Source organism: Camelus ferus, chromosome 2 (assembly GCF_009834535.1).
Source record: "Camelus ferus isolate YT-003-E chromosome 2, BCGSAC_Cfer_1.0, whole genome shotgun sequence".
Classification (NCBI taxonomy): domain Eukaryota; kingdom Metazoa; phylum Chordata; class Mammalia; order Artiodactyla; family Camelidae; genus Camelus; species Camelus ferus.
In genome coordinates this window covers 85939322-86000269 of record NC_045697.1, presented here as the reverse complement: position 1 = coordinate 86000269, position 60948 = coordinate 85939322, and the positions used below count along the sequence as shown (strand labels likewise).

Genomic DNA, 60948 nt, shown 5'->3' with positions numbered 1-60948 from the left:
TACAAAGAACAACATTAGTTACACATTTAATTTATGACAAACCTCTTCTTTATTCCCCAAGGCAGACTAGATGATCTGTTACCCTGAATCGCCACAGCACTTTGCTATTCTCATCTTAGAATATCTTACTAGGTCTAGAGTTGCAAGCTTCTGTCCTCTGGCCTCCTTGCTCCTGCCCCGTGCCTCCCCTCCCCAACACATAAGTCTGAGAAGGACACTGTCTTTCTGTCTGTGCGTTCTCTGCACCAGCCTAGGACAATATGCTGGTAGTGTCTGTCTCTCTCACATAATCATATATTTTATGTTTAACTAATACTAGGGCATGGTTCAAATTAGTTATTTAAAAGTTCTAGGGTGGTTTTGCGAACAGAAACTGATCGCAGGCAGAAGTTCTGAAACTTCCCAATTAAGCTACCAAAGACCGTACATGGAAGAGGTTACCTAGGAAGCAACCATAGACACTAAACAAAAGAAAACAAAACAAAAAACTTAAAAATAAATTTGTAAACTGGCCCTCAAAGCTTCACGGTTTGCCTAGATCCTGGTCAAAGACATGCTGTCCTCACTACAGCGAGTGTCCCGTCTTTAAAAAACACTCCCATGCACCGCTATGCCCGAGCACCGGGTGAGGCCCCCATTCCTGCGGCCACGAAAGGGAGGGAGGCCTCAACGACCCCAAGCCTAGAGTCCTGGACAGTTCCCCAGCCCTTCCAGGGCCCCCGGGACCCCTAAAGCCAGGCGAGGAGAGCGGCCCCCCTCTGGGTTCCAACGCATCTGCGGCCCAGCCCTACACAGGCGGAGAAGACTCGGGCGAGCCGCGCCCCACGCAGGCGCACTGAGGCCGGGGCGGGGCGGGGCGGGGTCGGCGGTGTTTCCGCTGCTCCGAGCCGCCTGTTAGCAGTTGCTCGGAGTCTTCTCCGCCCGCATCCTTGCCTGCTCGGCGTGTCGCTGCCCCGCGCTCCGCCGCTCTCCGGGAGGTTCGGGTCTGGGTGAGTGAGCGCTCGCCTAGTCCGTGGAGGGGAGCGGGGGCGTCGGGCTGCGCGGGCGCTCTGCGGGGAGCGGTCCCGGGAGCTGCGGAGCGGGCGGGTCTGTGGAGCGCGGAGGTGCTGTCTGGGCGCCGCTGCGGGGAGGTCTCATTCACTGAAGCCGCGGTCTTTATCTTGCAGTCCTGCATCAAGTCACCTTTTCCTGACCTGAGCAGTCGCCATGGCACAGGTAAGGCCGTGCGCCCCCGAGCAGCGCTTGCATTGACCAACTTTGTAAGCTGCTCAGGAGTTCTAGCAGTTGTCGGAAAGCCAAAAAAGTTTAGGAGTAAACTGAATCTGCCTTCGGGAGATGTCTTAACACCTTTCTTGTTTCCCCTTTGCTCCCCCCAACCTCTTTTCCTGCTTCTTCCCTCGGAGGGTCCACCGGAACCTGCTCCCACCAGGGCGCAGCCGCCGGTGACGTGGCCGGAGTTTTGCGCACTCCCTGTTCGTGAGTGAATGTGTAAAAGGAGGCCCTCCCCCAAATCCAAAGAGTCGCTAAAATTAGATCCAGAGCAAGTACAGCTCATTGTGGTCATGTGAAGAGAACGCATTACCCACCCCCACCTTTTCTTATTTGAAAAAATAAAGGAAGCCCTTTTTCCTGGCTTCCCTTTTTTTTCTCGCAAAGTTTCCTGTATTTTAATACTAGGTATTGGCTTTTTCCAGTAGAGCTCTAGGGGAGATTTTTCCAGTTGCTCAACTCGGTTTTACTGAAAGAAACTGTTCGTCTTCGGCAGTGAATTTTTTTTTCCTCCAGTGCAAAAGATTAAGAAGAGCTGCTTTTAGGTAACGAGCTCGTGGAACGAGTTCTGAATTGAATTTGCCTTGGGACTGTTTCAGAACTTGTTTACCCAATATTGGCTGTCTTTGCTGTTCTTAACATTTATCAAAAATATAGGGAAGAGAAAAGCAATTTATATAGCACTCGTTAAAAATTGACCGTGTTATGCAATCTTTTGTGAATAAAGTATCAGTGCTTAAGACACTCCACCCCAAAACTAATTTTAGAGACGTCATCCATCTAACTGGCTTATCAGAGTCCAGAAACTTTTTTTTAAACAAGTGTTTTAACTGCTCAAACAATGCCCTGTCTTATTTACAGTTCACTTTTTGAAAAAAATCAGATTGATTTATCAAAATAGAATAAGGTTTCATGGTTCTTTCCAAGAGAAAATGGGAGGATTAAGAGGAGTTGGTAACTTTATTAAATTTTTACAGTGCTTCCATTCTTTCTTTCTCTTTAGCACTTAAGGAATATAACAGTAAACCAATTCTCATATTACATAAAGTGGAGACTTTGGTTTAGATTCTTCCCCATAAAGGATACTTTTATATGGAATTAACTTTCCTTCACCAGGAATTACTTTTCCTATCTTGATATGCTGGTGGTGATGTAAATGATGATTTAGCACGCATCAGAGAATTGTTCTCATTATCCTAGCTCATTTGGCTGTTTCTCTTATCTCTTACCCAGTGATTTATGAAGTTTTTCAATCAGTTCTTTTAATTATGTAGACTCTTTACCCAAGATAGTATCAGTAATCACATTTTCCCAAATGTGAGCATTAATAAATTCAGAGTGAAAATAGTGTGAAAGCCCTTATATATACAAAACCTGGAGAATGTGGCTTGTATTATAGAGTTATGTATATGACCTCTATCACAGTATAACCAGGACTGTTTTCTATCCAAGTCACAGATTTTAGTTATCATGAAAGTGACAAGTAATGTTAAGAAAGATCCGGTGTTGAATTTTGCAGTACCTTTGTTGTTAGTTATCCTTGGAAACCATGGAAATAAAACATTTTGTTAAAATATTTAATATTAAGATGGAGTTTTGTTGGCTTTAGTCTTAACATTTGATGGTGGGCAGAATGCCCACATTATGGAATTGGACTTTTACTGTCTAAAATTTCCTTGGGATCCCAGTATCATTATTGGAAAGCTGAAGTCCTTCAGTGTTAGGTTTCAAATGGTTTCCATGGTAGTACCTTTTGTTGACCTGTGGGTATGGGAACCAGAGACCTCCACTCTGTGGCTCTCTGTAGAGTAATGGGGTCAGATGCCTGAGTCTTAGAGTTTTGCGTTTTGGCAATATAAAATGTATTGTAAAATATTAATGTCTCTTATTTACTGAAAAATTAGAAGGAAGCCTCCTCCAACAGTGGTTCTTCATATTTATGAACTAAATCTTCCATGCTGGTGGTTTTCTCTTTTTACTTAACATTGGAACTACCCCACCTATAACAGTCTTTAAGATATCCAGGAGTCAGTTATCGTATACATAGATCACAGGCATGACTGTCTTGTTAAGAATTTGACAGGAGAGCATTGATCGGTCTTCACTGATAGATACATTGAAGTTTTTTTTAATGTAATTATATTATTAGGGATATTTTACGCTTTTGTGCATATCTGTGTTAATATATTTATTATATAAGTAAGTTATAAATTATTATGGTTAATGTAATTCATATCAATGCCATTTTTTTAGTTTAATTTTAGCCTAATGATGTCAGTGTAGCGGGCAAAGCTGTGGCACATATTGGAAACTACGTAAAAAATGACTTAAATGATCCTGTTGGGCAAATACATTCGGAGTTGGAGGCATTTATGGGTAACCACCACTTGAGCTCTGCCTTCTCTTTCTGATCCTAATCCTCATCCGTCAGTATTGAGATAGGCGGGATTTAACCAGTTGACTATGGAGAGAAGTAGTCTAACGTGAGGCTTCCCAGACTCTTTCAAGAACACACTGGCTAACTGTATGTTCTCCATGATATACAAGAAAAATATAAATTATAAATGTACCTGCTTATAAACAATTCCTAGACAGTATTTACTTTTATATGCTTGAAACTATTCATTTGAATGCTTTAATATTTATCTGGTTTGAAACTACAACATCCATGTTATTTTAGCATAAAGTTTGCTAAATGAGTAATAAATTATCATTATTGGATCGGTAACACAATCTACTATGTTAAATTTGGGTGCAAGCTAATTCAAGATATTTACTAAGGAATGGCCAGAGTGCTATTAAAATTGCCTGCATTGTCTATAGTACATATTTTTGAATACTTTCATCCAACAGTCAACTTCTGATTATATAAATGTGGATTTTTCATTAGATTTTAGGGTCATTTCTTTAATCTGACTTATCACATATTGGGTTGGATTTCTTAAATTGGGTCCTGACTTATTTCTTTCCTATTGCTGAACTTGCTCACACAGGTTTATTTTATTTTTTTTAAATCTCACTGCTTAGCTAGAGCCAAATTATTTCGTAGATATTCTAATTTATTTAAGTACTTAAGGTTACATTGTGTACTGTGTTCTTTGGTTCGGAAAGATCAAGAGTTGGCTATATTTCCTAGATGAATGATCCATTTAATATATTTTAATTCAGTTTAAGGCTTTTATATCTTTCCTTTAAGATAATGAAACTTTAAAAAGTTATACTTTGGGCAGTTGGAACTTAGTTTTATTTATAATATTGTTTGTAAAGAGTTAACGTATTCAGGGTCGCAGGACTGTCATGAAGCAAAAGCAGGCTACATAATTTTTTGCTAGAAACTTCACGAATATCAGAGTTATCAGTCTGATACATACTTAAACTGTACAAGATTTGATTAGAAATTTTTTTGGTTGGTTTGAAATCATTACACTATGATCATTTACAAGGGCCCTGTGCAGAGCAAGCAGGTTGAATGTAAATAAGTACATTTGAGATGAGGTTTATGCCAGAGGACGTGCCCGGGTGTCACGTGCATCTTTTCTTCAGGTCTGTCACTTTAAGGTCAGACCTCTCCGTATTGAATGATTCCCTCGGGGGTTCTGAGATCAGGTTACCTGTTTACCAGTGGCCTGTGCTGCTTTGGGTTAGTTTCTCCCAGTTTCTGATTCCTTTGACTGGTCTTCATTTTGGATGCTGAGAAAGAACTAAATTCGAATCTGCTTGGCTGCTTTGCAAGCCACTGAGCAGTTCATTGGCGTTCAGTTAACTTTAATTCTCTTGTCTTGACCTAGTGCCCCTTGGACACAGGTGGCAGCCAGTTAGAGGTGGCAATCTGGTTTTCTTCTTTCAATGATTTAGAAGTTTATTATTCTAAAACTTCACAAATTATCAGTTAATATTTTTACAAAAATTAGGGCTCCTAAGACCTTGGCTTTAAGTGTTTTTTGGACCGACCCTTTCAGTTTAGTGGTTTGTATAATGTGTAAACCTATAAGCCATTGATTAGTTGGAAGGAATGCATATTCCAGTTGGTGTCATTTCTTTGGACACCAGTTCCTAACTGTGCTCTTTACTTTTCATTCATGCATGCATTCATGACTGTATGAAACTTGAGTTCCTACTGTGTGCCAGGTATTGTTAGTTATGAAAAATAAAAAGGCAAATGGAACTAAGTTTTATTGGTATAACAGATGCATTGCCGACTCCTTTGTATGCATTGTTTAGTGGTCATAATCCAGTTTTGGAAATAAGTAATACTATTTCAGTTTCACAGAAAAGGAAATTGAGATTACTTAGCTGGCACTAGTCACATGGGACAAAGGAGGAAAGGCATGATATGTAGAGGCAGCAACAGCGAAAGCACATGCTCGGGGTGTAAAGGAGTCTGGCCTGGCCGGGAGCTGCAGGCAGCGTGGCACTGCTGGGGTAAAGCTGCAGTCAGTGGGGAGATGGGGCCCTGCCTTGGAAAGGGGTGCCAGAGAGGCAGACTGGAGCCAGAGCTGAAGAATACGAGCCATTTTGTAGGTAATGTCGAGCTACCACAGAGTGGTAAGTTGGGGTGTGCCGTGGTCAGATTGATATTTCACAAAGATCGCCCTGGGGCCAGTGTGTTGTTGTGTTTCTGGGGGCTGCAGAGGTGGGGTGGTGAAGCAGGGGAAGAAGAGGGAAGCTAGATATTGGAAGAACACTTAGGAATCTGTGGCTGTAATCCTAGTGAAATCTTAAGGGCTTAAACCAGGCAGTAGCTGGGACTTCAGAGAGGAGGGCACTGTAGGAGACTGGGCAGATTGGATGCATGAATAGGATGGGAGTTGGGGGTGAAGGGCCAGATTGAGGTCAAGATGACTGACTTGCTTGATGGTGTGGTTGGTTGTGTTTTTCTTTGAGGAAGGAATGTGGGGGAAAAACAGTGGATTTGCTGAATTTGAGTTTTATAAACACTTAGGTGGTGCTGTCTAATACACAACAGAGTGTATAGCATCTTTAAATCCTCTTTCATCTCTGTAGGTCATCCATTTGTTTATATATTATTCATCTCTTCCTACAATTGAAAAGACTGGAGGCTGACTTATTTCCTACCTTTGTCTAGGACCAGCCATGTTCATTAGATTTCTGCCCCTTGTGTAGATGCAAAAGGAGGTAAAGTTGTGAACCCACACACACTATTCTCTAATGTGAGAAACCTATAAACTTGATTGAAGCATTGATATGAATGAATTGGTTAGTGATAGAGCTTTTCTTGTGCTGTGTGCACAGTGGCCAGTTGAACCACTGGGAATATCCCCCCCCCCCCCATCATGTGTATTCAGCAGAGATCGGTGTGTTTGCCCGAGTTAACCAATTCAGAGGTATCACCGTTATGCAAAAGCAGTTAATTAAACTTTCCATTGTATTGGTAATTGCCAAGGGAAGGCATTCTTGTACTAGCTGGGAGGTAGCCAGAGGAGCATTAATGAAACACAACAAAAGCCTGAGTCATATTGACAACCTTGGTTTTGTTAAGTTTCTAAAGACTTCTTTTCTACCACTGTGTGCACTACTTGAACTGTTTTATAGTGATGCTTTTTTTCCTTACATCTGAGTTTAAGAGAGAAGTCAAAGGTAGTAGGATACTCAGACAGAATGGAAAAAATGCTAAAATAAGGAGGAGCATGAAAGGGAAAGGAAGTTATGGGAAACTTAACAATAGTTATAGACCAATTTAAATTTAAGGCTTTGAACTGTGGGCTCGATAGTTTGATGGTCTCGAGCAACGGTAAAGATGCAGGTGTGAGTTCTTATTTCTGAGCCCTGATTGTATGTGTTTGTACCCCTCAGTCCTCTGGGAGGTTCTAGTGTTTCCTGGTCTTTAATTTACTGTGCACCTCAAGTCATAATCCTGTCACCCTGGCTTTTCCCCCCTTCTTGCTCATCTCATTTCTTTCTTAGTACAGTGATTTTTCAGTTTTTTTCCTTGCTCATCAGGGGACCCATTATCACAGGAAATATTAGTGGGCCTGTACTGTGTCCCTCACATAAGACCTGAACTACTGTGCCTGGAGAGAGGAGGGAGGACTCTGCCCTTGGCCTTCGTCCTCCCCACCTTCCTTGAGGGCCTCCAAAAGCTTTTTGCAAAACCTGAGCCTCAGAAGAACCACACACAGAAATCCTTGTGTAGCTGCTCAGCCCCAGTGGTCTGCTTCACGATGCCTGGCTTCTGCTTCGCGGCACCGAGGGGTATTTAGGTGTCGATTTCATTGAACTGAAGGCAGATTTAAAGAGGATTTAGTTCTCCTCTGTGCCTTCAGGAAAGCTTCAGTTTAGAATGTTTCAGACTAGGTGAACGTTTTCTCGTCTTTCAATTTAGAGTATTGTTTCTGTGTTATTTTCCTGTGCTTCTAAATTCTGTGTCTAGAAAAGCAACCCTCCACTTGTGTTTTGGCTTAATTTTATTCATTTTATCTTGGCATACCTAGTCTTTGAAGGTAAAGAACTTTTTCACTTAGAGCAAACAAACAGAAAAAGCCAAAGAAAATTACAGAGCTAGGAGAATTGAAGTTGAGAGTTAAAAGAGTGAATTACATGTTTTGGCCATGTATTGTCTGAGTATATGTAATAATTCCCTTAGTACAGCGTTGGTGGCAGGGGCCCAGGGTAGTTGAGGATGAACTGAGGATGGGTGAAGGGAACAGTAGCTACTTAGGACTGGAATTAACCTGGGGAAGGTGCACCCACTGAACTTGAGGCTAGTGGGAATGACAGGAAGCAGGGACGTCCTCTTGTGAGTCCTGCAGGATCCCCTTTGTCCAGTGTGGACAGTTTTGTGAGGGCGGGTTCTGCCCTCGTGAGTCACGTCCTGTGATTCACATCTGGTCCCTTACTACGGCTACGTGGCTTTGCTAGCTTTCATGATGACTCTAATCACATGGAATGTAGCGAGAGTATTTCCCAATTTCTAGAAAGCTCTCAAAAATACAGCCAGCAGGTATGTCTTCTTCGTGTTAGGAGCTGAGACTCTGAGGATACCTCTTTTTTTCCCGTGGTTCACTACGCTTCCTTCAGGCTCGGGGGTCAGATGTCCCTTCTTTTTACGACAAATCCCTCCTGTCTCCTCTGTTCTTAACCTCTTCCCTGTTTTTAACTTCTCTATCTGCTAGCCACTTCTTCAGAGTCATAAACTGGATAAGGTATTTTTTAAAGTGTCTTTCTGAAAAGGATTTAAAAAAAAAGTCATTTGTAAAATAGGAGTTCACAGAGATGCTCTGCCTCCCAGTTCACCCTTCAGTGTCCTCCAGTCAGGCTTTTACCACCACCAAGGACCTCCTAGTTACAACTCCAGTGGGCCCCTTTTCATCGTCCCTCTCACTTGACTTCCCTGTGGTTTGGACACTGGCTTTTCTTCCTTTTCTCTTAGAACATTTCTTCTCCTTTGACTTCCATGCTGTCACCTTCTTTGGATTTTCCCTTTGCCTTTGGGAGGCTGTGGAGCATCATAGTTAAGAGCCCACAGTCCCATAGCCTGTGTTCAAGTCCCGGCTCTGCTACTTGTCTTGCTTGCTGGTCATTGGGTGATTCACCAAACCTTTCTACGACAGTGTGTCTTTTCATCTGTAAAATGCGGTTTCACTGAGAAGATCCACATGAAGCCCTGAGTATGGTGCCTGGCTCGTTGTTGCCCTCAGCTGATGTTAGTTGCCATTCTGTTTGTAGGTGACCTTCCCTTCTTCTCCAACTCTTCTTCCCACCCCATCAATATTGCCTTCATGAGCCTCCTCGCAGGACTCCAGTTTTGCCCTGGTAACAGACAATCCTGCTTCTCTTCCAGTACGTGGAGAAATGCAAAACCAGCCTTCCTTTCCCTATCAGAAAAAGGAGTCATCCTAAAAGGTTCCCTTCTGCCTTAGCCCTGTCTGTTCGTCTGTCTTTTTCTTTCCATTTCCACTGCTCCTGACTTAGATCAGGTCTTTTTTTTACCTTCTTTTTATATTTACTAGTTTTTAAAACAGGCTTCCTGTCTCCACAGATGCACAGTCCCTCCCGTTGTCCCTACTGCTGCCCTAGTCATGTGACTGCAGGGTCAACATTGTTCCTCCCTGCTTAGGCGCTCTCCAAGGGCTTCCCGCCGCCTTTGGGCTGACAGCTGCTCTTCTTAGCAGGGCTTCCAGCCTGTGCTTGCCCCCCACTGTGACCTTTCCCTTGTTTGCTTTTCTGACCGACCTTACTGCTTGTTCCAGCCTGTTGAAATGCTTAACCCTTTGTCCAAAGTACAGCAAAGTTTCATTCTCCCACATTTTCCTGTGTGTTGAAATACCTGCTTGCCCTTCTCTGCTTTCCCGAACCTGCAAAGTCATAGGCAATTTTCAAGACGTTTGGGGAAGTTTTTCCCATTTCTTTCCCTTCCGCTCTTCCCGTCTCAGTCCCTCCTGTATGTGCTCACGTCACGCTGATGAAATCTCCGTGTATGTATACTCTACCGCACCTGATTATTTACATGCCTGTCATTTTTTCTTGACTTAAGAGGTCATGACTTTTTCCTAATGGTTTGTACAATGCTTGGCATGTGGAAGGCATTCAAAAAAATGGTTGTTGAGTGAATAAATAAACAGACAGGTGAACTAATCATCCAAGTTCTCACATTAAGAAAATCTATGGTATTTATCCATTTTTATGATGATGTTGATGGTGTCTTCATCATCGTTTTGAACTGGTTTTACTAAACAGAGAGAAACTGCAGTTTGACCTGAGAGAAATAACTTTGCTAACTCACACCAATTTTGAAGGGCCATCTTCTTAAATCTTACCAGTTTCTCTCCCAACCTATTGCTCCTTTTAATTATGTTGAACCTTGGGAAAGTGCTAGTACTCAGCCATTCAGTTTCAAGCAGCTCCAGCTTGATAGAACTAATGGCAGGGAGTTTATTGGCCAGTATGCATCTGTGCTTTTTAGGTAGGGTGGAAATGGAGACTAGCCTGGCTGTGGGTGGATTTCTAAGAGTTCTGAGCCCAATTCCAATGTAGGGGGTGGTTTCCGCACACCAACAGGCAATTCTTCTGCACCAGCTGGGTGTCCTGCAGTCCAACTCCATTCTGACACTGTCTACCTGAGATAGTATCAGATCCCACAGTTTAAGGGCTCAGTCCTACAAGACTGCCTCCTTCATCTCCCCCCACATCCATTTCATTCAGATGCCAGTTTCAAGTCCAGATTGTCACCTGTGCTTCTGACTGGCTATAGATTGAAATTTCTAGTGAGCCCATCATTGTATTTGATTGTGCTAGAGTGGCTCACAGAATTCAGAGAAACATTTTACTTACAGGGATCATTGGTTTATTATAAAAGGATGTAACTCAAGAACAGTCAGGTGGGAGAGATGCATAGAGCAAGATATATGGGAAGGGGTGTGGAACTTCCTCTCCATATCTCCATGTGTTCAACAGCCTGGAAGCTCTCCAACCTTTTCTTTTTGGGTTTTTATGGAGGCTTCATTACATAGACATTATTGACTAAATCATTGGTTATTGTGAGTGAAGTCAATTTCCGGGTCCTCTCTCCTCCCTGAGGTGGGGGTGGGGGTATGGGACTGAAAGCTCCAACCCTCTAATCACATGGTTGGTTCCCCTTACAAGCATCCTTAGATGCTTTCCAAAAGTCACTTTAGTAACATAAACTCAGATGTGTTTGAAGGGGGTTTGCTATGAATATTCAAGCTCTTATCATTAGGGAATTCCAAGGGTCTTAGGAGCTCTGTGCCAGAAATGGGGATGAAGACCAAATATGTATTTCTTATTATAATCACAGAATCACATTTTCCCACTTAGTAGAATGAAGAGCTCTGGCTTAGTTTCGTGACCTCCCATGAGATAAGTAGGAGCGAGCACCCCTCCCCACCCCCCTTTCCTAGTTGACCACAGTCTTTTGTTTAGCTCAGGGCCCAGGGAGTGAAAGCTGCTACCAATCAACGCTCTGAGGCTGGGAGATCAAACTGGGAGACACTTCTTCTCTTGTTTGTATACTTTTGGCTGCTATAGCAACACTAAGGTTTTCCTATACGTCGTCTCAAGGCTGACTCTGATGTTGTAATGGTCCAGTTCACGTTTCAGATGGGGTTTCTATATCTTATCAAATGGTAATGTATTTAAAGTCTGAACACGATATAGAGCCAGTGGCTTGCTGTTTATGTGGATTGTCGTATTAGCTGTGCTTGAATGATACCACTGTTTTTCCTGTGCCAGGTTCTCAGAGGCACTGTGACGAGCTTCCCCGGATTTGATGAGCGGGCTGATGCGGAAACTCTTCGGAAGGCCATGAAGGGCCTGGGTAAATTCAGCCTTCTTTTTGTTCTAAAAAAAAAATGTGACTTTTGTTTTTCTGAACAAAAGTCATTCTTTTGTAGTAAAATTACTTTTAGAATATTTTGATTTGAAATGTATGTAGACAGAAAAGTTACCTTAAGATAGCAAAACGATGACTGGCCACCTCCAGTCTTCATTGTCTAGAACCGAACGGGAGTGCAGTTCAGCCTCTGTTTTTTTTAGCTGTTCCACTTTGTCTGTATGATTGAGTGGCTGATTGAGTAGATAAGTAGACATTCCTGAGAGTGATCAGCTGTGCAGCATTTCTCTCTCATTGCGCAGTCACATAGCAGTTCTGTAGGATTCTTCTCTCCAGCTGTCTTCTCTTTCCTCGCTCTCCTTTCTAGCCACTTAACTCATCATGAGGATTTCCATCTATAACTAACTGATCCCGTTGTCCTCCGGCCCCCTCTGTACTCATGTCCATGTGAAGGGATCCACCTTCCTCAAACTTGGCTCTGACCCCGTCACTCTCCATTTTGAACACTGTGTGAGATTTCCTGTTGTAGCAGGGTTAGGTGCAGCTTTCTGGCCGTGCAAGGCCTTCCCTGTATCGCCTGTGTCCTCTGATCCAGCCATGCCGGCTGATCTGCTGTTCAGGAAAACCCTGTATTTTCCTGCTGCTGACCTTTTCCCCAGTTCTAAAAGCCTGTCTTCCTTCCCTATGTCGTCACTGCCTGTTGCAGTCTTTTCATTCTTCAAGATGGTTTTGGATGTCACCTTCTCCATGAAGCTTTCCCCTGGACTCTGTTCCACCTCCTATCAGCTAAGAGAACCTCCTTTGAACCCTGTTTAGCACCTGGACCTCTCTTGATGCACTTGTCCCATTCTGTCTTACCTCACAGTTATTTGTATTTTTGTATTTTTACCCTAAATTGCCAGTAACTTGAAACCTGGGTCTATATCTTTCTCCCCTCAATTCCCTGTAACACCCAACACACTGTGCCTTGTGAATAGCTGTTATATGAGAAACTTTTAGTTGCAAGAAAAGCTAGATGCACTGTTTCTAAAAAGTCAGGAGGATTTTTGCATTTACTTCACAATGTATGGGGCTAGTATGTATTATTGGAAATGATAACATTTTGTAATTGTTAATTTTAAAGTTTAATAAATTATGTAATAGAATATATTTTGTGAGGTAAGGAATTAATGGAGATCTGGTTACACAGGTTACTGAGAGAGTGGGATGTAGGGGCTGAGATGTAACAGTTCGAACATAAATTGCAGGCACCGATGAGGAGAGCATCCTGACCCTGTTGACATCCCGCAGTAACGCTCAACGCCAGGAAATCGCTGTGGCTTTTAAAACTCTCTTTGGCAGGGTAAGAGCACACTTCATCCCAAGGTCAAATGTGAGAGCAGCTTTATCTTTTAAGACGAGTTTGAAATCTAATATGCTTTCATAAATATCATTTATTTTATGATTCTGACTTTCCTATTCCTCCTTTCTTTTCCAGTCTCTTGGTTACTGGATGTTGGTTTATAATGCTCACCCAACTTATCCTCATGTGATTGTTTTTCCTGGCTTGACAGTCTAGAGGTGCTGGAAGATCCCATGGGGATAACTGCCCTTTCCTTCTGTGCTTCCCACTCAGGACTGTTGTGTTATCTGTTTTCCAGGTGTAAACCTGCATTGCAGTATGTTTTGTTATGACACAGCACCTGCATGTGTCTTGATTCCTTTTGGAGTGGTGTTTTAATAAATGAATTTTTAAATCATTGATTTAAATGCTCTTATTCGATAAATAATTGAAAGTGAAAATTAAATTTTTTACTAAATGAATTAGTACAGACATGAAAAATTTAAATACAGTTTTGTTATTCTGAAAATTTGTGTTTGTTATTTTGAGAAACAAGTGCAAAGAAAGAACAGAAATTATTTTAAGCACAATTCCTAGTTGCCTTTGTGCTGAAACTGAAATGGATAAGAAATACTGCTTTTCTCCATAATTTTACACACAGTTTCCCCATGGCAGCTGTCCCGCAGTAGTCAGGAGCGCAGTAATGAACGTAATCCGTTATGTGCGTGTTAGACTATCATTAGATGTGGAGAGAAAGGAAGACATTGTTTTGTTTAGGTGTGATAGGCCAGATTTTGTCCTTTCTAAAAATGCATTTATGAGTTTTTTTGAGGAAGTTTTTTTTTTAAGATACACGTTTCTCAGAACAGTGTTTTTAAAATAAAAATTTTTAACCTATTTTTAAAGTATTTTTTTAAAACTCTTGAGATAAAGAAAAACATCTCTTAAAAACAGGTACCTTGACACTTCAATGGGTTTGCTTTAGCTTAAGCTTTGGGTCAGATGTCCACAGTACGTTGTTCGGAGCTTCCGCATGTGGTTTAGCTTACTGTCTTACTTCTGCTGGGAGATAGCAAGGTAAAGAATTCATTAGAATAAAGGGCTGTCTCTCATTTTTTAAAAGAATCTCCTTAAATTTATGCCTGGTTAACAAATTTATATTTTTTTTGTGTTAGGACCTTTTGGATGACCTGAAATCAGAACTGACTGGAAAATTTGAAAAATTAATCGTGGCTCTGATGAAACCCTCTCGGCTTTATGATGCCTATGAACTGAAGCATGCTCTTAAGGTAAAAGGAGGAGTGCAAGGAACATTCCTATCATGTATCATATTATTTTGTGTTGGTAATTACTTCATTGTATTTTTTTTTTATATTAAAAAAATGAATTTTTTAGTGAAGGTTTCTTGGAGGACAAAACTGTAGGAGGCAATAAGAAAAAAAGAAGGGAAAAAAAAAGGTGGGAGAAAATGAATAGAGTGTCATTTAATCTCTTTGTACAGTTAATAATAGTGGGTATTTAAAATTTTAATATATTTGACAGCCTTTTATATTCTATTTTCATGCTCGTTTTCTCATTTTGAGATGTGTTTTTAAAATGTTACAGATTAGATACTTTATCTTTTAGTATAGAGGAGCCTGAGTAGGAAACAATAATATTGTCAATCATTTTAGATTAAAAAAATTAAGCTTCAGAGAGAATTTTGATATAAGATAGATTTTCTTCTTTCTTTTTGATACTTCTAAACACTTTCCTTTTCTGAACCCTTTTCCCTTTCCTTCTTTCCTGTATTTCTAAACACTAAAATGAAATAGCTGGTAAACTTGATATAATTTCACTGTAGCAAATAACTGAATACATATTCCCTTGCCTGGTGTTTGGAATGTTGTATAAATATGACCATGCTGAATCATTTGTTTAGACTTATGGGACGGAATAGTTCAGTCATTAGTAGTTAGGTTTTGAATGGGCAAATTGAAATTTAGCAACAAGGAGGTTAATGTAGCTCAGGTGGCGGGAAGAGGGGCTTTATCAAGTTAGGAACCTTTCTGTGCTTCTTCTCTTCATTTTCCTGCAGAGATTCTTTGGAATGAACAAAATCTTCGGTTATTGGAAATGAGCACTTTTGCAGCCTTCTGAAATGTTAGCAGTAGCTGAAATTCTGCCAGAGCATAAACCTAGTTTTTTCAGTGCTTGATTTTTGGTAAAGAAACAGAAATATAAAGAGAATAAGGCTGTCTTTTAAATTAAGTTCTGCTGTGTCATTGCTTTTGTCTTCTAATTCAGCAGTGTAGATGTGACTTTATAATCAGAAAAAGGAAAACCAGTTAAAATTATTTTTCAAAAATCCAGAAAGCAAGTCACAATTCCTTTATACTGACCCCAAAACTGATTTCCTAATAGCTAAGTGATGCTGTGTTTATTGTTACCTTTGCTGCAGAATTTTCCTGTGGATCTATGGAGAACTTAATTTGGAGACAGGGGTGTTTATATTTTGAGGTGTATATTAAGTATCAGTGCACCTCCAAGTAAATTTATGTAAAGTTTTCATTTTTACTATTTAGCCTTTTTATTTATTTCCTGTTTCATTAAAATGTTTTACTTTTAAAAAAAATTTAGTTCTTATGTTTTTTTCTTGGGGAGGGAGGGTAATTAGGTTTATTTATTTATTTATTTAATGGAGGTACTGGGGATTGGACCCAGGACCTCATGCATGCTAAGCATAGACTCTACCACTGAGCTGCACCCTCCCCCCTAAAATGTTTTACTTTTAAACCATTTAGAATTAAATTGATAAAATTATAAATTTATATATGTTATATGCTATATATATGTATACACATACATACATGCAATAAACATTTTTTTCATTAGACCAAAAAAGGGATAAAATTGTCTTTGGAAAGAAAATTAATTTGACATTTTTTATTTCTACAACTGCTAGAACTCATAGAATAGGAAGTGAATGTTTAAGATTATATTTTCAAATACAATGATGCTACGCTCCATTTTAAAAATTTATGGTTATGTTTCATCTTCAAAATAACATTGCCTATATTGTTGGGCTCTATCATTACAGTAATCAGAAGACCCCACAACTGCCTGTTAGATAACTAAGAGATTTAGGATTAAGCCTTTATCAAACTCTTTGAAATTTATAATTCATAAAAATTGTTTAGGAAGTAAAAGACATCTCACAATCTTTGAATTTCCTAAAGTACCACACTTGACAATATGTGGGGACCTCGGAAAGTAGATGTTCACTTTCATCCTTAGCTTTTTATCTTTCACTCAGGAATAAAACCCTCCATAAAATAAACCCCACAATAAGTGCAGCGTCCACTACCATTCATAGACGGTGCAGTATGTAAACAACAACATGTTGGAAAATAAACAAAGCTGCCTTTTACTTCTGTTGTCCTTCAATATGGATAAAGTAAACACGTTTTCTGTGGAAAGAAAAATAAAGCATCCTTTGTCAAAGTAGGAAAAAAAGTGAATGTTATGTTGGGTAATATTTATATATTTATGCAATTTGGGTAACACCCAGGAAAATCACTTTCTTTTTAATCTTAATTGACGTTTTTTTTTCCTACTAAAAATCAATCTCCAAACAGGGAGCTGGGACAGATGAAAAAGTCCTGACAGAAATTATTGCTTCAAGGACACCTGAAGAACTGAGAGCCATAAAACAAGTTTATGAAGAAGGTACATGTTTTGAATTACATTTCCCTTCATTGCCACTGTCACTTTCATTTCTCTAAAGTGAATGCAGTTCCTTATAGTTACAGGAGGCGGGCCACACATGATTTCCGTATGAATGAATGACTGAATAAGCAACAATTCAAGCTAGTTTTCTCCTTCTGTAGGGAAAAGGGCTGCCTTTTACTATACCTGTAACTATTTTAGTATTTATAAGAAGCTTCTGTTGAGGATGGAATTTATTTTCACATAGGATTTGCAGCTAGCATAGGGATATACAGATTGTCATTCTTCTGCATTAAGTTTAAGATGTAAGTTGTTTTTCTTCCTTAAAAAATTCAATTTTATGTTAGTGGAAGTTATGAGCTGTCTAAAAGGAAAAACCTTGTTCAAGTCAGAGTTGATAATACATGAGTAAATGTATCTCGTTTTAGCTGATGGCAATGCTTGAATACTCTGCATTTTGATTTTTCTTTCTGTTGTCTTTTCTTTTTTATTTCTAATTTTTTTGTGGGTGGGGGGGAAGCCTGTATTTCAGTCAGAAGCATATCCTGTGAATGGAGCCAAGAAAATGAAATAGGAAGTAAAGGTGGAGAGTTCTTTTCTCATCGGATTTCATGTAGAAGACTCTCCCTCTCAGCTGACTGAGGAGGATCAGACCTTCCAGATTGTCACCTCCAAGCATAGTGGCTGCAGTGAGGAAAATGGGTCCCTGTCTTGGCATTAGTCTGTTAATCTTAAAAATGACATTGTAACCTAGCCAGTGAGAACAGTGTGAAATTTACCGCAGCTAAATAATTTACCTTTGAAGTGCTGGATCTTTCTTTCCTGCTCCTCTTTTTACACTTGGATAGGTGCCCACCACTAAGGCAGAGGGAATACATGTATCTCAGTTGCAGCTGGTCACCCTTGAGTTTCTAATTTTCAGATATCTCTTTCTGGGGATGTTGACATTGCTGAGTGAGCCTTTGTGCTGCTGGGTGACAAATGGGGTGCCTCAGGTATAATAACTGCTTATGGCCCACCCAGCCAGCTGTGTTATTGTGCACTCGCTGTGTGTCCGGCAGTGTACTGGCTGTCATGAAATGATGCAAAAGATGTACATAACATAGCTCCTGTCCTCGGGAGTTTGCAGTCTATCTAGGGATGACATGACTGAGAAAAACTGCAGTTAAAGGATAGTAAAAGTCAAACACAAAAAATGCAAAATTCATTCAGAGAAGAGAGGTCATCATGGCTTTGGATGTTAGGAGGGGGCTTCACGGTGCGTTCAGACACTGAGCGAGGGCTTCAAGACCAGATGGGTTTTAGGTGGATGACAAAGGCATTTTTGGTCAAGGTGCATCCACTGTCTGCCATGGCACGGAAACCGGACTGAGAAAAGTACGTTGAGGGAGGGTACGTGCATGTCCATTCTGGAGATGAACTGACTAGCGCAGTTAGGCTCTGTTACAGGTGGATTTGTAAGACTGGATTAGAAGTTTGGACTTGACTCAGAGGCTCCTTGATTGTAAGCTCCTGAGTGGGCAGTGGAGTATTGAAGGGATAGTTGAGGGAGTGAGGAGATTTGAATCAAGAGGCTGATTAGGTAGCTGGGTGGTGGGGGAGGTAAGCTTTGCAGGTATGGCTCAGCCTAGGTTGGTGGGAGGTAGGAGGCGCATACATCAGAGAGAGGAGGAATATTTGAAAAGATTTGATGGTTAATTATATATAGGCATTGGAGCAGAGGGAGGAATAAATAATTCCTTCAAAGTCTTGTATTTGGGTAACTGACTGAAATAAATATGTAACTCTTTTGGAACTTTAAAAATAGAAGTTTCAAATAAAGTTTATCTCCTTTCAGATAATGGTGAAATATTTAAATGCCTTAGAGCATTTGATCCTTCAACAGCAGCTGTTTGAAAGTTACAGGGCAGTGCCTGTAACTCTTACAGATCCTGCTTCTCCCCTTTGCTGTGGCTTCACACTGAATGGTGGGAAGGGCATATTTTAAAATAGCTCTGCTGCCTCTCAGAGTTAACTTTATTTGTTGCAGAGGAAAAAAATATCTTATTAGGGGAAGCAATGGCCATGCCCCAATGAAAGAAATATTAGAATATTAGATATCAGAATATTAGAGAAATACCTTTGGAGGGGAATCATGTAAAACAGTTGAAAGAAAGCAAAACAAAGTTTAAAATTATGATCGATTGTATTTTAGAGGCTTTCCAGTACCATCATGTGTCTGTAGACTAATAACTACATTGGCTGAGAGCATTTCTAAACGGCTGAGTCATCATTTAAGTTTCAGTCGAGTGCTTTTGGGAGACTTCGTTTTCACCTAGCCACTCACTTAAAGCGTTTGCCTTCAGTCTTTAAAGCCCTTAGAAAAAGATGAACATTTATGCTAATCAAATATTTCTTCCTTTATGTCTCTTCTATTTGATTATTGAGACAGGATGTCTTTCTAGTTGAAAGAAGCTGTAAATAAGTGTGGAATTATTCTGTTGCAGAATATGGCTCAAGCCTGGAAGATGACGTGGTGGGGGATACTTCAGGGTACTACCAGAGGATGTTGGTGGTCCTCCTTCAGGTATTGGGTGGAGACTATTTATGGTTTGATTAAAAAACTCTGAAGCTGGACTGATCTGAATCTAGTTAAGTAAGGTCATTTAAAATTCTTTTAATTATTTCTGGTACTTGCTTGATTCTGGCTTTGTGGTGCCTGTGTTTGTGTTTCAGAATATCTGACCTGAACTCTTCATAGCTAACTCATAGTGTTTTTGTTTGTTTGCTTGTTTGTTTGGATGTCACTTTCCTCTTTTGTTCATAGAATTTAAAATCAAGAGGGTCAGTTTGGTTTTGGACAGTGCTTGTGTGATATTGTAGGACTGATAAGGTCTGATATGGTACTTTATCTCTTGTAGGCTAATAGAGACCCTGATGCTGGAATTGACGAAGCACAGGTTGAACAAGATGCTCAGGTGGGTGAGACTTACTATGTGATGACTTGCTTATGACATATTGAATCATATGTCATTGAATGAAAAAAAGAATCCATGCTTATGCTAATGAAAAATACATATTTATATATTATATATGTAGTATATAATATTATATAATATATAATGGCATCTAAAAATAACTTGGTGGGTCCTTTACAAATCATAAGACCCATGTAGGTCGATTTCTCACATTTTGATATGGCCAAAAAATATTTTATCCCAAAGCTGAAATGAAATAAAATAAATTATATGGATAGTGAGTTCCACCTAGATGTTATTTTTTTCTGTGGTTGTGGAACAGTCACAAAGTAGAGAATTTTACCAGAAAAACAGGTAAATTCTTCTGCCAATGAGCCAGTCAGTCTCTTGGCAGAGAAGGATATAGAAGAAAGAGTAAAGTATTTTAGTGATAAATTGTGATTTATCACATAATAGATGAAGTTAATTGTAGGATTTGAAAATTCCTCCACCTTTCCTCTGGTAGAATTCTAAATAGGATTGTTCTTTTTGTCAGCTGCTCTTTAGTGACTCCCAAATGAAATTTTGTACTGAAATGGCTTTTCAATCCCATTATAGTCTCAGTATGGTTTATAAAGTAATCAAATGTAGGAAACAAGTATTAGGAAATTTGAAACGAGGAACTTGAAAACTGGAGATTGATAATAAAGAAATTACTCGGGTTCCTGCAATCACATATCGTAGTCCTGTCTTTCTGGTCACATGGTTCAAATACAGGAGGTATTGTGGGTTCGGCTCCAGACTATGCAATAAAGTATATATCACAATAAAGTGGATCACATGAAGTTGTTTGGTTTCTCAATGTATATATAAATTAATGTTTACACTTACTGTTTATACTTACAATATTTATATAATTACATCGTTGAAAGGGGAAAAGCCGTATTCTCTCCTCCAACTGACTGTTCTCTCTGAAGAAGCCATTGGGTGTGTGAACTGACTTTGCTAATAGGAGAAAGGAGGGCCTTATTCTTCTTTTCAGGAGGTTGATTTCCTAATGGCTGTGGGATGCCGGCATTTCTTTGTGTAGCTGGAGAGGGAAGAGGCGAGGAAACAGAATGTTTGCTGAGGGCCGTCTGCAGTGTTTGATGCTTGCCTCACTATCCCTTAAAAAATGCAAACCTATTGTGTCCCATCCCTGCTTAAAATCTTAAAACCCTTCCGTGGATCTCATTGTCCTCAGGGGAAACCTCAAGTGTGGTTTTTAAGCCTCCTTGTTACCTGTCCCTTGCTTTCTTATGCCTCCAACCTCTCTCTTACTTGCTCTTTCTCCTCCCGCCCCTTCCTCCGCCCACTCGCCTAATTCCTCTTCAAGGGTCTGTCCTCAGATAGGCTGCTTTTCAGGGTGCCCTGCCTGACCCCCCTAGGTGTGTGTCAGGTGCTCCTTACGAGGAGGACTGTAGCATCTCAAGCTTCCTGTCCCAGTGCTGGCCACCTGATACTGAAGCTGCCTGTTCACTTGACACCCACCCAGGGCGCCCTGAGCCGTCAGTTCAGTTAGCCTAGCATATTGGCAGCACTCAGTAAATAACTCAGGAGTGAGTTAGTGTCTAACTCTAAAGTAGAGGGGATCGTTTCAGTTTTTACAGATGAGGAAACGGAGGCTCAGGGATTCAAGAAACAAGCCCATGGTCCCCACTGAGTGGTGGTGGAGCCTGGGGTTCCTGCCTGCACCTGTCCAACCTCAAAGCCCTCTCTCTTTCACTAGATGGCAGGCTCCGTGTTCTTCCCTGTTAGCTCCTTTCTCACTTTCTCTACTGTAAAACCCGTCTATTAAGTATAGATTGGAAGGAAGGAGCTAGCTTAACCCCGCCTTCTTAAGGGGCAGGGCCAAGGCTGCCTGCAGACCCACACTCCCTGCTGTTAGGGGCTTTGCTCATTGCTGAGACCACCTCGGTACTTTCCCAGCATTCATTGTCTGTAGGTCTGGAGGTGACCGTGCTGGTTCTCACATTCCTCCTCTCAGGAGTAGGGGTCATGGTCACAGGGAAAGAAGCCAGCTTTAATAATCTCAGATGACTGTGGTGAGGCCTCCATTAGTGGGCGGTGGGTCGATTTCCCAGCACAACTGGTGGTGTAATGAGATCGCTGCTGCCCTGTGAGCAGGAACAGTACATCTTTATCTCGTTTCCATTGATGTCTCTGCTCGGAGCACTCACTCTGAGAAGCAGTGCTTCTCAGACTTTTCTGTGCAGGTTGTGACTCAGGAGGTCTGGGTGGGATCTGGGATCGTATTTCTGACAGGCTCTCAGGTGACGTCCATGCTGGTCAAGGGACTGCACTTTGAGGTCAGGCTGTGTAAGCATCACTTAGCTCTCCTGCAGGGATGTGACCATCCGGGACCCTGAACGGAAAGCTTTGTACATCTGAAAACTGACTTACAAAGTTACTTTAAAATATCCCTGAAACAGTATCCAGGCTCTCCTTACCTTTTCAGTGACCAGGAACAACACAGCATACAGTCTTTGATTTGTAAAAATGTATTTTTATTAATTAATTCAGCCTGTTGAAAATGATCCTTTCAGCATTATAAAAAGGAACACACCCATTTATACCTTGTAGAAAGAGTACCTGGACTGTTACCACTAATGGGAATTTAAGATTTCTTAATTGAGAGTAACTGAAGGGCCCTTTCGTAAGCTTTTGAATTTTTTTTCTCAACCGATACCTGGCACTAAGAGAATTCCTATTATTTCAAGGATTTGGTAAGCCACAGTGAGTCATTCACCTGAGAATTGAACATTTTGTAGATAACCCACTTTTCTTTTTAACATTTTTAATGTGTTAAACTGATTTTACCTCCTTCCCCACCAAGTCCTTGTTTTGTGCTTTCTCTGGAGGGAAGGTTGAGCTCTTCAAGGAAGTGGGGGAACAGTGTTTATGGAGCACCTACTGTTGGTTACCTGACATTGCTCAGTGAATTCATTATCTAAGTTACAAAATCTCCAGTAATAACTCCATAGAAATACTATTCCTAGTCTGTAGATGAAGGCACTGAGGCTCAAGAAGACATTAAGTAACTCATCTAAGACTCAGTTGAGGACAAGGACCAGGTCTTTTTTGACTCTAAAACCGCTATACTTTGCTTATCAAAGTGTGCTTGGGCTGCACCGTCAGGCCCCCTCTGAGGACGGAGGACGGTGAGGAGGTGTGAGGGCCCCTCATCCAGGGTGGCTCCATGGACGCTAAGCATCCTCATTCAGAAGAAAGGACCCTCAGGTTAAAACAAGACAAAACAAAACTTGTAAATACCGCTCTGCGTGAAGATGCCGTCGTTACTGCTGTGTATGATTTACTTAGTAGTAGTTCCAGAATAGAGACTGATACCAAACATAATCCTTCCAAGAAAATTAAGAGATGGTTAAAAATAGCCATTTCACCAGTTATTCCCGTACGACAGGCTTACCTGCTATACCTACTCGGGGAGATTCCTAGCAATCTAGCACAGTTGATAAGGAAGGAGGGCTTCAGCAGGGCTTGCCGTGTGGTACAGGATGAGCCCCACACCCTCCTAGGTGTTACCGTATGTGTCTATCTTACCTGTATGTAGTGAACGTACTAGAGGTAAGTAACCAGTATCCTCAGAATGTTGGTATTCATAGTAATTTTTATTTTTTCAATGATTTTTCTCTTTTTCACAAAATTTCTCAGTGAACATATTTCATTGTAATTATATGTAAAAAAGTTATTTTAAGATGGGTCTGTAACACTGTGATACAGTTCTAAAGTTTACATACTTTCATGACTTTCACACTAACTCCTTTTCAGTTTGGAATAGCATGCTCACATGACCAGGATTGGTGTTATTTTTCTCACTAAAATAAATTAATTTCCAAATTGAGCGTAAAGATGATTCTCTGGAAATGGAAAAAAAAATAAATCTGTAACACTATATAATAATAATCTATATTCTTAAACATAACGTGATAAGAATTTTGACATCCAAATACGTGTTCTGATCACCTCCTATCCTTATTTGTTTTGCCATTTGTAGGCATAAGGGCAGCTGCAAGTAGCAGTCTCAGCAAATTGCATTCATCTGGTTTTAATAGGTATACTTTTACCTTGAAATGAATAAAGGGTAGTAAAGACATTTTAAAGATTCTTTGAGTTTTAATAAATTATCTATGTCTTAATAAATAGACTCAGATATAATGGTATTTGTGTATGATTTTATTTTTTCAGCAAGTATATGAACACTGGAAAGCATATAGTCTTTTCCATGTGAAAAACTAAATATGAACACTCATACTGTTCAACAAGTATATATTAAGTGCCTGCTGTATGCCAGGAGCTGTGATACACCCACAGCCTTTCAGTTTTATTGTGATCTTTTAGAAATGGGGAAACTTCCTGTAGCTAGCATTGTTTAAATTTCACTTATAATGAGAAAATACAGAGTTTCCTTTTTATCATGTGTTATTGAACAGCTGCAGAGCAAGCAAAACAGAAAAATGCAGACACCTTAGCTCCTGGTTAAATTTTTTCCCTGTAAGTGGATGCATCAACAGTGGGGTAATCAGAGCTTTCCACCAACCACACCATTGCTCCTGAATGACTGGAAGTTATGGTAGACCTTTTGGGAACATTTAACTTGGCCTTATTGCTATGCCTTATCGCTCTGACCCACTAATCTTCTGTGGCACAGTTCAGGGGCAAGGTCCAAAGTCGCCCCAAGCTCAGTGAGGGGAGTTTCAGAGTAGGAAACATTAGAATTGAAAAATAGGAGATGAAGAATCAGGTAAATCAGCATTCAGGGACTAAAACACAAGTGTGATGAAGAACATGGAAATGAGATGGAAGAACAGTTTATTAACTGGGGTTGAAATTTTCACAGGCTTTGTTTCAGGCTGGAGAACTTAAGTGGGGGACGGATGAAGAAAAGTTTATTACCATCTTTGGAACACGGAGTGTGTCTCATTTGAGAAGGGGTGAGTGAAAAAAGTGTGTATGACGCAGGTACTTTGGTAAATTTTTTTTTCTGTATGTAATGGTTAATTTTTAAAGTACAGGAGCCAGTTTGTCAAAATTATCTGATGCATAACAGACGCTTACTGAATGAATCAGTTTTTATATTTCTTTCTTTTGGTGACCTTGAGAAATCTCAATTCTCTTTGCTATTGTAGCTTTCACAAAACTAGACATCTTTAATCTAACTCTCTTCACTGTCATATGATGATTAGGGAGGTGGGCCTCTAGATTGTTACTCTCATAGTCACAAATCACCGAGCTGTAGCTCCCTACAAGAATTTCCTCCTAGATAGTGGTACCTAAGGGCTCATTTCTGGATATTCATCAGTATTTGTGTATCAGGTAGGAATGAGTTCAGTGGCAAGTGACAGAAAACACTATTAATAGTGGCTTTAAAAATTGGGCTTTCTGTAGGTAGGATTCCTTGGCTGATTTGGCAAGACCTGGGCTCTTTTTCTTTTTCTGCTTCACCCCCCTGAGTGCTTTGGTTTTCTTTCTCATGCTCGGTACCTCTTTGTCACAACGTGGCTGCTGTTGCTCCAAGCATATCAACCATTTTTGCCTCAAGAAGAAAAGAAAGGGGTAAACTAATAGCTGTCTGTTGCTTTTAATAAGGAAAGGGAAAGATTACTCAGAATCCTCTCCAACAGATTTATTTACCTTTAGGTCTCATTTAAACTAATAAGGAGGTTCTGGGAAGTGAGTAAACAAAGAATATTTATAATCCATTGTTTAGGGCTTGGCACATTGAGGCTCTGAATAAAATTAGGGTCTCTCAGCAAGGAAAAAGGGGAGATTTGTGTTTGGTAGGAAAGTACCTGGTTAGAGTAAATACCTTGTTTCTGGAAAGTGATTCTTATGTGATTAAGAAATTGCTTTCCTGTTTTCTAGTGTTTGACAAATACATGACTATATCAGGATTTCAAATTGAAGAAACCATTGACCGAGAGACTTCTGGTAATTTGGAGAAATTACTCCTTGCTGTCGGTAAGTAATTTTTTATTGTGTATGATATTTGTGGTGTTAAGAGCTGAAGTATTTGATTCAGTTGAAGCTGTATCTGAAAATAGCTAGCTGTTTCTTCATGAAAAGATCTTACCTTGATATTTGGGTGAAGCATACCCCTAAATTTCCAATTCAAAGTCTGTTTTGATGTTGGAAATACATGATTTTCTAGTTAGTTCATCTAATTCTATGGGAATACTAAGAGAATTGTTTACAAATCATTTAGAAGCTGCATTAAAAATAACACTATTTCACTGTGAACCTGAAATGTCATTGTCTCAGAGGCGTGTAAATGTTATTTCTGACACCTGTGGAATTCTGCTTTTCTTTTGAATATCGTTGTCACAGCTTTGAGGCCGACTGAGAAATTAGAATCTGATTTAGAAAAAGTATCTTTGATAACCGTGGAAAATGTGATGGTGACTGTCTTCCTGATTAAATAGTTTGATGTTTAATTTTAGCTAAATATTCAGAGTAACCTAGAAAAATTGGAGAACTGAGTTTGTGCAGTTTATTGTAGTAGTAGATATTCTTCTAGTCCAGGGAGAATGTAGCTTGTGAGTCGCCTGTGGTCCTGGTCTTCATATGGGTGTGGAGGGAAGCTTTGGCTGCTGTTGTTCCGAGTATTTGGTGTTGAGTTGAAGTTCTTGTGCTCTCTGACTTCTGGAGAATGAGCTAAAAATGTGCGTGAACCAGGACTAACAGTAACCTTTCACTTGAGTCCACTGTTAATGAATTTTAATAGAAAATTTTTAGATATCCCCTTTGTAACTGGAATACGTGTAAAAATTATGGTGTTTTTAGTTTTGGTGGCTGCTTTTCTTAAGCATTGGAAGAAAGAAAATACTGCTTCCCATTCAATGATGTGTTATTTTGGTATATTAAGGAATTCTCATATGATAGTTTCTGAAGCTAAGCAGATTGAGTTCTGAGCAGCCCTAAGGTACTGTCGATTTGTACATTTTCAGGGAAGACACTCTTTTCTGTTACCAGTTTATCTGGGTATTTCTCCCAAAACGTATGAGTCTCACGCCGCCCTGTGTGACTCACGGATGTTAAAGAATACGGAGAGAATACCTGGATTAAGATTACAGGCAGATGTCTAAGGTTTGTCACAGATTAGAGAGAGTAAGTAGCTTGTATTATTTGCTTGAATATATTGAAGTGAAAACTCTGAGGATGTTTGTATAATTCACTGGGGATGAAAAAGGTTGTGGCTTAACAGCCCAGTCTGCCGAAACTGCCATTGCAGAAAGGTGCTCATAGAACAAAGGGGCACTGAAACCCCTGCACCCCGTGTAGCGCTCAGAACTGTGAGGAGAGCTCAAGCCAGGATCTGTGGAGATACTCGGTAGCAAGGAGGTCAGAGCAGCTTGCAAATGAGCAGTTAGTTAGCCTGTGTTCCTTGCATAGTTTTATATAAGTAGAGCTGTAAGCCTGGGGCAGCTTTTGATTTTTAATTACTTCATCTTTTCTCACATCAGAATAGCATGTGACCATTATATTACTTATTTTCTTAGTGAAATCCATTCGAAGTATACCTGCCTACCTCGCAGAAACCCTCTACTATGCTATGAAGGTAAGTGCATACGTTGAGTCTTCTAGTTAATTTATCTCTCTAGCATGTTTTAGATAATAGACATTGAGTTTTTTTCTCCTTAAAATGTGTAGTTCAATTCTGCTAAATTGTTTTACTTTATTGATTCACCCAACTCAGGGGAGTTTGATGATATAATTGACTTTTTTAAACAACGTGCCTCTCTTTCTTTTTTAAAGGGAGCGGGGACAGATGATCATACCCTCATCAGAGTGCTGGTTTCCAGGAGTGAGATTGACCTGTATAACATTAGGAAGGAGTTTAGGAAGAACTTTGCCACCTCTCTTTATTCCATGATTAAGGTAGTAGAACCTTTCCTTAAATTACACTTAGAAATCTACAGCAGACCAGTATGTATCATGCAAGACATGGATGGGAGAACCCAATTATTGTGTTAAGTTTAAAATTTCACTGGTATGATTAGAGCTATGAGTTACAAAGCTTGGCATAATGTTTCCTGGAGTATGGATGATGGCTTCCGAGTGAAAGATTGGCTCTTGGTGAGCTTAGAAGCATTATTTAGTAGTGGTGACAGATGACTCACCAAAACCCAACCCCTTGTCCACGATAATAATGTGTTCTTTCTCTCTTTTATCAGTTCCAGCTGTCTTATCAGTTCTTCCTTTCTTTTCATGTCATGGTCTTTTCTTCCTTCATTGTCTGTTATCACCTTGTCTCTGGTATTGGTTCATAGTTCAGGAAAGAACAAACCAGGTGTTATTAGAAGTAAGTAAAAAGCTTAAGTATTACTTTAATTTTTGTCCATTTAAAAGCAGGGGACACTGTGGCCTATAGTGGAATTTGGCTTAAGACCTTTTGACTTCTTTTTCTCTTCCTTCCTTCCTTTCTCTGTCTCTGTCTCCCCCTCCCTTTCTTTCTTTATATCTTTCTCTCTTTTTCTCTTTGATAAGGGGGAATGTAGGCTGTATGCAAAGCAGTATCTCGGTTGAGCAAGATTTTAACTGTGTGTGTGTGTGTGCTCAGCTGAGCAAGATTTTGTGTGTGTGTGTGTGTGTGAGTATGTGGTGCGTGGTGTGGCTGGGCTGAATGAAAGGCAGAGCTCTTCCATGCATACATCTGTGTATAAGACTAACAGAAGCAAACTGTATCCTGCCCCTCTGTCTCTGACGCAGAGCCATAACAGCCAGGCAGTCCCAGCATTGCTCCTGTAGCCAGATGTGTACTACGTGATGGAAACTTACATCTTGTTTAGAAAGCTTGGCCTTAGCATGGTTGTAAAAGCATCCCTGTTCTCTGTGTTCCTAGAGGGAAGAACATACCCCACTGTCTTAGAACTGTGCTTTTAAGGGGTAAAATTAGGGATAAAGCTAAGCGAAGTCCCATCGGTAGGAAACTGCCTGTATAACATTCCTGATGTGAAAGTCACACGCAGAGAGATTGTCCACTTGGGAGAAAAGTCATATGAATAGTATTTGTTGTCAAATATGTCTTAGTTTCATATTTTCTGTGACTTCTGTGAGTCACGGAGGCTAATGGAGTACATTTGGGTTTTAGGGTGATACATCTGGGGACTACAAGAAAGCCCTCCTGTTGCTGTGTGGAGGTGAAGATGACTGATGAGCGCCGGGGGGCCCTGGCCCGGCCTGCTGTCCTTCAGCACATCTCGCTGCGCTTCTCATCCGCTAGCGCTTGGCGCGTTGCCTTATTCGTCCTAGCATGCTCTGACCAAACGTGTATGCTGTAGAAGAGAGTAGTGGTGCTCCTTTCTGATCTTCCATTAAGATCTTTCTCTTTGACTGTTGTAGTACTGAAGTGTACTTATGTTACTGAGACCAAAGTCTGGATCTTTCATATTTTCCTTTAAGAGATCCGACTGCTTGTAGCTTTTTTTTTTTTAAAGCTTCATTTATATTAAACTGATAACCGTATTACCTTAATCAGAACCTTAGCCTTGGAATTGTGAACTCCTGGAAGTGTTATTAATCAAGTTTGCTACTAAATTAAACCTGAAAAATTATGATGGTTGCATTCAAAAGATTAATGAATAATAAACATTTCCTTCCTCTTAATTATGTGTGGGTGTGTTGAGAAAATTTACTTAATTTACCTGTTTGACAATGATGTCTTTTTTCAAGCTAGTCAACTGACAGTGGTGTCAGTTAACAGATGAATTTATAGTTGGCTTTTGGGTGAAAAGCTTGAAATATAGTACGGAAAAATGAATTTCTTCTGCAGTGTGGAATGAGGGAGAGGTTGAAGGGGGTCTCTGATTATTGGTAGCATGTTTACATGGACATCAATTAAAGCAGGGTTTATGCTAGTTGCTTAGTAGAAAACTGATTTTAAACTTAACCTGAAAATTCAGAGTGCTACTTTTGACTCTACTTTTATTAACTTGTTTTTCTTGTTTTCACCTTCTTTGAGATAAAAAAGCAGACAGTAGGGAGACAAAAAGAGAGTTTCTTTCTCTCTTCTAATATTTACCTTTCAATTTTGTTTTCAAACTGCTTCGGTTGGTGTCAATTTCACTTACTCCCTTAGAGATGCATTTTGTTTGTTTTGTTTTTTTAAGGAAATGATTGTTGTTAATAAGACATTTTAAATAAATGGACTACTCTCCTGTTGAAAACTTAAATAGTGATACTATTTTTTTCACAAGCTTGGCTGGTCATCAGAATAACCATGAGAGCCTTAAAAATTATGTGTGTATACGTATCACATTGGATTTTTTTTCAGAAGCTTCATAGGGGATTCTGATGCAGAGCCAAGTTGACAATCAGTTGTCTCTACTCCCCCGCCTTCCCAGTTTTATTGAGATACAGTTGACATACAACACATGTTTAAGGTGTACAGCATAATGACTTGACTTCTATGTATTGAGAAATGATTATCACAAATAGTTCAGTTAACATCCATTATCTCATACAGATTTAAAAAAAAAAAAGGAAAAAATGTTTCTCCCTGTGATAAGAACTCTTAGGATTTACTCTTAGCAACTTTCAAATATGCCATATAGCAGTATTTTTTAAAATATATTTTTATTGAAGTATATGGTCAGCAGCAGTATTAACTATAGTCATCATGTTGAACATTACATCCCCATGACTTACTTATCTTAAACTGAAAGTTTGTACCTTTTGACCACCTTCCTTCAATTCCCCACTCCCTACTGTCTGCCTCTGGGAACCACAAATCTGATCTCTTTTACTGTAAGTTTTTGTTTTTTAGATTGTACATATGAATGAGATTGTACAGTACTTATCTTCTTGTTACTTCACTGAGTATAATGTTCTCAGTGTCCATTCACGTTCTCCTAAATGGCAAGATTTCCATCTTTTTTATGGTTGAATGATATCAGTGTGTGTGTATCTGTCTCACGTTACTTTATCCATTCATTTGTTGATAGATACTTAGGTTGCTTCCATATCTTGACTATTGTAAATAATTTTGCAGTGAATGTGGGGGTGCCTATATCTTTTTGTGTTAATGTTTTCATTCTCTTTGCATAAATACCCAGAAGTGGGATTGCCGAATCATGTGATAGTTCTGTTTTTAATTTTTTTTATTGAGTTATAGTCAGTTTACAATGTTGTGTCAATTTCTGGTGTACAGCACAATTTTTCAGTCATACATGAATGTAGTCAAGACTTGTAGCTCATGGTGAAAAAATACGAAGATGAATACATGTTTTTAATTTTTTGAAGAGCCTCCATGCTGTTTCCATAGGGGTTGCATCAATTTACATTTCCACCAACTGTGTAGAAGAGTTCCCTTTTCTCTATATTCTTACCAACGCTTGTTTTTTTCTTTTTCATAATAGCCATTCTAACAGGTGTGAGATGATACCTCATTGTGGTTTTGATTTGCATTTCCCTGATTAGTGATGCTGAGTACTTTATGATGTACCTGTTGGCCATCTGTATGTCTCCTTTGGAAAAATGTCTGTTCAGATCCTCTGCCCACTTTTTAATTGGATTATTTTTGTTGCTATTGGGTTGAGTTCTTTATGTGTTTTGGTGTTAACCCCTTAACAGACATCTGATTTGCAAATGTTCTCTCCCATTCTGTAGGTTTCCTTTCTATTTTGTTGGTTTCCTTTGCTGTGCAGCAGCTTTTCAGCTTGATGCAGTTCTACTTGTTTATATTTACTTCTGTTACCTTTGCTTTTGGTGTCAAATCCAAAAAAAAATCACCAAGTTTGATGTCAAGGAGCTTGTCACCTATGTTTTCTTCTAGGGTTTTTGTGGTTTCAGGTCTTACGTTTAAATCTTTAATCCATTATGAGTTAGTTTTTGTGTATGGTGTAGGTTAGTGGTCCAGTTTCTTTTGTATATGGCTGTCCAGTTTCTCCAGAACCATTTACTGGACAGACCGTTCTTTCCTTGTTGTATATTCTTGGTTCTTCTGACGAAAATTGACTGTATATGCATGGGTTTATTTTTGGGCTCTCTGTTACGATGATCTATGTGTTTATTTTTAGCCCAATAACATACTACTGTTTTGGTTACTATAACTTTGTGATATAGTTTGAAATCAGGGAGTATGATGCCTTCAGCTTTGTTGGGGTCTTCTGTGGCTCCATACAAATTTTAGAATTGTTTGTTCTGTTTCAGTAAAAAATGCCATTGGAATTTTGATAGGGATTGCATTGAATCTGTAGGTTGCTTTGGGACATTTTAACAATATTATTCCAGTGTATAAACATGGAGTATCTTTTCATTTATTTGTGTCTGCTTGAATTTCTTTCAGCAGTGTCTTGTAGTTTTCAGTGTACAGGATTTTTTTATCTACTTGGTTAAATTTATTCCTAAGTATTTTATTCTTTTTGATGCAATTGTAAATGGAATTGTTTTCTTCATTTCTCTTTCTGATAGTTCACTGTAGGTGTATGGAAATGCTGCAGGTTTTTGTGTATTGATTTTTTATCTTGCAGCTTTACTGAATTCATTTATTAGTTTTAGCCTTTTTTTTTTTTTGGTGGAGACTTACGGGTTTTCTTTTTAATATCATGTCATCTGCAAATAATGACAGTTTTACTTCTTCCTTTCAGGCTGCTGTCTCATGCTGTGCTGTGAGTGGGGGTAGCCGGTTAAGGATAATGTCTTTGTAACAGTCCTGTGGGACATATCAGTGCGAGCGCTGCTGGCCACCAGAGACAGGTGACCGAGAAGTGTCACCTGAGCAGCAGCTGCGAACGTTGTTGCACCGTGCACAAGCTCCCTGGGAGACACTGGAGACGAGTGAGGCAGAGAGCGTACAAAGATGGTGCCCACTTGCAGCCATCCCTGGCGAGCACTTCTGTAGGTCCCTGTAAGTGTGCCAGGCCGGAAGCCTAGCCCGCAGGCCGAGGTGCCAAGACAAGCAAACAGGCCTCTTTTCACAGAAAGGCTGGGGGTGTGTTTTTGTCTGCTGTCTGTGCAGTGCCTGGTGGGGGCAGCCCACCAAGAACTGTCTCTCCATTTGTTACAGCCCCACACGTACAAGCCATGATGGCCACCAGAGCTGGGTGATCAAAGGGTGTCCCCGGGGCAGCAGCCACAAAACCCAGGATACCAGATATACGCACATGCTCCCTTACAGGACATGCAGGTAACCTGGAGCGTGGCAGCGGGACAGTGCGAAGACAGTGCCCGCCCTCCAAGGTCTCCAGAGAGATTTACAGTCAGCCCTTAGGTGTGTGTTTAGTTAGAAGTCTGCCCCTTAGGATGCAGCTATGAAGATAAACAATCAACCTCTTTCACAGAGACTGGGCGCCTCAGTCTTTGCATCTCTGCTGTGCCCTGGGGGCAGCAGCCAGGTAAGAACCTTTTCTCCATCTGTTACAGTTCCGTGGGACCTGTGAGTGTGAGCCACACTGGCCACTAGAGATGTAGACACATCTGGGCGGCAGCTGCAGAATTGAGGCACCAGATGGTGTCTAAGCTCCTCTCCAGAGACACCAGTGGCCTGGAGCGAGGCAGAGGGACGGTGCGACATGGCACCTGCTGGCCTCCATCTCCGGAGAATATTGCAGGGGGCCGTTAGATGTGCGTTAAAGTAGAGGCTTGCCCCTCAGGCTGACACTTAAAGACACTCACATAAGCCTCTTTCACAGAAATCTGGTTGCTTTTCAGTTAGCTGCCTCCACCCTGGCCTTGGGTGGGTGAGTCTATGCCAACCTTTTCAGAACTGTTGTTCAGTTTGCTATAGCCTTGTGGGTGGGTCTCATGGATGTGAGTCCTGATAGTTTTCAAAGCTAGCTACCTGGGGGGCTTGTCGGGTGTAGGTGTTAAAATTGGGGTACCTGATGCTGGGGTGCCTCAAGCCTTTAGCTGCTCAGGGAGAAGCTCTGGAATTGTATTTTCCTGCACGATTGTGGGTTGTCGCGCCTGGGGTGGGGTTTGTGGTGAGATTGTGTCTCAGCCTCTCCTATCTGCTTCAGTGTGGGTTTTTTCCTCATTTGTCTGATAAGTGGGAGTCACTGAGAGAGGTGAGTTTTTCCCCCAGAAGAAATTGCTTCCTACATGGCTATAGATTTGGTGTGCCTGTGAGAGGAGGCGACTTCAAGATCCTCCTATGTTGCTAGCTTGAACCAGACTCTTGGTTTTTCTTCCTTTTCTATGGATAAGGTGAATTATATCAATTGATTTTTGAATATTGAACAATTTTGCATTCCCAGGATGAACTGCACTTTGTCATAATGCTTTATCATTTTTATATGTTGCTGGATTTGTTTTGCTAATATATTTTTGAGGATTTTTGCTTCCCTCATGTTCATGAGGGATATTGGCCTGTAGTTTTCTTTTCTTGAAATGTTTTTTGTCTAGTTTTGGTATCAGAGTAATGCTGCCCTCATGAAATGAGTTGAGAAGTATTTCTATTCTATCCTGTGCAAGTTTATATAGAGTTGGTGTGAAAATTTTCCTTATATATTTGGTAGATTTGCCAATGAAGCCTGTCATGAAACTTTTTTGGGGAAGGTATTAAACTGTAAATTCAAATGTCTGTCTGTCTGTCTATCTGATTTTTAATATACAGACATCAGTATATGTATTTATCAAACACTTAATGCCTTAAAATAACCCGAATTATTATCTTACAGTTCTAGAGGTCAGAAGTCTAAAATCAGCCTCACTGGGCTGAAATAAAGGTGTTGGCAGGACTGGGTTCCCTTCAGGAAGCTCTATGGGAGATTCCATCTCCTTGTCTATCTCAGCGTCTAGAGGAGACCTGCATTTCTTAGCTTTTGGGCCCTTCCTCTGTCTTTGAAGCCAATAATCAATGCACTCCAATTTCTTCTTTCTGACCTCACATCTCCTTCTCTGACTCTAACTCTTTCCCTTTTTAAGGACCTGTGTTATATACACTGGGCCTACCTGGGTAATCCAGGTACTTTTCCCATCTCAAGATTACTTCTGCAAATACCTTTGTGCCATATGACGTCACATACTCACAGATTCTAGAGATTGACATGGACATCTCTCTCTCTTTCTTTTTTTGGTGGGAGCAGGGGTATTTTTCTGTCTCCCACAGGTGGTCTCCAAAAAATGGTTTTGTAATATACACAGTATTTTCTCTTTGTTAGGGTAGGAGTGATGTTCTACATCCTAGGTTTAAGTGCAATTTCCAAATTATATACTCTTAGTTTAGCTGACATAAATGGGGAAAGACATTTTATTACTTGATTTGGTACTTATACTTAATGTTAGTGATCAGAACCCTCTGGGGATGTTTTTCTCTCTTGAACGTGTGTGCGCGCGCGTGTGCACACGTGCACGCTCACACATTCGCTTAAGACTCTCCTGCCAAGTCTGTGGCAGTCTGCCTTGTGCCCAGGGGGTGGTGCTGTTGGCGTAAACTTACTTCCTTCACAGTTGAACTTCACTTCTGTTTTCTGTTTACGCTGCACTTTCTGATTTTTCAGCTTCAGAGAGTATTCCTCCGCAGTCTTCCTCACCCGAACACTCAGACAAAACTGAATCTAAACGTTAACCCTCTGCTTGGTTACTCAACTGTCAGTAGCTTAGAATCATCCTGTTTTGCCTGTTGTAGAACGTTCAAAGCTGTTTTCTAAAGCACTGGTTCCTCCTTTCCCCTGTGGTCTTTGGTAGTTAATGAATTCCCACCTTCCCGCCTGCTCCCCACCCTTCAGTGGAGCACTGAGCGTGTCTCCTTCCCCTGTAGAGTCTTTGGATATTTTCTATGGATGACGCACATTTGTCTCCATTTTTCAACCTGACAACAGTTAAAAGACACAGCCAGAGGTGCACATAGAGAAGAAGAAAAAGAATAACAAAAAACTCCAAAACCTGCAGAATGAATTTGTCCTCTGGGTTTTGATATTTGAAATAAAGGAATATTTTAAACAGTTAAATTCACTTTTAAAAACCGTTGTCCCTTCTACACCAATGTCTAAAACGACATTCATCACAGATTCCACAGATGAGTCTGCCCTCCCGAATTCCCTGTTTTTGATGGTGGCTCTAAAATTCTTCTAATTATTCAGTCCCCAAACTTTGGGAATATTTTCGTATCCTCCCTTTCTTTGTCCTTCATGTTAAACAAATTATCACATCCAGACAGTTCTTCATTATGTCTATCACATCTGCCCCTCCTTTCTGTTCCCGCTACTATGCTATTTCTGGAATTAATTACTTTATTTGGACTACACGAATGGCTTCTTTTTATTAAAGAAAAATTTCACTTTTATCAAAGGAATAAACACCCCAGTTTAAGAAGTTGAACAGCATGGAAATATAACATGCTGTTCCCCCTTGGGGTGGGTGTCAAAAGCCTTAAACATTTTCATCATTTTCCATTTAACTTTTTTCCAGGAAGTTTCATCCGTATTTCTGAGATATGTGTGTGTGTATAAAATGTGCTACTATATATCCTACTATTTCCCTAGTTATTCACTTCGAGATTTTCTGTTGGTTCCCTGCTATGACAGATGGCAGTGAAGCTCCTTTATCCCACTTTCCTTTTATCCTCCCCCTCCTCTCAGCATCCTTACGGTGCTCTTCTGAGTTCCTCTCATGGTTACCCATGTAATTTTAAACAATATATTTACATTTTCATTTCTTCTTCCAACAACAACGGGAAGAATCTCTAGACCCCTCACTAAGGGAGATTAGGGTACCAGAGACTCTACCCTCATCTCTCCCCTTTTCATCTCCCAATTCTTGTCAACTGTAATTTTGCTTTTTAAATGGTCTGTGTTAACCCTCTATACATTCTGCTCTATGATCCCTATGAAGTCTTTTGTCAGTATATTGAGTCTTCAATTTGAAATAGAAAAGTTAAGAATATTGACAAATAGCTAACCTAACTCTGTTCTATGAGTTTATTTCTCTCCTTGTGTACTTATATCTCCTAGCCTCAAGATATCTGCCTTTATGGCTTCTTAGTGCCTGTAATATCCAAGTGTCGTGGGAAGTCTATGGAACTGTCCCCACATTTTTCCTCCTGGTATTTCTTTCCTGGAGCTGCCACCCTTTGGTTAGACTGATCTCTCTCTCTAGGCTGGCTACACACGGGACACCTCTGAATACCAGCATGGGGGTGGCTTAGCTCTGAGGGTGGCCGTACTCACCAACTGACCTGCTTCTCCTTATACGTGCCTCTCAATGTTTTAAAAAAGGACTTTTCTCTTTTCGCCTTCCCTCCTTTTCCACTCTCCCTCGCTCCCTCCCTCCCTCGCTCCCTCTCTCCTTCCTTCTATTCCTTCTTTCCTTCCTTTTTTCTGTGCCTGGAGGAAGGGATGGGGTATTGGTGAGTGAGGCTCTAAGCTCCAGGGTATTGTATGTGGATGTGCTTTGTTCCACAGACAAATGTTAAGTTCTCCTGCTTTTAGGTCCTGCAGGCCGTTCTCCAGGCTTCTAGCTATCACTAGATATCCGTGAGTCACAAGCCTTCTGGGGGTGCTATGGGACAGATTGCTTTTCTCTTCATCTGCAGCCTCTTTTCTATATATTTTTGGTTAGGGCTTTATCAGACACCTCTTCTCCTTCCCTTCTTCTATTTCCCAGACATTTGATGACATCTCTCTTGTGCTGATGGCTTCCCTCCCATTCTCTTTATTGTGAGATTTTTAATTCCTTGATGCTCCCTTTCAGAGTCTGGGGTTCATAACTGCTCAGACCGCCGCCACCTTGAACCCGATGTCCTGAGAGGACTTCTTAAGTGCCCTGCTGTTCAGAGCCCTTCTGCTGGTCCGGGTCCTGTCCATCTCTGTGCCCTTGCTCTCCCTAGTTCCCTTTGTACCACCCCTGTGTCTCTTTTCTGGAAGCTTGACCCTGGCCAGTCAGGTTGACATAAAGAAGACAGCGTCTGCACTACCTCCATTCCTCCCTCATGGAGGATGGTCACCAGTTGCCCTGCTGGGCTGTGGACGGGAGTCCAACTGCTGCTCTCTGGGTCCCAGATTTGTCCTGAAGACAGGGCTTCTGCCTCTTAGGCCCCAGACTCCCAGATTTCACTTCTGCTTCCTTTCTAGCAGCTTTGTCTGGGTCAGCCTCTGCTCCTGCCTGCGGGCAGTCTTGTGAGTCAGACACCGGGTAGCGCAGCTCAGGGTGATCCCAGCTGGCGTGCCCGGGTTCCCTAGTCCCGTGTGCCATCTGCCTGATTGGGCCTCCCGCCTTCTCCTGAGAATCCAGTTGCAAACTGCTGCCACGTCTCCCCTGAGGCAGCCACCTCTTTGAGCACTTCCTTGTTCTCCTGGTTGCTGTTCCTTCAGTCTGCCTCCAAACTGCACTCTGACCTAGCACGTTTTCTGTCATCAGGCCCCAGCTTCTCCTCTCCTTGCCTGCTTGGATTGCTACAAGGAAAACAGAAATACTTCGTGTGTCCATCTGTTGATATACCACCCTCCAGTTCTACACATCCTATAACCTAATATTCTCAATAAGGGTAATATCACCCCTAAGAGGGTAAATGTTGATTTCTTGGGGGCTGAAAAGAATTCACTCTTTTAATGTATAAAACATAGATACATACATACAATGCATAATCAGATAAACAGTATATCTGTAGTATTAAAAATTCATGGGGGTGGTGCTTAGGGAAAAATGTCTTTGAAAGCCCGTGTGTTGTGTGGGCAACAATGAAAGAGCTAGGAAACGCTACTGTAACCTTTGCCGCTGTACTCTTCAGGTACCATTTTCATCATCTCTCCACTGGCCCAGAAGCCATCAATAGCTCCCCATGATCAACTTGATAGAGCCTGAATCTTGTTCTGTAGTTTAAAGCTCTTCCTAATTTGTCCCCAGCCATCTTTCCAGTCCTGGCCCTCACTCTTTGCCTACATAGATCATCCCCTGTTCACAGCCTCCTAACCAATAGCCTCTGCCTTCTGACTTGGCTCATACCAGATTGCGTGGGTGGCCTCTGGCTGGCAGCTGGGGACTTGGGTTTTGAGAAGGTTCCCATCGTAGATGCAACTGACAAAAGCAGCTCACTGGGCCTAAACTCCACAAACAGTATGGTTTATGGTGCACCTCTGCTTTCCTGCTGGGAGTCTGGAATCTGAGTACATGCTAGGCAGAAGTGCCTATGTGACCAGCCCTCCAAGAAAAACTTTGGGCAATGAGTCTCCATTTCAAGTTTAAAAAAAATTTTTTTTAAATGGAGGCACTGGGGATTGAACCCAGGACCTCATGCACGCTAAGCATGCGCTCTACCACTGAGCTATACCCACCCTCTTGGGCAGTGAGTCTTTAAAGAGCTTTCTTGGCCCACGACTTTACACATGTTATTACAACCTACTGCTGCGAAAATTAAGCATGTTCTGGGAGACTCCCCTGGACAAGGACTCTTGGAAACTTGTGTCTGGTTTCTTCCACGCTTCTCTGCATGAAGCTTTTCCTTCGCTGATTTTACTTTGTGTCTTTTCACTGTAATAAGTTTTATCTGTGAGTATGACTATGTGCTGAGACCTGTGAGTCCTCCTGGAGAATCACTGAAGCTGGGGGTGGGCTTGGGGATCCCCGACACAACGTGACTAGTGGTTTCTATTGTCCCTGTGGTTCTCAGCCATTCCTTCATGAAATGAGAGTGATAGGAGTCTTGTTGCCCAAAGGTGGACAGTGAGGCTTAGCAGCTTTGGAAGGAAGGTAACACGAAGGCCATATGTCCATAGCCTGTGGTGGATTGTATCGGTTAACTTAGCTGAGCTGGAATTGTGTTTTCTAGAATTCCCTTTCCTGGATGATTTGGGGTTAGCATAGGTCATGAGAGATATTTTGCACAAGGTTTGGAAGGCAGAAGTGGAACAGCAGTCATTTTGCTTTTTATGCTCTAAAATTTAGTGAGGTGTCATTTATCCACGGGCTCGTCTGGTCGGCACGGGACAGCAGCTGGGCTTGCATCGAGTCAGCTCCTGCCTCATCCTCCTCTAGCCCTCCCAACTCCTGGACTTGGTGTGTGTTTAGCTTTATGATGGAGGGCACCTGTGTCTCCTGTAGGACACACCCATCATCAAAGTTGGAGACCTGGGGGTGGTAAGAGACTTGGGCAGGTTCCAGTTCACCCATATGGGTCCAAGCTCAGCCTCCCAAGTGTTGGGAGAGGCGGTCCACCACGGGCGCTCATGTCCATGGATGTTCTTGCTGCGTGTGCCAAGAATACAAGTCTCTTCTTACCCGGACATTTGTCAGGGTTGTGTTTACAATGAGCCACCTTGAGGATGAAATAATATCTCCAACTAGGACAGAGAACAGGTTTGCTTACTGCTTACTACACTTACTTACTTTGGTGAATTTTCCAGACTCAGTATTCCTCTGCTATGACATATATGTGGCATCCATCTGGGACCCTCTGCATTGCCCCCATGGGACGTGGGGGACTGGGGAACCCAGACAAACATCGTGCTCATGCTGCTTGCTATCCTGTAACAGAGTCCTTTATCTCGTGTCTTCTGCCAGAATTCTTAAACTGTAAAAGGCCAGTGGAGGAGCTTGTAAGTAGGTTAAATTCCTAGACTCTTCTGGTTTGTCCTTGCTTCTTCCACTTTGCATTCATCTTCCCTTCTTGACTATTTGCTTTGTGGACTTCAGGCACCAGACATAGAAACACAGACTCAGATCCTACAATTGTGTAGGGATAAATCCCCCAAATAAATGCTTATTACATCTATTCCCTGGTGGATCTGCTTCTCTGATCAAAGCCTGGTTAATCCAGTTTCCCTCACAACCAGACTGATCAGTCTCCTGAAGTTCCATATGGTTGTAAGTTCTGTATCAATATAATATTTAACATAAATATCAATGTTTAATTAAATATCACTTAATGGCAGCAGAATATTTCACCCTGGGTAGGCTAGACATAATTTATAGACCCAAATTTTTGGCATGAATAATACTCGGCCAAGTCAGTCTAATTATTCAAAAAAGAAAAGGGATTTGTGAAATTGAATTAGATTTTGAAAATACCTTTACCTTTCTGTGTTATTAATTTTGTGTAAATATTGGAACACTCTGCTATGTATTATTCTAGTATTTCTATTTCATTTGTTTAGATCTGTACTACCTAAGATGCAGGTTTGGGAGAGAAAGAAAGGATACTAAAAGAGAAGGCAGTGAAGCCAAGTTCAGGTAAGGCCCTCTATAAACTCTGTGAACATTTTCACATGCTTACTTGCTATAAGAGTTCATTTTAAGGTACAGCCAACAGAGAAACAGCCCTGAGTTTTGGATGGAAGGCAATAGGAAAATGTGCTTGGGGACAAATAATATCTGCATTTTTTCCAGTTGAAGAGTTCAAATGACTCTGTTCACTAAATATGATCTTTAAAGAGGGAGAAAATCATGATTTAGGTTTCTTAGCAATGAAAATGACTATTATTTTGCTCTGTGCAATTCTGCTTTTGTGGTGGGGAAACAAAACCTCTTTTGTAGAATAATTCTTCTGGCACAGTGTCCAAACTGTAAAATAGTTTAACTATCCTAAAATTGCTGGAATGTAATCACACCTATCATTATTTTAAGTAGCCAGCATATATGAGAAGAGGTTCTTGCTTAATGTAGGGTAAAGGATATGACCTAAGAATGATCTTTTCTACTGAGAAAGAAAGAGAAGTGAAACACTCAACTGCAGGGTTTTTTAGGGAACTGATTACCACTATCTGATTTAACGCTATATCCTTAGGGTCCAACACAGTGCTTGGCACAAAAGAGGCGTTTATAAATTATTTGTTTAATAAATGAATGATGAGGAATTCAGAGAGAGAAGCATCAAGATTTACTCCAGAGGGAAGAATCCTCTGGGGCACAGATAATCCAACTAAATTTCTCAATTTGGAATTAAATTTCAGCAAGGACTTACCAATCATATTATATATGATTTCCTGATATGAGTGTTTATTATTTTGATTTGTCTTGTTCTATTTATATATTCAATGAGTTTTTGGAGCAAGGATATTTGTGAAATATTTTTCAAGTCTATGTATATCTGTGAATGTCATTTTGTTATCTTCCCATGAAAAATAACATGGTTATAAAATATGGTTTTTTTTTTTTTTTGAAAGCTGTAGATGTTTCTTTTTTCATTTAGCACTGTGGAAGAAATTAAAAAAAAAAATGAGACCAATCTGTATTACTTTCCCTTTTCCTTTCACCTCTACCCGCCTGGAAGTTTAGAAGTTTTTTTTTTCTTTATTGTTTTAATTTAAAAAACTTTACCAGGCTGTGTCTGAGATGAATTTCTTTTGGTTGGCTTTCCCTGGAATGAGGCTGTTTGAATCTGAGACCCCAAGATTCTTTTTAAAATTTAGATGATTATTTAATTATAGGTTTGATTTTTCTAATTTTTTTGGTCTCTCCCTGAGGAAAAAATAGAAGCCTTAGGTCAGATCTCTCTTCTCTATTCTCCTTGGTTTTCATTTCTTTATCATTTTTCTCTGTGCTTTGAGACCATGTGTGATATTTGTCCTTTCCCTTACATTCTCAAGTTTTTGTAATGTTAATTCTGATCTTTTCTTCTTTCCACATGAATTATGAGTGTTTTTGAATATTTACTTTCTCTGCAGTTTTCTTATCAGGCACTCTTCCTGTCTTGCCATTTTATTTCAGGATGTTTCTTCTTCATGCCAACTACATCTTTTACATGGAGGTCATGTGGTCTGACCTGTTGTAGAGGATGCCAAAAAGGTCATCGGTTTATTTAAAAAAATGGCTATTATTTGCAAAAGACTGCTAAATCTTATTTCTGTTAACACAGGCAGTTCCCTCAGGAAGAAATTAAGAAAATAAGTGACAGCTTCATAAAAATTATTCCTTGCTGGCACTAATCCCGCTGCCACTAAAACATGTTGAATAAATATTTGTGAAATATAGTTCTGTAAGGGTGCCATATTGTTAGCCTGTCTAGAAGATGCATATGTCTCACAATAGCACAATCCTAAAAATATTTCTGGTAGGAGGAAAAACAGGACGTCATGGTACTTACAAAGTTATTTATATCCACAGGTTGTTGAAGTCATGCCTGGAACTTGAGAAGAGGTTTATCCTTTGGAAAAGCTTAAAGCTTTAAGCTTAAAGCTTAAAGAGGGCTGAGCCCTCTCTGATAGAGTCTTGGGGGGAACAGAGAAACTCTGGGTTTACAGGAGATGCTGGCAGAATGGAGGTAGGGGTAGGGATGGGGCATCTTACGGGGGCTGGATGCTGGCTCTAGTTAACTGAGATGTGTGAGACTGGGGGGGAAAGAGTGAATACATATGTGATTTCTGCTAAGGGTGGACGTAAGTAACTGTCAATGTCCTGAAACTTCTGAGTAAGGGTCTTGAGATCTTTCTTATTTCTTTCAGGACAAATACTGTACCCCTACTCTAGGCAAAACACGCAGCGGGCACACGTTGTCTAAGACACGGTCCCTGCAGTCAGGTGGTTTACAGCTGAGCTGCACTGACTGTCAGGTCTTTCACACTGTGCCGGTTAACCGTGTGTGGCTGAGAGCCCTGCGGGGCCGGGGCCGGGGCCGGATGCCCAGCCCCTTTTTCTGGGCTGCTCTATTTATTCTAGCATTTCCAGAATTCCATGGAGTAATGGCACATTATAGTATGAATAACTTTTCATTGTCTTCTGCTTTTAAAAACATTTTAAGGGTAGCATATTTTGAAAAATAAGATAAAAAAGGGAAACCAAAAGAAGTTACTCAAAACCATGACAGAGCTAACCACTGTTAACATTTTAGTGCATAACACTCTCCTTTTGAAATAGCCATTTACTGTATTTTCCAATGAGAAGTTTTACAAGATGTTATATATTTAACCAGACTCTTGTTTTCCTGAATATGTGAGTCCTTAATTTTGAAGTGAATGCAACTAAATTATAACTAAGGATGGGACTAGAATTAAAAATACAAACTATTATAGTCCACAGATGACAAGAAAACACTATCATTTGATGTGTAAAATTCAGAGAATAGTTGAAAGTATCATTATATAATTAGTACATGTTCACAGAAAAATTAGAAAATATGGATATGACAGAAGAGACACAAGTCATTAGTAATCCCAGTGATAACCACGGTTAATATTTTGTATTATGTTCAAAGACTATGCCTTTCTTGAATTTTTTATAAGAGTGCACATATATTTTTTACCAAAATGGGAATCACAGTTTACAAAATGTTTCATAACTTAATTTTTTTTCACTTTTCCACTTCCTTCCAGTCAGTAAATATATTTTGACTGTATGTTTTTCAACATCTGCATGGTATTCCATCATATGACTATATCATAATTTATACAGGATGATTAAATTGTTTCCAATTTTTCATTAAAATGCTGAAAAATATATTCTCTACATACATTTACCTCTCATTTTTATTTCATTGATAATATAATAGACTTTTAAAGTGGTAAACTATATTAGCCAGAACACAGAAAGAATCTTGACTGTCTGATGGTTTTATGTCAAGGTGTTATCACTCACTATGTTCTGAAGATCTAAAGCTATTTTTATCAATTGGTGTAAGAAAAAGAAAAAGTGGTGGCAGAATAATCATTTATGCACAAGGCCAAGATACATCACTTGGGAAGTGAGAGAGTGTGGAAGGACTTCTCCCAGACAATTATTTAACCAGGTCTTATATGACCTCAGTCAACTGAGTCTCTGACCTTGGTTTTGAGCCTGATCACGCTTTAGTTATTACAGGTTGGTTGGTCAAAGATTATATAGGGTTTACAATGTTTAGACCAGATACTAGATTTTAGAACATGAGTCATATAAGAAAGACAAAAGGAAGCACGGAAATTGAATAGAACACTGTACTGACTGAACTAAGTGTATGACACATATCTTGTTTGAGATGAGAAGAAATAGCTAGAGTTGGGGATAAATCTCTGATGAACATAATAGAACATTATATTTTGGAGGCAGTAAGTTAAGACTTTAAAAACAATAATGAACACTATCAGATCTTAGAATTTTACCAGACAAGATCCAGTAAATCATGCAGAAGTGAGCAGACTCAAGGACCTAGAACCTGAATCCAGATGCAGGAGGTGGGCTGCAATGAGCAGATGTGCAGGACATGGACGCCAACACAGGGGCTGGGACTCAGTTGACCCCACGAAGATGAGCAGGTGATCTGCTAAGAGACAAAGAGGTAGTACAGTAAAGAGACTGTATCCTTTTCCCCCCAAGTTTTATTGAGATAGAACTGACATACAGCACTGAGAAGTTTAAGGTATACAGCATAGTGGTTTGACTTATACATATTGTGAAATGACTACCACAGTCAGTTTGTTAACATCCACTGTCACATATAGACACAGAAAAAGAGAAAAATGTTTTTTTCCTTGTGATGAGAACTCTTAGAATTTTCTCTTAACAGTTTTCATATATACCATTTATCAGTGTTGTATAGTTATCATGTTGTACATTACATCCCTAGTAGTTATTATCCTTTAACTGGAAGTTTGGACCTTTTGACAACCATCCAATTCTCCCTCCCCACCTTGTTTTTTTTTTTTTTTTAATTCTACATGTAAGTGAGATCATGCAGTATTTATCTTTCTCTGTCTGACTTATTTCACTTAGCATAATGCCCTTGTGGTCCATCCATGTTGATACCAATGGCAGGATTGCCTTCTTTTTTGTGGGTGAATAATATTTCATATTATTTCATAGTAAATGGTGGTGAAGCTCATTTATTCTACTTTCCTTTCATCTTCTCTTCCCTCTTCTCTCAGCATCCTTTTTTTTTCTCTCTTTTTTTTTTTCTGGTTGGTTGGTTGTTTGTTTTAGGGGGAGGTAATTAGGTTTACTTATTTTTTAATTTAGTTTTTTTTTAATGGAGGTAGTGGGGACTGAACCTAGGACATCATGCATGCTACGCACATATGGTACCTCTGAGCTATACCATCCCCCTGCCCCAGCATCCTTACAGTGCTCTTCTGAGTTCCTTTCATTGTTACCTATGTAACTTAAATAATATATTTACATTTTCATTTCTTGTTCTAACAACAATGGGAAGACTCTCTAGACCCCTTAGAGGGAGAGGTTAGGGTACCAGAGACTCTACCCTTCATTTCTCCTACCCCCTTTTCATCTCCCAACTCTTGCCAACTGTAATTTTGCTTTTTAAATGTTCAGTGTTAATCCTCTATGCATTCTGCTTTCTGATCCCAATGGTTCCAGCTGTGGGGAAAGGAAGTCTGCAGATCAGATGCAGGGAACCTGTCTGAAAATGTAATGCATTTGCCATTAGTGATGCTGACATTAGTGATGTAACAGTCTAAGGGGGCTTGTCTTGTCCCTGGGCATTAAATACCTTCTTCCAGAGCAACATGCAGCTGCCTTTTTCCAACCAGTGCTCTTTTTAACTGCCTGAGTCTCAGAGAAAGATGTAATTTTACCCCTTTCTAGGGTGAAAATACTAATTTCTAACTAGGGTAAAAATACCAAATTCTAATACTCTGCAGGGGAAGGGTATTAGAAAAGACTGGTGAGCATGTTCCAAGAGTACCACTTTGCCCTCTCCTCATGGAGGTAGAACATAATTCTCTATTCCTTATGTGTGAGCTACACTGAGTGATGGCCTTCCGAAGAGCAGAGTATGGAAAGAAGGGACAAAGGAATTTTACAGTGGAGAAACACATGACAAACACTGCCTCAGCCAGGTAATCAAGGTCACCCTCAACAGCGCTAAGTCATGTTGACACTAGGTCCTCTTGATATGATGGGATGAGAATGCCATTTTCCTTCTATGGTCTTGCTCCTCGAAACCTGTACTGCCAATCATGAGAAAAGCATTGGAGAGCTTCCAGGGGAGGGGTATCCTATAAAATATCTGAATAGCATCCCTCAAGTTTGTCAAGGTCCTCGAAAACAAGGGAAGTCTGAGAAACTATCACAGTCAAGAGGAATCTGGGGAGACATGGCAACTAAATATAACGTGGTATCCTGGTGAAATACTGGAAACAGACAAAGGTTAAGAGGTAAATACTAAGGAAATCTGAATAGAGAATTGACACTGGTTAATAATGTATCAAGATTGGTTCATTAGTTGTGTCATATGTACCAAACCAATATAAGATATTAATTAAAGGGGAAAATGGGTGCAGTATATATGGGGATCCTCTGTTACAATTCTTTGTAACACTAGTGCTATTCTAAAATAAAGAGTTAGTAAAAAATAAATTAATTAAAAAATTTTAAGTGCCATAGTAATGGAAGAAGAAGAGCAAGCTGGGGTGAGATGAAACCAGTAATAGGGAGAGGACTGGAGACAGAGCAGATGTACAGGCATATGACCTGGTTGGGGGCTATCTGCCTGGTGGTGCTAATGGTTGTCAAAAATCAATGGCCATTTGAATGTAACAGTATCAGTGGCAGGGTAGACTTTCTGAAACCATTTATGAAATTACTATATTTATATTTTATTAAGCTCTTAACTTGGGAAGACAGTGGTCCGTTTTACCAACTTACTTTTGAGGGAACTGGCTCTTGATTCTTTTAGAAACTTTTAATACTTAAATATACTTTAGGGGTAGACAAATGTATGAGAAAAACTTTCAAGACAAAAAAATTCACCTGTGTTCACTAAATATATATATATATATATGTAGAGAGTTTACAACAGTGTTTATTTCTCTTTCTATCTCCAAACCCACAAAATATTTCAGATTGAATAATGGGTTAAAGAACTGTGTGTAGAAAAAAGAAGGTGTAGTAGATGCATTGACCCTTGAACAACAGTGGGGGAAGGGGCGCTGACCCTCTGTGCTGTGGAAAATTCACAGATAATTTATAGTCAGCCAGCAGGAGCCTTCACCATGAATCTAAACAAGTCAAGCAGTACTGTAATATTTACTACTGAAAAAATCTGCATATAAGTGGACTCGCGCAGTTTAAACCCGTGTTGTTCAAGGGCCAACTGTAATGTAGTTCTGCCTTTGCTGCAGCTTGGTTTCCTAAGTGCATTGTAGATTAGAGACCTGGGTCATCTTACAGTGCTCTCTCTCTCTTTCTCTCTCCAGTGTTCTCCCTTCCTTCTTCTTTCTTTCTCTCTCCTTCCCTCTCTCTTTCTTCTTTCTTCTTCTCTCTTTCTTTCTTTCTCCCTCCCTCTCTCTTTCATGGTGTAACCATATGTAGAATCCTCAGGTACCCAATCAGAACAAGAGAAGTGGAACTACATAGGATCTCAAATTCATACTTACAGTGATGAGAAAGGCCCGGAGCCCCTAACCTCCTAGCTTGTCTCATGTACTGTCATTACATAAATGCTCTCAGGTGCCAGTTATATCTCTAGCTCTGACCTTTTCACTGAGGTTGAAAGCATAGATCCACCTGCCTGCTTGTTGTTCCCACTAGACTATTTACCTCCAAACCTGATCCTCTCTGTCTTTCCTAACACAGTAAATAGCACTTTTACTCATCTGTAACCATTTTCCACCGACCAGCCGACCAGGGTGATCTTTTAAAACACAAGGACGTCATGCCACTTTGCTATTTAAAAACCTTCCAATGGCTTCCCCTACAATTAGAATAAAATACAGTCAGTTCTACAGTTCTACCACATTGCTTGCTTTGAAGAAGTGGCAGCTGTGTGAAGGAACAATTTGAGCATAATGTGAGTTTCACGCTCCCTTGTTGTGAAAACTACCAGGTGAATGCAGGAGCTGCACCCAGTAAATGGGGCACAGGTGCGCGCACCTCAATTACCCAGCAGCCACCCCAGCTCCTCGAGGGCTGGGAGCCACGCCCCTGCGCAACAGGTGCTGCCACTCTGGGCGGGGCTACAGGTAACCCTCTTTCTGCGCTTGCGGGAAGAACGCCGCACTGTGAGGCTGTGAGCTTCCGGACGGACGGACGGACGGACGCCCGCTGCTTCCACCAGCAAACTTAGGGTCTTTTTCAAGGTAAAGTAACATAGTTATTGTAGTATCTTTGTACTTAATTATTGAAAATATGCAAAATATGCTGTTTTATTAGGTTTCTATCATTTTTTAAAGTGTGACACATTTTTTGAGATTTTGTCTTCAGCCCTGTGTTTCCCCCTATGCCTTGTGGGTTTTACTGTGGGATTTTGCACAGCATTTTGGTTTTTAGAAACACAGATGTTGTAGTACGGCAGAATTACTGCACACATTTCCTTCCTTCTAAAGACCTGCATGTTGGCTTCGGCTTGTCCGTCCACCCTCGTCTCACACCGCTCTGCCTTCGGCTCACAGAGCTTCAGGTTCGTCCCACTCAGGGCCTGGAGCACCAGACTTGGTCTTTCTGCCTGGGAACTCATTCTCCAGTTCTTGTCATGGCTGGTTCCACTGCTTTCTTCCGGTTTTAACCTCAACGCCCCATTTTTAGATTGGCCTGTGTCAACCACTTTATCTGCTCTGACACCCCGAAAATCTCCTGATGTGTCTCTTACATTGCCTTGTTTATTCCTTTCGTTGAATTTATCACAATCTGAAATTATCTGAAATATGTGATTAGTTCCTTTTTCTGTTCACTAAATTGTAAGGTCCTTAAGGAAACTTTTTTTAAATGTCTGTCAGCTTTAACAAGTTCTCATACACTTAATTTTTTTTAGTGAATTATTGAATGGAAGGAAATGAACATTTCATCATCATCTTGCTCTACCATAAATGCTTTTACCAAAAATGCTCTTATATTTGAGCTATAAACTCATGTCAGAAAAATTTTTAGACGTGTACTGAGAATCATCCTCCAAGTTTTCTCCAGAGGGAACTGCCACATTTTACTAGAGTGAATAAACACTGGGAAAAAGGAAATAACCAGATTTTTGTAGGATTACTACACATTGGCTCTGAATTGATGCTAAATACAGGGGAACCAAAATAGCACCAGTGTTTTGGTCCTCTAGTCAAAGTAGGGTGTATGGTTGTCAAGTGATACATAGGGGTTTTTGGCCCAAATGTGAATTACTGTGGGCTCAGTAGGTCTGCAGACTCCTGTCGTTATTTCCTAAATTACTGTTTGATTTGAATAGGCATCCTTGAGGAATCGTCACACAGCTTTTCTGACTTGTGAAGTAAAGATATTAAGTAGGAAGGACTGCATGGTTGCCCCTAGGACTTCCCCTTCCTGCCAGGATGGTAAATAAAAGTAATACTACACATCTGGAGAAATTGCAGGGATTATTGGCACTTTCAAAGACTTGGAGGGGAGGGCAGGGCTCAGTGGTAGAGCACATGCTTAGCATGCACAAGGTCCTGGGTTCAATCCCCAGTACCTCCGTTAAAAAAAATAAATAAACCTAATTACCTCTCCCCCCAATTTATTTTTTAAACAAGCTCGGAAGATGCAGGTATAATGATATGAATGATGTCTATTTAATTTGCTTGTTTGGATCTTGGAGAATAACTGTGGAATATCATACATTTAATCAGTTATTGACTTCATTTGCAACTGCTGTGCTCAATATGTGGCATCTTCACTGAACCAAATCAACATTGACCCTGGTGCCTGGTGTGTAGCTATTGACCTGGAAAATGCTTTGTTTCCCCTCCATATTAATTTGCAAGAATCACAAAAGTAGCTTGCTTTTGCCCAGTAGGACCTGTAATACACTTTTGCAGTTCTACCTCAGGGCTATGTTAATTTTCTTATTTTCCATCATAATATCTTCCATAGAGATCATCTTGACATTTTAAACAGCATCACATTTCTCCAGTGATGGTGGAGGTGATACGTTGATACTATGCTTATTACCTCTGATGAGCAGGAAATGGCAAGTTATTTAGATGCCTTAGTAAGACATAAGCAAAAGAAAGAGTGGGTTATAAACCCACGAAAATTTAGAGACCCACTAAATCAGCTCAGCAGAATTTCTGAGATACCACCACAAGGGTGAAGGGCAAGTTGCTGCACCTTGTATTACCAAGTAACAAAAAGAGGCACAGGGCTAGGTAGGCCTTTTTAGATTTTGGAGGTAACATGTATCATATCTGAATGTTTATTACCTATTATTGCCTTCAGCAATGAAATTTTTGTTCCCCCTGGAAGATAGGAAATCCTGACTAGCTGAGCCCCTGACTGAGGACAAAGAAAACATAAATGAGGTGTAGGGTAAAGGGGTTATAAATAGCAATCAACGCTGCATTACAGAAATGAGGTTAGCAGCAGCTGTATAAATATATTCTTTCTTGGTATATGTGTATACATATACATAGACACTTTCCTTTATTTCCCTTTTATTTAGAATCTTATGCAAATTTTTTAGAGGTAAACTTTAGTCTTTGGATAACAGACTATTTACATGAGGCTGTGACTGAATTTGAGGTATAATTAACATAACTCAGGGATACAATGACAGTTAGGACTTTGCACCTCCAAATTTTGGGGAGAGGATGAAAATGCCTTCATTTGTCTAAAGGATAGTTCTGTCATATTAGGGACAAATATGGAGTTCTTTTTGTTGCTGTATGAACGTTCAACTATTTGTAGAACAAGTGTGAATGGATGCTGAGTAGCCAAAGGGGTAGATTTCACCAATGATTCAGCTACTGGGTCTCAGGTCCAAATCCACCCTTCATACTCTGCTCAGTGATATTAGGGCTGAATTCTGCAAACAGGATTTCTTTGCCAGCTGGCTCTCTGTTAGATCCTGACAAAGGGGGCACTAGAGAGAACTACAAAGCTGAAGGAGAAAGAAGAAAGGAGGTTCTTCCCCTTTTTTTGTTAGTTCTGGTTCTTATCAGTATCACAACCATCTTGTTTCTGCAGTCTGACAGTGGCACTCCATTCTTACAGAAGCAACTGAATCCAGTTTGCAGATTTTCCCACTTTTGCAGAATTAGGTCTCATTGTGCCCCTTCAGGACACTGGGAGCTGTCATTAAACATCCCTTCTGAGAAGTCTGAAGCCTTGCTCCATGGAAACCCTCCTCCAAACTAAGAGACATCTGCTCCAGCTGACAAACATCCTTTTTCCAGAGATCTGAGTATCAGCTACGTGGAGCTCCTCGTTCAAAGTTCTAATTTTAATAGTTCTGACTTCTTCCTTTTGTTGTCCTAACCCTAGGGGTGGTAGCTGCTTCCAGTAGTTGTTAGTTTCATGACACCTTATTGTTCTTTAACTTTTTTGAGGCTCTTGTTTTTTAGTTAAAACAAAATTCTTCTAATTTAATTCTTTATGCTAAACCCTCTGTTAAAGTAATGTACGTGATTTTTTTGTCTCCTTACAAAGAGCCATAAAGCAGTACATAATAACCAATACTATATTCACTAATTTTAACACTGACATAGATGTCTTAAAAAAATTCAGAGACCTTAATTGAACAGTCCTTGTGAATTTATATTACTCAAACCATTTATTTGTACATGCATCTTCCTCTTGTCAGCCCCTTGGAGATATGTGCTGTTCATTATCACCTGGTTTCCAAGCAAAGGAGAATTTTAATTGATACAGTTGGTCTTTCTTGTCAATCTTCCAGATTTTCCAAATGGAATCATTCAAAAAGAACTGAATTAGAGTTGGGTCTATCTATGCTGACTTAGGTCAAAGAAGAAACACGCTAATCTGATGTATCGCTGAACATTGTTTTTGTCTTTGATCTTTTAGAACCAATAGAATAAAATAACATCTGTTGCTTCTGAGAAGCCATGCTAACTGAACACTGTTGTTTGAAACTCAAGGACAAAGTTTTCTTATATTTACTTTACCTTGATCAGCATTGTTAAAACAAGAGAACCAAAGCATGCACGATGGTAAGTATACAGAGCAGGTCAACCTGAGGACAGGGAGGGGAGCCTGTGATTGAGGCTTACTCCCAGTTTACCCCATGACATAGACTATGCCAACAAAACTATTCCAGTCCCCCAGTCATTGATGTGCTGAGGATTTAGACGTTCTCATATTGTGTTTATGGGTAGGAGTTTACAGAGTCTAGGAAAGGCAGGAGCTGACACTCTTCAAGCTGTTAACGAACAGACTAGGTCAGAACCCCTGAAGCTGTTCTGTTTTAGGAAATTTCTTTCTTAGCCTCGAATTGTCGTATCAACTAGTAGGTCTTTATTTCATAGCTCCTATATGTCAGGCCTGCTAGATGCTATCATGGCTGGAGCACGAAGATGAACCCTGACTGCTACATCCATGGAACTTGAACTAAAAGGGACCTAAGCACATGGGTAGCAGTTATCAGATTTGGTCTGCCAGTTTTCTGACTCATCTTTAAAATTATAACTGAAAACTGAGCATGAGATAGGGAGATTGACCAGTTTATGCTTCTAGCCTGCCTTCCTCCTTACCTTTTCCTGCCAGCTCTCCTGAAGGGTTATGTTTGTACCAGCCAGACTCTGAAGCAGAATCAGGAAAATGGAGGGATGGGAAAACAATTGGAGTCTCTGAAAGAACCAAGGAAAGTGGCAGAGATTTTGAAAAGAGATACACAGGCAGAGATTAGAACACGTGTTGAGGTTTGGTTATGAAAGGTGGTGGATGGAGCATCTGTGGAATGAGAGATTTGGAGAGAGGAGGAAATGGGTATTTGAGAAGCATTATTGTGAGTTGTAAGTTCAGCATCGCTTCGTGTTCTTGGATGCGTGTAAAGATGTGAGTTCTGTTGAATATGCTTCTGGTTTCTGAACTGTGCTTTTCTGTCTGTGACTTTATGCAAGGACTGGCCTATATGGGTACTGACTTTTGGGGTTTCATATGGGTTACCATTAACTCATCTCCATACATTATTTTGCTCAGTCAGGAAGCACCAGACCAGCATATGGAATTTCTGTTATTTAGGGTATATCGTTCAGTGGTGGTTTAAGTTTCAGTTGTAACTTAGTGTCTCTCTTTCTGTTTTCAATTCACTATAATACAAATAGGTTCTCTGAGAACTTTTAGTCAAGTTAGGGCAAGGGTTTTGCATACACAGTAAGCAAGGATTTTTAGTTTTTGTTTTTGTTTTTTGAAATCTACAAACCAACCTTATGTGGCTGGTAACCCACTGCTCAGGGCAGTCTAAGGGCTCTGTGCTAGAACTTCATGTGGTAGCAAAGCTCTTTGGCCAACCTCTGATATTCCCATTGATTTTGTCATTTTCTGGCAAATGGCATTTTTAAAATAATCCCCTGTGTTTCTGAATATCCAGATTCTGCCTTGTCTCCAGTTAAAATTATCTGACACTTTTATTACCGTAGCTACAGTTACTGCTGCTGCTGACTCCATTACCTAACATGGTTGGCTGACTTTTACAACTGCTTCCAGTGTTTCAGGTACTGAGCAAGGTGCCCTGCATATTACCTCATGTAAGACTCTAACTGTGTAACTTTCATCCATAAGATTTATATTTCATTTAATCCATAATTGTCCCTGCAGGGTAGGTATTTTGAACTGTTTTAACTCTGGAAATTCCCACCTGCTTTATTTGTTTCACGGTTAATGCATATGAAAACTAGTTTTTTAAAACACATAATATAAAAGTTACCATTTTAACCATTTTAAGATGTATAATTCAGTAATATTAAGTACATTCACAGTGTGGTACAGCCATGACCTCTATACATTTCCAGGGCTCTGCATCAGCCCAAACAGAATTTCTGTACGTATTAAACAGTAACTTCTCATTCCCCTCTTCACTCAACCCCTGGAAACCTTTATTCTACTTTCTATCTCTTTGACTTTGATTACTCTAGTGTATTAGTCAGGGTTTTCCTAAGAAACAGAACCAACCAAGGAGATATACACACACACATATATATATATCTTAATATATATACTTATATATAAATACTTGTATTTGTAAGAGGAGATTTATTATAAGAGTTGGCTCATGTGGTTGTGAAGGCTAAGGAATTCCAAGATCTGTTGTCTACAAGATGGAGAACCAGGAAAGCTGGTGGTGTAATTTAGTTCAAGTTCAAAGTCCTGAGAATTGGGCTGCCAATGGTGTAAGTTCTAGTCTGAGTTCAAAAGCTTGAGAACCAGGAGCACCATGTCCAAGGGCAGGAGAAGGTGAATGTCTCATCTTAAGCAGAGGTAGTGAATTTATCTTTCTTCTGCCTTTTTATTTTGTCAGGCCTTCAAGGGATTGGATGATCCTAACCAAATCGAGGAGGGCTGTCTTCTTTACACAGCCTACTGATTCAAATAATAGTTTTTTTCACAGACATACCCAGAAACAGTGTTTTTCCAGCTCTCTGGGCAGCTCTTAGCCCAGTCAAGTTGACACATAAAATCAACCATCTCGTCTGGTACCTCATATAAATGAAATCACAGTACTTACTCTTTTGTGTCTGCTTATTTCACTTAGCATAGTGTTTATAAAGTTCATCCATGTTGGGGCATATTATCATAATTTCATTCCTTCTTAAGGTAAAATGAAGTTCCATTGTGTGTGTGTATGTATATCTGTATTACATTTTGCTCATCTTTGAGTTGTTGGGTTATTTCCACTGCTTGGCTATAGTGAATAATGCTGCTTCTGTACAAACACCTGTCTGAGTCACTACTTTCAATCTTGTAGGCGGGTACCTAGTAGTGGATCAGCAGCTCATATGATAGCTCTATTTTTACCTTTCTGAAGAATCTCTGTATTCCATAGTGGCTACACCATTTTACATATTCCCACTGGCAATGCACAAATGTTCCATTTTCTCCACATCCTCAGCAATCTTGTTATTTTTGTGTGTGTTATTTTGATAATAGACATTCTGATAGGTGTGAAGTAGTATCTTACTGTGGTTTTGAATTCCATTCTCCTAATGACGAGTGATGTTGAACGTCTTTTCATGTGTTTATTGGCTATTGGTAGGTCGTCTTTGGAGAAATGTCTATTCAGGTCCTTTCTACATTTTTGAACTGAGTTGTTTGCTATTTTGTTGTTGAGTTGTAGTTCTTTATATATTCTGAATATTAATACCTTGTAAGAGAGATGATTTGCAATTATTTTTTCCTCTCCTGAGGGTCATCTTTTCACTCTTAAGAGTAGCCTTTGATGAATAAAACTTAATTTTGATAAAATCCAATTTATCTAGATTTTCTTCTGTTTCCTGTGCTTTTGAGGTCTAGAGCCAGGTTTTAAAGCTTGGTTGGGTTTTTTTCCTAAAACTCAGATCATCACTCACGTATAGAAATGGATTTGGAAATAGGAATTTATTTTGATCAAAAAAAAATTGGGTACAACTTTAATAGTACACTTGACTAAAGAGGAAAAGCTCCATGTGTTCAGGTGGGTTCCTTCAACTCCCTTCTCATTATAAAGGTATTTGCTTTAGACTTTGCCTATCATGGTATATGTAAATGAGTCTATGAGAATCTAATGGAATACTCTCAACTAGATTCATTCACTCTATAAGCTCTCTCAGCCAATTTGGGACTTGCAAACATTTGCTAATAGAAGAAATTTCGAAATCAAGTGGTTTAAATAAGATAGGGAGCTTGCTTTCCTCTCACATGGCCTGAAGGCTGGAATTAGCCAGTCTTGGACTGAATGGGTAACTCCAGACTTACTTTCTGTTACTCCGTCATTACCTTGTTGCTTCATCTTCAAGACCACTCCACTATCACAATGGGCCTCTAGTAATTGCATCTGCATTCTAGAGGGATGCAAGGGGAAAAGAAAAATAATAACCCTTTTAAGTGAGTCAACCCTGTTTAAAGAACTTTCCCAGAAGCTCCACCCAATAACTTTATGTTCCACAGGCCATATCAGCAAGGGAGGCTGGGGGATATGGGACAGTAGTTAATTGTTAGCCAAGCTTATTGCTGCTGTTACTGACATTTTCTGGTGCTCTGTATAAAATTTGGACTTCTCAAATTATTACTCCTGGGTTGTTGATACCATATATATATTTTTTGTATGAAAGCATGTGTATTGAATAGCTATCTGGACTCCTCTTAGGAAAGAAAGTCATTTTTCTCGGCCATTCTTGCTAAGCCTCAAATAAAATGTCCACAAATAATAGTACTCTATGCTATCTCAACAATAGAGTCGTTCATTGCAACAGATATTGGGTAGGCAGTTAGCAATCTTTTTATACCTCTTAGAGAGTAATGTCATCTCAAGATCCCTGGTTGTTTTGATTCAGCTTTCTCTAGCCACACAACCAAAATATTACTTTCCTTCTCTCTTCTGTTATCCAATTGTCTCTTTTAAAAATTAATTTCTACATTATGTACTACAATGCACAATGTACAGATTGTCTTTAAAACAATTTTCTTTCTTCTTTTTCCCAGTTGAAATATGTAAGCCACTCAGTTTCATTCTTTAATCGTTCCTGACTTAATCCTGAATTATCTACGTGGATCAACTCAATGTAGGTTGATGGCGTTCTCATAGCATTAGTGAAATATACCTAAAAAGTAGGTCGATAAGAACTCTAACTCAGCTTAAAAGGAAGAATAATGGATTTTAAGAATAGAAGTGTGTCTTTATTTTTAAATATCTGTTAAGGGTCAGAAAGCAGAAGCATTGTTTTTATCCTTTCAAGTTTGTCAGAAGTCTGAATAATGGTTTGAAAAAGTAATTTCCCACCTCCTCTCACTCTCTCCAGCTCACTGTACTTTCTTGTTTGCACAAAGGCTCAGATCAGTTCTAATTTGAAAAGTTCTGGTCTTGGGTGGGAATTATATAGGTATCTCACTCAGAAGGTCTTAGTACCAAACTCCATTCTTTATGTGGTACTCTGTTTCCTTATGTTTTGAGCAAGGACGTTTACTAGAACCCTAGCAAGACTTATAGCCTGAGTTACTGTTTGTTTTGTTGTCTGATCTGAATTCCTGCCTTTGTCTCTTTAAACTAACTGTACCCAAATCTTACTCTCTGAGTTTGCTGATTTCCTTGAATTTCGTCCATGAGGAAATGACCCTTGACTTGATTTTCGTGTGAATTATATATGTTTGGTTTTGTTGAGTGTTTAATATATTGTGCTCTTACATTGAGGTTTTTTTCCCTGTAATACATTTCTAGGTCAGAGTAAAGTTTTAAGTGAACCTGCATGGTAATTTTGTGACTGTCTATGGTTGTTTTTAAAATGGGTTTGCTCTTGTTTTAATTTTTTGTGTTGTTTTGTTTTCAGCTTTATGTGGAGCAAAGAAAATAGATTAAAGCAAAAATTTTACTAAATTTTGTAGACTTTCTAGTTTTTTGACTCTAAAGATTCTCCTTGACTCTTACTTCCTTCTGTTTACATCTCTTTTCTGGTATGTTTTAATTATCCCAATAAACAGGCCATAACATGGCAAGATCTTTTCATCGTAGTCTTCTATTTTTCTAACTTTTGATTTTTTTTCTTCTTTATCCTGAAGAGCTTCTACCAAGGTTTCTAAATATTGTCTGGCTCTGTAAGAACTCAAACATTTTATGTATGTATGTCTTTAGTAGTTTAAATGTTTATTTTTTATTGTGGTAAGAACACTTAACATGAAATCTACCTTAACAATTTTTTTCCATTTTTAGTGACATAGTTTTCTTTTAAATGTCACAAGCAATACATGTTCATTGCAGAAAACTAGAAATGCATGAAAGCATAAAATAAAAAATAACAATCACCTGAAATTTTCAATCTCAGATAACCAGCATTAGCATTTTGATGCATTTCCTCCCAGTGTCCACATATTTTTTATTGAAGTATAATTGACCTACAATAGTTAGTTCCAGTGCACACATAGTGGTTTGATACTTCTGTATATTACAAAATGATCACCATGATATATAGTCATCATCTGTCACCGTACAATGATATACAATATAAATGACTGTACTCACCATACTGTACATTTCATCCACATGATTCAGTTTATTTTGTAACTAGAAGTTTGTACCCCTTTTAATCTCCCTCACGCATTTCATTCATCCCCACACCCCTCCCGTGATCTGTGGCCTGGAGGTAGGTGGATTCATTTTACTTGAATGGCCTCAGTGGAACCACTCCACAGGTGAAGGGCACGGTCAATCTCTGATCTGTGGGGCTGCCTATGAAAATTTGCTACTTTCCCGAGGACCCCTGAAATAGAATGATTTATTTAGTAAGGAGCAGGACAGAGGGCTCTCAGGCATTCCTGTCAGAACAAGGCTGTCAGGAGCTTCTTGACAGGTAGGTTCGTGCTGGCACTGATTGCTGCCCTAGGCCTACCTTTGGGGAAGCAATGCCCTACAGTGATTGTATGAATCAGGTCTGCTTCCCATCTGGACTGCACCAGCCTGTGTGAATGTGAATTAGAACTCTCTGAAATAGTTCAGTATAGGAGTTTCCCTTCATGTTGGGTGAGGATTTATTGTGGCTTCCCCTGAAGACAGAATTTAGAGCCTCCCGTCACATGCCGAGGTCCTCACTGAGCAGCCATGGGAGGTCTAGAGGTAGTTCGACCACCTAGACACCGTGCTGACATCTCCAGTCTTTTAAAATAAGCTCATCATCTGCCGTGGTTTAGTGTTTGCTGTATCTTTCCCTCTATGTTACATCTTGCCATTAAAAGCAATCTAATGTGTTGGTAATTCAGCAACATTTTTTTTTTTTTTTAAACAGAGGTACTACAGATTGAACCCAGGACCTCGAGCATGCTAAACATGCACTCTACCACTGGGCTACCCCTTCTTCAGCAATATTTCTTGCACAAAGAAATGAAGTAAATTGTAGAATGTTTATAAGCTAGCATTGAATAGCTAAAAGTAGGTCACTGACATGATTTTATAGTTATTCTTCAAGCATCATTGTTTGTCGGATAGGAATATAACACTCAGGTCAGTATGCAAAGAAAAGCAATAGATCTTGCTGACTGGTGCTTCCACCTGTCAACAGCACTTAGTCATTATTATACTCATTTTATAATTCTGACAGTTTGAGGGCCCTCTAATCTTGTTTAGAAATGTTATGCAGTATTAGCAATCTCCAAATTATTGCTGTTTAAAGAAATTGTGGCTCTTGAAGATGATTGCTACAGTCTCTCAAAATGTTAATCGAATTTTCAGGGAATGCAGAGATGCTTCATTGATTTTGCTGCCTCTTTTACTGTCTCTGTTTTACCATCTTTTCTTGTATTTGGAAGTATTTCTCAATTTATCTGCCTCTGTGCCTTCTTTATTCCCTTCAAGTTCTTATACTACCCATTTCTTGAATGAAAAATCGACTTTTTCCCTGAATAAAAATATATTGTAGTTAAAAGAATTCAGCAAAAAAGCCAGAAAAGAACAAATAGATGCTGTTCATCTAAGTGGAAATTTGCAAAACAGGCCCAATCCTATGTGTACATCAAAACATCATTCTCGCATTAGAGGAGGATCTAAAACTACACTTTAATGACAGTTTAAGCAGCTAACATTTTACAAAGAAAAATCTAGTTGTTAACACACTGTGCAAATATCTAGTAAGACAGAGTGGATATTCAAAATAGTTAAAACCTGTTAACAACATTAAACAAAATAAGATGCAGGGTGAATACAGGCTAAATATCTGACCTGCATTTAAAGAAAAAAATCAAATTCCTTCCCTTAAAAAGGAGGTACATTTGAGAGATTTGCAAAATACTGTGAAACTATTCCATGCCTTAGAGATGTAACCAGGGGATCCAAAAACCAAATATGTGAACCCAATGTGTGCATTAGTATGATAATTAATTTTATGTTTCAGGTTGGCTAGTTCATGGTGTCTAGTTGCTTGTTCAAATACCAGTCTTGATGTTACCTTGAAGATATTTTTTTTAGACGTAATTAATATTTGAATCAGTAGACTGGAGTACATCAGATTATCCTCCATATTGGGTGGACCTCATCCAATCAGTTGTATGTATCCTATTGGTCTGTTTTTCTGGAGGACCCTGACTAACAGAGTTAGTGACCAAGATCAGTGGTAATCCTCTCTCAAGATGCCCAAGGAAAGCTGACCTTGGGCAAGCGGGCAGTGGGGGTCATAAGTCCTCAGCAGATAGGTCTTCCCACAGTCCAGCTACTTTGCCCTCCTTCCCTATTTCTGAATAACAATTTGGATTTCCTTATTCAGCAATTTACCTGAGTGACCATCTGTGATTTTGATGCTGTCCTATCAGAGGCTCTCGGAAGGATTTCTTAGTTTTTGTTTTCCTGCGTAGTTCTTAGTAACCCCGCAGAAAGGAAGACTCCTTGCAATAGATTGGCAATGATAAATACCTATGGATTTAAGGCTCCTCAACAGCAGCTTTGCATATGGACCACGCTTATGTTTTTTTTTTTTTGAGATAGAATTGGCATACAACACTTTATTAGTTTCAGGTGTACAACATAATGATTCAATATTTGTATACACTGAAATGATCACCACAGTAAGTCTAGTTACTATCTGTCACCCTATACAAAGCTACAAAAAATTTTTTTTTCTTGTGATCAGAATTTTTAAGATTTACTCTCTTGGCAACTTTCAAATATGCACTACATTATTATTGACTATAGTCACCATGAT

At 39.8% G+C, this 60948-nt stretch overlaps 1 protein-coding gene across 1 annotated transcript; it reads left to right on the top strand.

Moving 5' to 3' along the window:
- The first annotated feature begins 840 nt into the window (after positions 1-840).
- Positions 841-29209, top strand: ANXA5 (annexin A5). Its single transcript, XM_032462696.1, has 13 exons — positions 841-989; positions 1167-1215; positions 11479-11563; positions 12826-12920; positions 14075-14188; positions 16517-16607; positions 19094-19173; positions 19508-19564; positions 24441-24534; positions 25466-25561; positions 27100-27158; positions 27356-27478; positions 28692-29209. Exons 2-13 carry the CDS (start codon positions 1207-1209, stop codon positions 28752-28754), a joined length of 966 nt encoding a protein of 321 aa, XP_032318587.1. The 5' UTR covers positions 841-989; positions 1167-1206; the 3' UTR covers positions 28755-29209.
- The last annotated feature ends 31739 nt before the right edge of the window (positions 29210-60948 follow it).

Excerpts from the sequence above, each read along its gene's own strand:
- ANXA5 (XM_032462696.1), top strand. Across the intron at positions 11,564-12,825 it reads GAAGGCCATGAAGGGCCTGG|GCACCGATGAGGAGAGCATC; the intron begins GTAAATTCAGCC and ends CATAAATTGCAG. Across the intron at positions 19,174-19,507 it reads TGTTGGTGGTCCTCCTTCAG|GCTAATAGAGACCCTGATGC; the intron begins GTATTGGGTGGA and ends TATCTCTTGTAG.